Below are 72,089 nucleotides of genomic sequence, written 5' to 3'. Positions count from 1 at the left end.
AAAGCCAGAGCATATTGCAGCCCTATATGAATGCAACATGTAGTCAGTGGTTTTTAGTTTTTTGGGGGGTTTTGTGGGTTTCTTTTTGGAGATTTTGCAAAGCAAGCAAGCAAGCAAGCAAACAAACAAACCCTCTACATGCTACAGAGAGCCAGTGTGGTGTAGTGGTTAAGAGTGGTAGTCTCGTAATCTGGTGAACCGGGTTCGATTCCCTGCTCCTCCACATGCAGCTGCTGGGTGACCTTGGGCCAGTCACACTTCTTTGAAGTCTCTCAGCCCCACTCACCCCACAGAGTGTTTGTTGTGGGGGAGGAAGGGAAAGGAGAATGTTAGCCGCTTTGAGACATATAAAATATGAAATTAGATATGTAATTAAATACATATTTAAATGTACAAATGTGCATTTTATGTTACCATTCGTCAAACACTTTAACAGGCACCCAAGGTTACTTAGGAAAAGCTAAAATTACTCATTTTTGTAATGTACCTTGAAAACTCAGTGGATATCATTAACAACATTATAATCATCAACACCAATTAAAAAGAAAAAAATGATATTATGATTAAACAAAGAAATGGGGGGGGGATCTTCTGTATGGTTGGGAGAGAGCTCTAAGGTTATCAAGTTTAACCACTGTGCTGCCTTTGCATGACCTACAGAGCAGGCAATAACATCCTGACACACCTAGAATCCTCCAATTTAGACCTCAGGGCCTCACCTCTCATCACATTAAGGTCAGCTAAAGGGCAGTAAAGTTTAAATTGTATTTCCTGATGTTGGAGCCTGTAAACAAGTCTCCTGATTGTCAAAGGTCTCCTGGATGATCTGATCACGCTGCTATGATCACTCACAGTGGTGCCTCCAACCTATGGGGGGAAAGGATTGGGGCTGAAAGACCAAGAGAACGTGTTGCTCCATTGAGCCTAAGTTATAACTAGCACAGAATGCCAGATCATAGTCTTTATATTCCTAATGTCCTTTTCTTATTACATTTATATCCCACATTTCCTACATAGAGCTCAAGGTGGTGTACACGGCTCTCCGTCTCCCAATTTTACCCTCACCACAACCCTGTTATGTAGGTTAGGCTGAGAGACTGTGGCTTGCCTCAGCTTACCCAGTGAACTCTACTAGAGAGTGCATATTTGAACTCTCATCTCCCAAGTCCTAATTAGGAATGTGGAACCTTTTGGCTCTGGCGCCAGATCTCTATCTGACCCCACCTGATGGGCCAACTTTGACTGGTGGGTGGGACAACCCAGCAGTCACTTCTAGCACCCTTTTCTTGCTGAGGGTTATTCCACAAGTCTCCATTTCTACCAAAGAAAGCAACAGTCAACATGTCTGTTCAGATGTGACAAACATGTTTTCTTCAACGATTCCACAGGGAATCCCTGGATTTGAGCTGGTGATTACCTTCCTCTAAATTATTAAAAACATGTAATTGAGTCTGCTGCTCACCCAGTACTGCTTGAAGTTTCAGCAACCATGAGAAAAATAAACAGCATATTATAAATAAACCCAGCAGCATTTAGAGTCAGGGAGAGGGACTGGGTCTGATACTATGATCTCCAATAGTCTACATTACATACTTCAAGACCATTTCCTTTATTCTGAATATGATAGTTTTAGTGGTCTTGATGCTGGCAGTGATTCCTCACAATGTATGCCAGGCTCAAACCGTGAAATGTAGGGTTTCCCATCCACATCGCCCACAACACATATACCATCAGCAAGGAAACCTCATCATTGGTGGCATTGCAAGTCATGGCGGCATCATGAAACCTTTAACAGATTTTACTGAAGAACCGCCACTAGCATTGCTTGAAGATTTCATGTAAGAAGTTTATTTCATTTCCATGTCCTTCCCTCTGAAAAGACCAGTGCTAGTGCTACAATGTATATGCAGAGGTATATCAACTTAGCCTATAGAAAAAAGAATGGTTGAATTAAGGTGAAGCTGAAGGTAAAGGTTTCAATTTTTCTAGAGGACGAAGACTTCTGTGGAATACATTTAAGCTTCCTAAAATAAAAGTCTTTCTTTCAACTCCATTTTCTTTTACCTTATATCTTTTTCCTCCTGACTGTTACAAAAAAGTTCCCCTCCATTTTCTTTGGCTCACATTTCAATTCTGCTTTTATTCTTGCACCACTCATGTCTTTCTTCGACACATTCTAATGTTATATGTTAATGTAAAGATTGTTAAACAAAACTGATTTTTGGATGTTGTCTGGAAACATCACTCAGAGGCAATTGCTTCTGGTATATCTACATTTTATCTTAATTTGTATATTTCATGTGATGTAAAATACTAGAATCTTTTGACTCATGAGAGCTGCCATCAACTCAGTTCCTTCCTCTGACTTGATATGAAAACAGATATATTCCTACTTGCTTAGTTAAATTCCATTTTCTCATATAATTCTTTTTCATAGAAAGTAACTTCATAAGAGAGTCGGTAATAAAGGCCTATATTGAAAAACGTATATTTGTACCTTGGAATTTCATTTGGGTGAAGTTTATGATATAACTCACAGGTGACTCATAAAATGTTTAGTGTTCTAAGTTCTGAAATTGTTGGGCTCTGTTATCTTAGCCCAAAGCAGTTTAACTCACGTTACCATGTTGTTTATTAAATATAGCTGCTTTGATTGAGGAATTTCACTCTACTGGGGGCTGTTTAGCAATGGCTTATACAAGCACAAGAAGGGAAGTGTGCTATATTGTACATTCGCTCTCCATTATCCTCACGCATAGGAAGTGATAGAAGGACTCTGGGTGTATGCAAATGCCTTGCTCTAGATCCGATTCCATTTACACACTATCGCCACAAGCTTACTCTTCTGCTTGGACAATAAACAGCTCTGCCGTAAATAATATACCATGTGAGATAGTCAGAAAGCAAAATCCACACAAACCTTCAGCAATAATTCAGATAGATGGCACTGTTGTTCTAGATTCTGTAATCCACACAGGGCAACATCCACATGGTATGTTGTGATGTCAGGCACAAGCTCTCATAAAATACTCATGTTGATAACACGTCTCTGCGACATGCATGCATGATTGAAAATTTAACCTAACTCTAATGAGAGTCTCAGGAAATACAATTCATTAAGTACATTATTCTAAGTGCAGTGAGGTGGGCTTCGACCAACCAAGCCTGTGTTAACTAACACCCTTCCCACATGTAGTTTCCTTTTTTAAGCCTCCCCATTCCAATCAGCATGAATGTAGTTATTCCAGCTCCTGACTGCTCTCAAGGAGGGGCCCAATTCTGAATTGGCTCTTTGAAGATAAAGGTGCCTGGGAACTACTGGAGGCATGGATTTGCTCTGAAGCCTAAAATTGGCAACTGCTTGTGGAAAAACTCTTAAATGCATCCATGCCCACCATAGCATAGGTGTTTGTCACAAATGAGTTCTTCTCTGCTATTGGAGGACCATGTCTTCGTAACCCTAACCTTCTCCATCCAGAGAATCTTGACTTTAGGATTTCTCTGGAATACTGCAATCAAACATTATCAACATGAAAATGCAGATAGTGGTGTTGGTTTTTCAAAAAGTGTGAAATATCATTCTGATACAGAATGCAATTTTAATTCTAGTGTAGTGTCAAAGAATTATCAGCATATTTTGGCCTTGGCATTTGCAGTAAAGGAGGTCAATGACAACCCTCAGATCTTACCCAATATCACCTTGGGCTTCCACATATATGACAGCTATTTTAATGAAAAGTTGACCTACCATGCCACAATGCTACTTTTATCTTCGATAGAGAGGTTTTCCCCCAACTACGTCTGTGACATCCAGCATAATCTGACAGCGGTCATTGGGGGACTGGATTCTGAAATCTCTGTTGTTGTGGCAAATATCCTGGATATCTATAAGATTCCACAGGTAGGGATAATCTGCCATTGTGTATATTGAAAGTATGGGAATGCAATACTTTTTCATGCGGCTTTTGTCCTTCCAGATTTATTTTGCAATTCGGAGAGAGGGAGGTTGATATTCTGTTAAACCCATATTTATGACTTATGACATGGTAAACCAATGAAAGAAGTATTATAGACAGCAAAATACCCAAGCAATGACAAAGCAAAGTAAACATAGAATCGCAGGACAAAGAAAGTTAGGGCTTGTGTTTTTTTCAGTTTTTGTATAAATTCGTATGTATGTTTCATTTTACTCTTTCCTCCTGCCCCTGTTGTTAAGAAGAAACATCTTTTTAAATTATTATTGTTGTTGTTGTTTGAATAAAGAGCATTAAATCCTTCTTTGCATGGAAAAGAGTTCATACTGAGAAGGAGGTGCGTGAGAGTTGTGGTAAGGAGAGCCTTCCTAGGAAAGGAGTTTCATCAAGTAGACATCTATGTCCCAGAAAAACACATCTCACAATATGCATATGTCATATTATAGTATAGTATAGTGTAAGCAATTTTGCAGATAGCCACATAAGGTAGCAACCACTGCAGTAGGGCACAACCATCCTCCCAGGACCAGCATCACTATGGCTTATTTGGACAGTGCTGGTTGGTGTTGTTGTCAGGACTGTGCAGATGCATCAGAAGCCCTTTACACTGATGTATCCATTCTTCCCTGAGCTTGCTTGCACTTTGACGCACTTCAGCACCATCCAGGGATGCTGTAGCAACAACAGTGTCAGGAGTGAAGCTCTGCTACACTGCACTGCACTTCAACGAAGAATTCACAATAGAAACCATTTGCTTCATTTTGAAAATCTTTAGTTCCACCTGCTGATGTCATGTACCTGAAAAAAAGAAGTCCTTAGACTAAGCACTTATCTCTCAGGACTAGCCCCCTATCTTGATAAGAGGCAATAATATCCACTTACCTTATCACTTGCTATAAACCTTGTGTCTTAATGTACTGAGTGATCAGAGCATATGAAACTACATCTTAAAAATGACTATAACTGTCTCTCTTTCCCTTCCTGCTTTTTCTTTTAGCTGGTATATGGTTCGAATCCAGTGATGAATGATAAAACTCCAGGGCTTGATTTTTACCAGATGACCCCTCAGGAAACCCTTCAGTATACAGGGATACTCTCTCTGCTTCTTCATTTTAGATGGGTGTGGATTGGGGTTGTAGTCGCAGATACTGACAGTGGGGAAAGATGTGTGCAAATCATCATTCCACTGTTTTCTCAGAGTGGTGTCTGTTTTGCCTTCATAGAAAGAATCCCCATGTTTATTTCTTTCGATGAAATTGATGAAAACCTAGAAAGAGGAGGTAAATTACATAATAAAATCATGAATAGTAAAGCCAACATAGTGGTTTTTTATGGAGAATCAAATGCCATGATGTATTTGAGATGGTTTCCATATCTGGCAAAACAAGAATGTGAGACAAGCATACCAAGAGGGAAAGTCTGGATTCTTACAGCCCAGATGGAGCTTACATCAACAGTCCATCAAAGGAATTTTGTTACAGAAATAATCCATGGTACGCTAGCCTTCAAGATTCACTCCAACGATGTACCAGGATTCCAGTCTTTTATTGAGAGCAGAAATCCTTCCATCCCTAAAGGAGATGGGTTCATCAGGGACTTCTGGCAGCAGGCCTTTGGTTGCACATTCTCAAAAACGGATGTAGGTAACGTGGATGGATACATTTGCACTACGGAGGAGAAGCTACATAACCTTCCAAAACCCTTCTTTGAAATGAGCATGACGGGCCACACCTACAACATCTACAATGCTGTTTATGCTGTGGCCCATGCTTTACATGCAATGTCCTCATCTGGAGTCAAGGACAGTGCAAATCTGGATGGAGCGAGAATGAAACTACAGAATCAAGAGATATCGCAGGTAGTGGCCTGAACATTTTGATGTGAAAATTCATAATATCTACAGTATTATAACATTATTTCCCATTAAATGGCGGGGTAGGGTTTGGGTTAGCTGTGTGTATTCTTATCAGTTTACTTAATAACATATTGATCCTTCCTATTGTCTCTCAGTTATGAAGGTTTAGCAGATGTTTCACTATTTGCCTCCTGCTCAAAACTCTTCAGTAAATCATTCTTGCTACCATTAGACATTAGTCTGAAAACCCTACTCCTTTTTATTCCATCCAGCTCCATCACTACTTGAGACATGTTTCATTTAACAACAGTTCTGGGGACAAGATCTCCTTTGATAATAATGGGCAGTTAGTAGCTGGATTCGATGTCATCAACTGGGTGGTTTCATCCAACCAAACTTTTCACAGAATAAAAATTGGGAGGATGGATCCGCAGGTTCCTCCAGATGAAGCATTCACTATCAATGAAGAGGCCATAACATGGCATTACTGGTTTAACCAGGTAGGATCCAATTGGAGATTTAGGGTGAAAGTGTTTTAGAGAATAGTGTCAGTAACGGTATCTCTTCAAAACTGTCATCAAACATATAAGAGCCCAGACGAAAGATTAGTGTCAGTATTCTCTCAAAGTACAACCTAGTTCTTTAACGAACAATCATGTTAATGATGCATCTGTTTCCAATGTTGCTGTTAGCCTCACACCTAAGCCTATCATACAAAGCTACCAGGAGGTCTTTAAAGCCTTCCTTCTGTGTGTCTATGATGGAATGGAATTTGTACTTTAATTTACATGTAAGGTGCATATGTGTTTGAAATTCCTTAACATTGCAAAAAGAAGTGGAAAGGCCCATGAAATTTAAAGATTCCAAGCTCATTATTTTGCTTTCTGACTTATGGATTAGGCCCAGCCACTTTCTACATGCAGTGAGAGCTGCCATCATGGTTCTAGCAAGAAAGTGAAAGAAGGGAAACCATTTTGCTGCTACAATTGCATCCCATGTCCAGAAGGGAAAATATCAGACAAGGAGGGTAAGTAAGTATAATTGATGCTACTGGGTGTTTTCTGTTCTCGGTATTCCAATTTGATTTATGTTAGGGACACATTTTTACAATCAGGCTACACCAAGCTTGATGTTTCACCCCCTGTAGATTCAGGTTTACCTGATGTGGGATTAATCCAATACACGAGGGAAAATCAGGCTCCAAACTGCTTCACTTGGGTCACAGACTATTCATTTTCATGGTTTGGTGATGAGTGGATAAGTTGTCACTTTCTGTTACTCCTCTTTCCACAGTCATTATTCCTTCGTGCTTTCTTTTCGTTTCTAGTCATGCTCATAACTATTTCTAGTATGCTTCTGAATGGAACTAGCAATGTATATTTTTGTTGGTTCCTCAGATTTACACAGAACCAGAAAACTGCACAGGCGAACCACAAAAAATCCTCTATTACACAGCATGTTAAAATTAAAAGTGTAAGCTGAGAATTTAAAGTTGATTTCTTTTCTATTTTGGCTGTGCTCCTATTTCCAGTGTTCCCGAATATATTTCCTATGAGCTCTCATAATTATGAAAAACCAGAAATCTCCAGAAACAAACTACAGTTAAATATCTTATTTAATGCTGTATGCTTGTGCAGGTTTCTGGTTTTGTTCAATTCTGAGGGATTTTTTTTAAAAAAACCAAAAAACTATGTGCACATGCCCTGTTGGTACTGATTTACCATAAGTAACTCAACGAATTGGAAAGTTGGGACAAACATAAGAGGAACACCTACTGGTATGAATAGGAAAAACCTAAATATTTCACAAAGAAAATCACAGATGTAGGGGTCAACTTAAACCACTGCGAAAGGAACCATTTGAGCATATTATTAAGGTTTTATGTAAGATCAGTACCATAGTCCTTTTCACATATTACTGGTGTGTGAGGTTCTATTTCACACATGAATTCTAAATCATGCTATGATCAACATAGTGGGAGCAAAAGACAGTGTTACTTTGCAGCTGTGGCTATATGTACAGCCCTGCATATATATTTTTTGCATTAGACCTCAACACTCAGGTAATGCAGAAAGAAGGCTTATGTCTTTTCCTGTTTCAGATATGAATGACTGTATTAAATGCACAGATGAGAAGTACCCAAGTAAGAATCAGGATACATGCATTCCCAAGACTGTAACCTTCTTGTCTTATGAAGAACCTTTGGGGCTCAGTTTAGGCTGCATTGCTCTTTCCTTTTCTTTGATCACAGCTCTGGTGCTGGGGACATTTATGAAGCACCATGACACTCCCATCATCGTTGCCAACAACAGGGACCTCACCTACACCCTCCTCGTCTCCCTCCTGCTCTGCTTCCTTTCCACATTGTTGTTCATTGGCCAACCTCGGAAGTTGACATGTCTCCTCCAACAAGCTGTATTTGGCATCATCTTCTCAGTGGCTGTTTCTTGTGTGTTGGCAAAAACCATCACAGTAGTTCTAGCTTTCATGGCAACCAAGCCAGGATCAAGAATGAGGAGGTGGGTGGGGAAAAAGCTGGCCACCTGCATTGTTCTTTCCTTTTCCCTTATTCAAACTGGCATTTGTACTGTGTGGCTGCTGACCTCTCCCCCATTCCAAGATGTAGACATGCACTCAATGGTTGATGAAATTGTACTGAAATGTAATGAAGGGTCTGTGACCATGTTTTACATTGTCCTGGGCTATATGGTCTTCCTGGCAATTGCCAGCTTCACAGTGGCTTTCTTTGCCAGGAAACTACCTGATAGTTTCAATGAAGCCAAGTTCATCACTTTCAGCATGTTGGTCTTCTGCAGTGTGTGGCTATCCTTTGTGCCAACTTACCTCAGCACAAAGGGGAAATACATGGTTATTGTGGAGATCTTCTCTATCTTAGCTTCCTGTGCTGGCCTTCTGGGCTGCATCTTTCCCCACAAATGTTACATTATTGTGTTTAAACCTGAGTTGAACAACAGAGAACAGCTCATAAGGAATAAACACTGAAGAATTTAATAAATCTCTTTCCTTAACTGTAATTTGCAATCTGGACTTATCTTTGTTTGTTCAAGTATTTGTTTTTGTTTTGGTTGTTACTCAGATATTGCAGTGATGATATGGTGTTTATTATTATGTTGTACACAGCCTTGGTAGTTTATGGTATTGTATGTGGCATGCTTAAATGGTTATAATAATAGAAAAATCAATCTTAAGCAGTTAATGTGGAAGTCCTGGGCTGTACAGATGACAAGACCCCCTCTTGGCCTTGCTGAGGTAATACAAAGGAAAGCAAAACAATATACTTGGCACCAGTTTGGCTGCAGGAATTGCCAGAAGTAAATGTCTTCCCTCCCCCAAATGTAATGTTATTGTCTTGAAGCCTGAGTTAAACAGCCAGAAACAGTTCAACAAGTAAAAAGATGGGAGAATTTGAATACTCCTGTCCTTTATGATAATTTGTAAACTGGAAATGTATTTGCTCTGCAATATATTTGTAAATGTTTTCTTACATAAAATTTTAAAACAAACCTGTCAAACTCTTCCTTGCTGAAAACCTTTGCAAAAGGTGAACAGACATTTCATCAGTCTTCACCCCCTTGAACACTGCCCATGTCATCATTCTGTTATTTTCATGACACCTTAGTCCAAAGAATCTTTCTTGCGTTATGAAGATCCTGTGGTGTTCTGTTTAGTCAGCCTTGCCTTTACCATTTCTTTGATCACAGCTTTGGTGCTATTGATATTTAAGAGGAATCATGACATTCCCATAATTGTTGCCAATAACTGGGATGTCACCTACACTCTCCTTGTCTCCTTCCTGCTCTGCTTACTTTCTGCTTTGCTGTTCATTGGCGGACCTCAGAGGTTGGCATGTCTCCTCCTACTAACAGCTTTTGGCAATATTTTTTCAGTGGCTGTCTCTTGTATATTGGCAAAACTATTACGGTAGTTTAAGCTGGCACTTTACTGTTTGGCTGGTGACCTCTCCCCCATTCCAAGATGTAGACATGCACTCAGTGACTGAATAAATTGTAATGCAATGTAATGAAGGCTCTGTGACCATGTTTTACATTGTCCTGGGCTATATAGGCTTTCTGGCAATTGCCAGAGTCACAGTGGCTTTCTTTGTCAGGAAGCTACCTGATAGTTTCAATGAAGCCAAGTTCATCATTTTTAGCATGTTGGTCTTCTGCGGTGTGTGGCTATCCTTATATGAGCTCTAAGGGCAAATACATGGTAGCTGTGGAGGTCTTTTTTATTTTAGCTTCCAATGCTGGGTTGCTCGGTTGCATCTTTGCATCCAAATGTTACATCCTTTTGTTGAGGCTTGAGCTGAACAACAGGAAACAGCTCAGAAGGAGAATAGACTGAAGAACCTAAAAATCTATATAATTTGGATTAGTTATTCATCTGTATATGTCTGTGTTTGTGCATCTGAGTATTTGTGCTTGTTTGTTTTATATTGTTGAGATGACCTTGTATTTATTCAATTAAGTTATGCTGCACACCACCTTGGTAATTTCTGTTTTTTAACTGGAAATATAAATGATTCTACTAATAGAATAATAAATCCAGAAGCTGCTTTTTAAATTTTTGAAGAGTATAGGCTTTTTCTGAATTTGTAGCAGCTGATAAGGAAATTCTTGTAGAAACCATTGTCAATAAACTTTGCAATTAGTAGACCCCACAGATATTTTTATCATCAAAGCAGTAATAATGCTATGCCTATGTCATTCTTAATATATTCTATTTTCTATTATTATGTGTGTAATGCCAGGGGTTCCTTCCTCAAACAACCAGCTCTCAAGTGATATATATGCATGATTCTGGGCCCTATTCTTCTTCTTGAACCAGCAGAACTTCCGGCCTGCTCCCCCCATTATCACATTCTACCCCGTTCTCTCCTTGTGGCTCCGCAACTACAGCTCTAGAAATGCCGTCAAAACCTACTCCAAAGGCCACCCAGTGCCACACAGCCAGCTTCCATACTTTTTAGGAATTTCCACAGTGTTCTGTCATTGCTAAAGTCTTTGAGGGCAGGAACTGGCAAATGCTGGAAGATTCTAGAAGTTTCATTTCTGTTGCAAATATTGTTTTGACTATCTCAAGGTCACACTGAGACAGGAGAGATAAATTTGTGTGCTCAGCGAGCTGGTGATTCTCTGTGTCTCTCTCTCTCTCTCTGTCTCTCTCTCTCTTACTTTTATTTGTACCTCACATGTCTGAAGTTTTTATTCCCCTGAAGTTTTTTGTAATAAAGCCTTTACCTTTAGTAAAAGATTTCCTTTTACTGATGGACCTCTGACGCTGTGATTTTATTTACTACATACCACAATTCATCATATTCATACATATTTTTTTCTCTCCCAAGCAATTTCCACCTCAGCATTGACTTTTAGGCTCCCTGAGCACATGGGTAGCACCCAATGTGGAATTTCTGCCAGTGGAGCCACACAACCCATACCGCAGTCAACAAGTCTGTTCAGATGCAGCAAACATGTTTTCTTCAGCAATTCCACAGGGAATCCCTGGATCTGAGCTGGTGATTACCTTGCTCTAAATTATTAAAAACATGTAATCGAGTCTGCTGCTCACCCAGTCCTCCTTGAACTTTCAGCAACCATGAGAAAAATTAACAGCAAAGACGGTATATTATAAATAAATCCAGCAGCATTTAGAGCTAGGATGGGTGACTGGGTCTGATACTATGATTTCCAATATTCTACATTTCATACTTCAAGGCTTAGATGTGTGAGAAAGTACCATTTAAGTCAATGGTTTTCATCAGGACAACTCTAACAATAGTGCTGTAGAAAAGCAAAGGATCGTCTATGTACAGGCAAGATTTCCTTCATTCTGAATATGATAGTTTTAGTGGTCTTGATGCTGGCAATGATTCCGCACAAGGTATGCCAGGCTCAAACTGTGACATGTAGGGTTTCCCATCCACATCGCCCACAACACATATACCATCAGCAAGGAAACCTCATCATTGGTGGCATTGCAACTCATGGTGGCTTCATGAAAACTTTAACAGCCTTTACTGAAGAACCACCACTGGCATTGCTTGAAGAGTTTATGTAAGACGTTTTTTGTTGTGTTTTTTTCATTTCCATGTCTTTCCCTCTGAAAAGACCAGTGCTAGTGCTACAACATATATGCAGAGGTATATCAGCTTGGCCTGTAGGGAAAAAATGATGGAATTAAGGTAAAGCTGAAGGGAAGGTTTCAATTTCTTCAAAGGAAGAAGACTTATGTGGAATACATTTAAGCGTCCTAAAATAATAGTCTTTCTTTCAACTCCATTTTCTTTTACCTATTTATAATTCTTTCTCCTGTCAGATACAAAAAGTTTCCCTTCTGTTTCTTTGACTCACATTTCACTTCTGCTTACATTCTTACAGCACCCATTTTTTTCTTCAGCACATTCTAATGGTATATATGTTAATGTAAAGATTGTTAAACAATACTGAATTTTGGATGTTTCTGGAAAAATCACTCAGTGGTAATTGCTTCTGGTATATTTGCATTTTATCTTAATTTGCTTATTTCATGTGATGTAAAATACTAGAATATCTTGACTTGTGGGAGCTGCCATCAACTAAATTCATTCCTCTGACTTGATATAAAAACAGATATATTCCTGCTTGCTTTGTTAAATTCCATTTTCTCATATAATTCTTTTTCATAGAAAATAACTTCATAAAAAGTAGGTAAATAAAGGCCTATATTGAAAAATGTATATTTGTACCTTGGAATAACATTTGAATAAAGTTTATGATATAACTCACAGGTGACTCACAAAATGTTTAGTGTTCTATGTTCTGAAATTGTTGGATTCTGTTTTCTTAGCCCAAAGCAGTTTAACTCATGTTACCAAGGAGCTCAGCCTTGCTGTTTATTAAGTATAGCTGTGTTGACTGAGAAATTTCACTCTACTGGGGGCTGTTTAGCAATGGCTTATACAAGTACAAGAAGGGAAGTGTGCCATATTGTACATTCGCTCTCCATTTTCCTCATCCATAGGAAGTGATAGAAGGACTCTAGGTGTATGCATATGCCTTACTCTAGATTCAATTTACACATAGTCGATTCTATTAACATATAGTCGCCACAAGCTTACTCTTCTGCTTGGACAATAAACAGCTCTGCCGTAAATAATATATTGTGTGAGATTGTCAGAAAGCAAAATCCACACAAACCTTCAGCAATAATTCAGATAGATGGCACTGTTGTTCTAGATTCTGTAATCCACACAGGGCAACATCCACATGGTATGTTGTGATGTCAGGCACAAGCTCTCATAAAATACTCATGTTGATAACACGTCTCTGCAACATGCATGCATGATTGAAAATTTAACCTAACCCTAATGAGAGTCTCAAGAAATAAAATTCATTAAGTACATTATTCTAAGTGCAGTGAGGTGGGCTTCCACCAACCAAGGCTGTGTTGATTAACAACCTTCCCACATGTAGTTTCCTTTTTTAAGCCTCCCCATTCCAATCAGCATGAATGTAGTTATTCCAGCTCCTGACTGCTCTCAAGGAGGGCCCCAATCCTGAATTGGCTCTTTGAAGATAAAGGTGCCTGGGAACTACTGGAGGCATGGATTTGCTCTGAAGCCTAAAATTGGCAACTGCTTGTGGAACAGTTCTTGTATGCATCCATGTCCACAGAGTTCTTCACGAGCATAGCATAAGTGTTTGACACAGATGAGTTCTTCTCTGCTATTGGAGGACCACGTCCTCGTAACCCTAACCTTCTCCAGCCAGAGAATCTTGACTTTAGGATTTCTCTAGAATACTGCAATCAAACATTATCAACATGAAAATGCAGATAGTGGTGTTGGTTTTTCAAAAAGTGTGAAATATCATTCTGATACAGAATGCAATTTTAATTCTAGTGTAGTGTCAAAGAATTATCAGCATATTTTGGCCTTGGCATTTGCAGTAAAGGAGGTCAATGACAACCCTCAGATCTTACCCAATATCACCTTGGGCTTCCACATATATGACAGCTATTTTAATGAAAAGTTGACCTACCATGCCACAATGCTACTTTTATCTTCGTTAGAGAGGTTTTTCCCCAACTACGTCTGTGACATCCAGCATAATCTGACAGCGGTCATTGGGGGACTGGATTCTGAAATCTCTGTTGTTGTGGCAAATATTCTGGATATCTATAAGATTCCACAGGTAGGGATAATCTGCTATTGTGTATATTGAAAGTATGGGAATGCAATACTTTTTCATGTGGCTTTTGTCCTTCCAGATTTATTTTGCAAGTCGGAGAGAGGGAGGTTGATATTCTATTAAACCCATATTTATGACTTATGACATGGTAAACCAATGAAAGAAGTATTATAGACAGCAAAATACCCAAGCAATCATAAAGCAAAGTAAACATAGAATCGCAGGACAAAGAAAGTTAGGTCTTGTGGTTTGTTGTTGTTGTTTTTTGTTTAAATTTGTATGTGTGTTTCATTTTACTCTTTGCTCCTGCCCTTTTAGTTAAGAAGAAACATCTTTTTACATTATTATTATTATTATTATTATTATTATTATTATTATTATTATTTATTATTATTATTAAATCCTTCCTTGCATAGAAAAAACTTCATACTGAGAAGGAGGTACATTAGAGCTGTTGTAAGGCAAGCCTTCCAAGGAAAGGAATTCCATCAAATGGACATCCATGTCCCAGAAAAACACATCTCACAATATTCATATGTCATAGTATAGTACAAGTAATTTTGCAGATAGCAACCACTGCAGTAGGGCAGAACCATCCTCCCAGGACCCGTATCACTGTGCCTTTTTTGGACAGGCCTGGGTGGTGGTGATGTCAAGACTGTGCAGATGCAGAAGAAGCCCTTTATACTGATGTATTCATTCTGCCTTGAGTTTGCTTGCACCTTGACCCACCTCAGCACCATCCAGAGATGCTGCAGCAACAACAGTCCAACTACACTCCAACAAAAAATTAAGAACGGAAACCATTTACTTAATTTTGAAAATTTTTAGTTCTACCTGCTGATGTAATGTACCTGTGAAAGGACTAGTCCCCTATCATGATAAGAGGCAATAATATCCATTTACCTTACCACTTGCTGTAAACCTGGTGTCCAAGCCACTGTATTGAGTGATCAGAGCATATGAAACTACATCTTGAAAATGACGATAACTGTCTCTTCTTCCCTTCCTACTTTTTCTTTTAGCTGCTATATGGTTCGAATCCAGTGATGAATGATAAAACTCCAGGGCTTGATTTTTACCAGATGACCCCTCAGGAAACCCTTCAGTATACAGGGATACTCTCTTTGCTTCTTCATTTTAGATGGGTGTGGATTGGGGTTGTAGTCGCAGATACTGACAATGGAGAAAGATGTTTGCAAATTATCATTCCACTGTTCTCTCAGAGTGGTGTCTGTTTTGCTTTCATAGAAAGAATCCCCATGTTAATTTCTTTCAATGAAATTGATGAAAACCTGGAAAGAGGAGGTAAATTGCATAATGAAATCATGAATAGTAAAGCCAACATAGTGGTTTTTTATGGAGAATCAAATGCCATGATGTATTTGAGATGGTTTCCATATCTGGCAAAACAAGAATGTGAGACAAGCATACCAAGAGGGAAAGTCTGGATTCTTACAGCCCAGATGGAGCTTACATCAACAGTCCATCAAAGGAATTTTGTTACAGAAATAATCCATGGTACGCTAGCCTTCAAGATTCACTCCAACGATGTACCAGGATTCCAGTCTTTTATTGAGAGCAGAAATCCTTCCATCCCTAAAGGAGATGGGTTCATCAGGGACTTCTGGCAGCAGGCCTTTGGTTGCACATTCTCAAAAACGGATGTAGGTAACGTGGATGGATACATTTGCACTACGGAGGAGAAGTTACATAACCTTCCAAAACCCTTCTTTGAAATGAGCATGACGGGCCACAGCTACAACATCTACAATGCTGTCTATGCTGTGGCCCATGCTTTACATGCAATGTCCTCATCTGGAGTCAAGCACAGTGCAAATCTGGATGGAGCGAGAATGAAACTACAGAATCAAGAGATATCGCAGGTAGTGGCCTGAACATCTTGACGTGACAATGCATAATTTCTTACTGTTATATTTTTACTCCCACAGAAAGGTACTCCTGGAATATTCTGCCTCAGGTACCAAATTCATTTGACCAAGCTTGGGGCCTTGGGATTTGGAGGGTGTTGTTGTGATAGGTGTCACGTACTGTTTGACCTGACTTGCACCAGCCTGCTAGCTCCAGATTTTGTTTGGCGTTTTATCTGAAAAATTCATGTAGGCATGGAAGGCAGGTTTTGCACAGGCATCTGGTTGACCACTGTGAGAAGAGGATCCTGGGCTAGATGGGCCACTGGCCTGATCCAGCAGGCTCTTCTTATGTCTTTATGTCGTTACCTTCTCTCTTGCCACTGTTGCAGTTGTGACTGGTGATTCCCCGCACCTTGTGGATATAATGGGGTGGATTACAGTCAAATAGATATAAGGTAATTGTCAGGGAACTGACATCGGAGACCAGCAGAGAGAGAAGTCGCCCCGATAGTGCAGGAGAGGGAACCAGCAAGGAGAGAGAGAGGGTTTCCGAGGGGGAAGGGAATCAAGGTGACACCAAGAAGGCAGGAGGGGATGAGAGCACTTTGGAGGGAAGGCTCAGGGACTCTTCCAGTGAGATCAGTGGGGAGAGTGCCGGACCACCACTGGGCACGCCTACTCTGCGCAGAAGGCTTCCGCGCAGAGAGGCTAGGCGGAGACTGGCTGTCAAAGAATTCTTATGTTGGAAAAAATTTAGGAAACATCCACTAATGGATTCTGCCAGCGACTGAAGCAGACGCACAGGAGTGCGCTTCAGTTAGGGAAAGGTTTAAACAACAAGCAGTTTAGGGAAGTCGGTGACTTACACACAAGCAACTACAATTCCCATTACAGCAATGCTCATTGGGAAAGAAGGGTTAATTTTGATTCCTAGAAGATATAGGGCCTATTCATGGGGTAGAATATGGCTAACCATACAGGTGAGATGCAGCTAAAAAAGCAACAGAAATGTGTGAAGAGTTATTTATGCTGGAAAAGATTGTGGAGCTCTTTGGGCATACATTTCGAAAGCCATATTTTCTAAGTTTTTGAGAAGAAAAACTGATGTGAAATATGGGAGGAGAATGTTTTGCTCAAAGATACCATAAACTGATCTCTTTGAGGTGTTTTAGCTTATTATATGAGCAACATGTATTCTTATCAGTTTGCTGAATAACATAGTGATCCTTCCTATTATCTCTCAATTATAAATAGTAAGCAGATATTTCACCAACTGCCTCCTACTCAACACTCTTCAGGAGATCATCTTCGCTGCCATTAGACATTGGTCTGAAAACCCTACTCCTTCTTCTTTCCATCCAGCTCCATCACTTTTTGAGACATGTTTCATTTAACAACAGTGCTGGGGACGAGATCTCCTTTGATAATAATGGGCAGTTAGTAGCTGGATTCGATGTCATCAACTGGGTGGTTTCATCCAACCAATCCTTTCACAGAATAAAAATTGGGAAAATGGATGCGCAAGTTCCTTCGGAGGAAGCGTTCACCATCAATGAAGAGGCCATAACATGGCATTACTGGTTTAACCAGGTAGGATCCAATTGGAGATTTAGGGTGAAAGTGTTTTAGAGAATAGTGTCAGTAACGGTATCTCTTCAAAACTGTCATGAAACATATAAGAGCCCAGGCGAAAGATTAGTGTCAGTATTCTCTCAAAGTACAACCTAGTTCTTTAACGAACAATCATGTTAATGATGCATCTGTTTCCAGTGTTGCTGTTAGTCTCACACCTAAGCCTATCATACAAAGCTACCAGGAGGTCTTTAAAGCCCTCCTTCTGTGTGTCTATGATGGAATGGAATTTGTACTTTAATCTGCATGTAAGATGCTGTCAGGAGTGATTGGTGAGTGCTAGAAGAGATAAGAGTCCGGGAATCCAGCCATATTTACAGGATTGATTGGTTTCTTTCTGCTATTTACACGGAGCTCTGAGAGTACATCTGCATCATGCAGTGTCAGATGCAGAGACTGGCGATGCTTTCGCTTTCTTCCAGCATAACCACTTCCGGAACCCTCCCCCTTTCCTTCCTCTGTTACAAGAGTGGCTGGGCCCCGGAAGCTGCTCCCCCCTCTCTGATTCATTGCTTTCTGACAGCCATTCGTCACCCTCCTCCTCCGAGGAACTACAACTGCTAAATATCGGAGGCTTATCTCTGTAGGTCCCTATTCTCTCCCCCTTCTCTGCCTCCAATTCCCTGACAGATGCATATGTGATTGAAATTCCTTAACATTGCAAAAAGAAGCGGAAAGGCCCATGAAATTTAAAGATTCCAAGCTCATTATTTTGCTTTCTCATTTATGGATTAGGCCCAGCCACTTTCTACATGCAGTGAGAGCTGCCATCCTGGTTCTAGCAAGAAAGTGAAAGAAGGGAAACCATTTTGCTGCTACAATTGCATCCCATGTCCAGAAGGGAAAATATCAAACAAGGAGGGTAAGTAAGTATAATTGATGCTACTGGGTGTTTTCTGTTCTCGGTATTTTAATTTGATTTGCGTGGGGACACATTTTTACAGTCAGGCTACTCCAAGCTTGATGTTTTCCCCTTGCAAATTTTGGTTTAATTGATATGGTATTGATCCAATAAGGTGAGGAAAATCAGGCTCCAAACTGCTTCACTTGGGTCACAGACTATTCATTTTCATGGTTTGGTGATGAGTGGATATGTTGTCACTTTCTGTTACTCCTCTTTCCACACTCATTATTCCTTCGTACTTTCATTTCATTTCTAGTCATGCTCATAACTATTTCTGGTGTGCTTCTGAATGGAACTAGTGGTGTACATTTTTTGTTGGTCCCTCAGATTTACACAGAACCAGAAAACTGCACAGGCAAACCACAAAAAGTCCTCTACAGTCTATTACACAGCATGTTAAAATTAAAAGTGTAAGCTGAGAATTTAAAGTTAATTTCTTTTCTATTTTGGCTGTGCTCCTATTTCCAGTGTTCCCGAATATATTTCCTATGAGCTCTCATAATTATGAAAAACCAGAAATCTCCAGAAACAAACTACAGTTAAATATCTTATTTAATGCGGTATGCTTGTGCAGGTTTCTGGTTTTGTTCAATTCTGAGGGATTTTTTTTTTTTAAAAAAAACCCAATACAACTATTTTGCACATGCCCTGTTGGTACTGATTTACCATAAGTAACTCAACAAATTGGAAAGTTGGGACAAACTTAAGAGGAACACCTACTGGTATGAATAGGAAAAACCTAAATTTTTCACATAGAAAATCACAGATGTAGGGGTCAACTTATACCACTGTGATAGGAACAATTTAGGCATATTATTAAGGTTTTATGTAAGATCAATACCATAGTCCTTTTCACATATTACTGGTGTGTGAGGTTCTATTTCACCCGTGAATTCTAAATCATGCTATGATCAACATAGTGGGAGCAAAAGACAGTGTTACTTTGCAGCTGTGGCTATATGTACAGCCCTGCATATATATATATATATATATATATATATATATATATATATATATATATATATATATATATATATGCTTTCGTAGATTTTCACGGGTACAGGAATGCAGGTTTTGGTGTCTTCGGGTGTCTTCCCGTGTAAGAGTTGGGGTGTCTAGGCGACGTTTCGACGAGGTCTCACTCATCATCTTCAGGCTGGTGCTTTCGGCTTCTTGTTACTGGAACAGAGCAGGATCTCAGTGTTTGAGTTCCTATAAATACTGTTGAGGGGGTGTGGTGTATAGCCTCCAACGTTCTGGGCAGAGAGGAAGTTCCCAGGTTAGTGTGCCTTTTCTTCTTTTGTTCCTTAATTACTTGAGGGATATCTTGAGTGATTTCTTGAGTGATATTCTGAGTACCACTTAGGTGGGTCATTAAGTGTGGATTAGTTGCTAAAGCTTTCGTGTCTTGACCTCTTGAGCTTGTGAAGAGTTTTTCTGAGAAGATGGCTGTACTGCACTTAGTTGTGCTCTGGCTTGGCTTCGTGTATAGGGGCGAGCTGTGGTTTTGTGCCCTGTGCCAGCCAGATCTGTGTAGGGATAGCAGGGGGGTGCAGCATCCGGAGGTGCCACTATGGTTTGGCTACTGGATGGTGTCTGTAATTTATCTGTGGAGAGGGTCTGGGTTTGGGTCTGGTGTGGTTGATTGGTGATGGCGTTCTGTGTGCCTCTGGTTCTGGTGTCGGTTTTTGTGGGGAGGGCTAATTTCCAGATGTCTGGCAGGCGGGACGTGTCGTCACGCTTGTTCATGTTGTGAGGGTGTTTCTCTATCTCGATGGCTTCCATGATTATTCTCTTGTGGTGATGTTCCATGTTAAAGAGCAATTTGGAATCTGCAAAATTAATTTCGTGTCCTGTTTCTTTCATGTGTTGGAAAAGAGAGGAAGTTTTTTCTTCTTTTTTGACGGCATTCTTGTGTTCTGCGATACGTGCATTTATTCGTCTGTTTGTTTGTCCAATGTACGTGGCTGGGCAGACTTTGCAGGGTATTTCATAGACCCCTTGGTTTTCCAACTGGATTTTATCTTTGGGGTTTCTGAGGATATTGGCTATTTTTTGGTTGGTGCAAAAGGCTGTTTTGATATTGTGTTTATGGAGGATTTTGCTAATTTTATCTGTAGTGCCCTTGATATAAGGAAGGAGGGCCATGCCATTGTTTTCTTCTGTGTCTTGGTTTTTGGGGGGTGTTTCTTTTTGAAAAAAAGAAGAAAAAACTTCCTCTCTTTTCCAACACATGAAAGAAACAGGACACGAAATTAATTTTGCAGATTCCAAATTGCTCTTTAACATGGAACATCACCACAAGAGAATAATCATGGAAGCCATCGAGATAGAGAAACACCCTCACAACATGAACAAGCGTGACGACACGTCCCGCCTGCCAGACATCTGGAAATTAGCCCTCCCCACAAAAACCGACACCAGAACCAGAGGCACACAGAACGCCATCACCAATCAACCACACCAGACCCAAACCCAGACCCTCTCCACAGATAAATTACAGACACCATCCAGTAGCCAAACCATAGTGGCACCTCCGGATGCTGCACCCCCCTGCAATCCCTACACAGATCTGGCTGGCACAGGGCACAAAACCACAGCTCGCCCCTATACACGAAGCCAAGCCAGAGCACAACTAAGTGCAGTACAGCCATCTTCTCAGAAAAACTCTTCACAAGCTCAAGAGGTCAAGACACGAAAGCTTTAGCAACTAATCCACACTTAATGACCCACCTAAGTGGTACTCAGAATATCACTCAAGAAATCACTCAAGATATCCCTCAAGTAATTAAGGAACAAAAGAAGAAAAGGCACACTAACCTGGGAACTTCCTCTCTGCCCAGAACGTTGGAGGCTATACACCACACCCCCTCAACAGTATTTATAGGAACTCAAACACTGAGATCCTGCTCTGTTCCAGTAACAAGAAGCCGAAAGCACCAGCCTGAAGATGACGAGTGAGACCTCGTCGAAACGTCGCCTAGACACCCCAACTCTTACACGGGAAGACACCCGAAGACACCAAAACCTGCATATATATATATATATATATATATATATATATATATATATATATTGCATTAGACCTCAACACTCAGGTAATGCAGAAAGAAGGCTTATGTCTTTTCCTGTTTCAGATATGAATGACTGTATTAAATGCACAGATGAGAAGTACCCAAGTAAGAATCAGGATACATGCATTCCCAAGACTGTAACCTTCTTGTCTTATGAAGAACCTTTGGGGCTCAGTTTAGGCTGCATTGCTCTTTCCTTTTCTTTGATCACAGCTCTGGTGCTGGGGACATTTATGAAGCACCATGGCACTCCCATCATCGTTGCCAACAACAGGGACCTCACCTACACCCTCCTCGTCTCCCTCCTGCTCTGCTTCCTTTCCACATTGTTGTTCATTGGCCAACCTCAGAAGTTGACATGTCTCCTCCAACAAGCTGTATTTGGCATCATCTTCTCAGTGGCTGTTTCTTGTGTGTTGGCAAAAACCATCACAGTAGTTCTAGCTTTCATGGCAACCAAGCCAGGATCAAGAATGAGGAGGTGGGTGGGGAAAAAGCTGGCCACCTGCATTGTTCTTTCCTTTTCCCTTATTCAAACTGGCATTTGTACTGTGTGGCTGCTGACCTCTCCCCCATTCCAAGATGTAGACATGCACTCAATGGTTGATGAAATTGTACTGAAATGTAATGAAGGGTCTGTGACCATGTTTTACATTGTCCTGGGCTATATGGTCTTCCTGGCAATTGCCAGCTTCACAGTGGCTTTCTTTGCCAGGAGACTACCTGATAGTTTCAATGAAGCCAAGTTCATCACTTTCAGCATGTTGGTCTTCTGCAGTGTGTGGCTATCCTTTGTGCCAACTTACCTCAGCACAAAGGGGAAATACATGGTTATTGTGGAGATCTTCTCTATCTTAGCTTCCTGTGCTGGCCTTCTGGGCTGCATCTTTTCCCACAAATGTTACATTATTGTGTTTAAACCTGAGTTGAACAACAGGGAACAGCTCATAAGGACTAAAAACTGAAGAATTTAATAAATCTCTTTCCTAAACTGTAATTTGCAATCTGGACTTATCTTTGTTTGTTCAAGTATTTGTTTTTGTTTTTGTTGTTACTCAGATATTGTAGTGATGATATGGTGTTTATTATTATGTTGTACACAGCCTTGGGAGTTTATGGTATTGTAAGTGGCATGCTTAAATGGTTATAATAATAGAAAAATCAATCTTGAGCAGTTAATGTGGAAGCCCTGGGCTGTCCAGATGACAAGACCCCCTCTTGGCCTTGCTGAGGTAATACAAAAGAAAGCAAAACAATATACTTGGCACCAGTTTGGCTGCAGGAATTGCCAGAAGTAAATGTCTTCCCTCCCCCAAATGTAATGTTATTGTGTTGAAGCCTGAGCTGAACAGCCAGAAACAGTTCATTAGGTAAAAACATGGAAGAATTTGAATACCCCTGTCTTTTATGATGATTTGAAAGCTGGATATGTGTGTTTGATCTGCAATATATTTGTAAATGTTTTTCCAACATAAAGTTTTTTATACCACTCCCCCTTGCTGAAAACTTGAATTGGAAAATTGAATCAATATTTCCTTAAAAGCAGGCTCAGCACTTGTCGCTTGCAAGTTCTGGATCTGCCTGCAGGTCTCAGTGGCTTTGTGACATCGGCACCCTTTTTGTTGGTCACCTGTGCAGCTGTTTAGGCACTGCAAATACTGCAGTTCTGCTTTTGAACAGGAACCAACCTCAGCTCCTATGTCAGTATACTCTTGGCAACTAGGAGGGAATAGCATTGCTGATCATTCAGGAGTGCAAGTGGGAGCCAGTGGTGGGAGAGAGAAATGTCACGTAATACAATTCTCACCAAGTAGAAGCATAAGGCGCAGAACTGTTTTTGATTGGCAATCCTGTGCTTTTAATTGTTTCACATTAGTTTATGGTGCAACATGTGCATGCTATTGAGCATTTTCATATAAATATAGTTACAGGTAGTAGGGTTTATTGAGAACCCTGCAAGACAAAAAACCTATGAGCTCATTTGTATTGCAGAAGCACAGCAAGAGTATTAGGCAATAAAACCTATTTCAGAGAACTGAATGGGGCTGGGAATCCATGTGGACATATTGGGCTGCTTTAGTGCTAGCAAATAATGAAATACCTATAGGAAGATATGTGCAGTCAGTCCCTGTATGCCTCTCTCACACTTCCCCCCAACAACAGCACTGTGATATATGTCAAAGTGTGCTTAACTGGGAGAGGGGATTTTACCCTCCCTTTCCAATAATTTAAAAAGAGGTGGTTTGCTCCCTTCCCTTCTTTGTAGGGACAGGAGGGGACAGGGAGACATAAGCAAGTAATTGCTGTGATATGTGGTGATGTACAAGCAGTGGGTGGGGAATGAGTTCATGTCTCTTTGCACAGACTACAACACTCAATGTGTTTTTTCAAGGAGGCCTGCATTGTCATCAAGCTTCTATAATTTGTTTTATTGTTCCAGATTGCATCCTAATATTTCTGGCGTCCCCCTTCTTTGTTATTCATTCCAAACATAATCATCAATTTCTTCCAAGCTAATCATGAGTGAAAACTTTTGTTCAGCTGTGAAAAACATGTTTTCTTCAGCATTCCATAGGGAATCGTCATATCTGAATGTTTGATTTCCTTCTTCTTCAGTTATCGAAAGCATTGCAATATTAATCTCTGGTGGAGTTTCAGTGGCCACGAGTAAAATAAACTTCAATGATTAAGAAGAATGTTATAAATATGCCTGGTACTATTTAGAGATAAGAGTAGGAACTGGAATAAGGCCAGTATCTAAAGGTTTATTCTCTGATACTTTTGCATTACATGACTCAAGATTTAGATCTGTGAACCAACTACCATTAGAGGAATCTCTAAGCATAGACACTCTGAGTTTAGAAAATCTGCATGTAGAGGGGGAAGTTGCCCTTCTACTGAAGAAGATGGTTGTTTTAGTGTTCTTGTTCATAGTATTCTTTTCTCAGATGCTATGCAAAGCTCATACTGTGAAATGTAAGGTTCATGGTCCACATTATCCACAACACATGTACCATCAGCCAGGAGACATTATCATTGGTGGCATTGCAACTTATGGTGGTTTCGTGAATTATTTATTAACTTTCACTGAAGATCCCCCACCAGGATTACTTGATAGCTTTTTGTAAGGACGGGAAAATTTGCTTATATTTTTATCCTTGTGTTTGTACCTGGCAAGACAAACTCTTAACAGTTTATTCTGAAAACAATGGGCGATGATGATGATGATTTCTTATCCACCCTTCCCCATAAGGTCCCAGGGCAGGTCACAATAATCCAAAAACACATTCTTAAAAACAACTAAAACAGATTATGATCATGAGTGAAAGTAGAAGGAAATAAACACTTATTTTCTGCACAGGAGAAAGTCAGGGTAAAATGTATTTAAGCCTTTATATTTTATTTCACTTCCACATTTTCTTTCTCCTCATTTCAGTTATTTCTTCGAATGATTCTGTGATGCTCAGAGGTCATCTGTGGTTTCTCTTAAGGCTCTGAATTCTTGCAACATTTGTTTCTTTGTATAATATTGGCCATACATAGGACATGCATTTTAACATTATGGGAATCATTCCAACCACAAGTTTCACAACCACCTTCATATATTCCTGATTCCTGGTCTTAAAACATATCCTCTTTTGCTGGCTATATTACATTTCCTTTTCTTGTTTCCCCAAAAATGTCTTCGTAAGAAAGTAGGTGATAGAGACATATAATGTAAAATGAGAATTTGGAATACATGTATGTGTGTATTAATATTTGAATGTTCCTGGCTCCTATTAGTAAACTCAAATTTATATTCTCACTCATATTAGCATACATTCCCTACATACTAATCAGTAAATATACAGTTGTGTTCTTAAGCTGAGCTCTGAAAATGTTTGGCTGTGTCTCTGCTGAGTTCAGCCTTGTAGCCATTTGAAGGATACTCGTCAGCTCTCTGAGTTGAAGAACCTTCATTCTTCAAGTGACACTGGAAAACAGATGAGCTTAATTTCTCCAGATAGATACAGCATATGCCTTAGTCTGTGCCTGGTTCATTTTGCATAGGCACCACAAGCACACCCATCAATTTGGACTGTTAGCAGCTGCAGTAAGAATAAATCACCAGAACATAAAACAATGTCCTGTTGATTGTTAAATTGCTTTTATTTGATTTATTTTATTTTAATATCGTTATTATATCATTCCCACTCTGAGATTGCTCTTGGTAATAAAGGGTGTGTGTGCAAATGGAACTGCAAATGCTATGTCAATCTGTGGCACAGTCTCATATTTAACTTTGTCCTAGATAAAACCATCCCCTCTGGAGGCAGAACCTATAAGTTCCCTCTCATGGATCCTTGTTCAGGTGGATAGGTATAAAAGGTCTCCATTGCTAATCTTTAACTACTAGCTGCCTGGAATAGAAGTTCTATGGTGAATAATATAATGAAGAAGGTGCAGGACACAGTGGAATTATCTTTAATTTTTGATGCAGAATGCAACTATTTTTATAGTGTTGTGACAAAGAATTACCAGCACATCTTGGCCTTGGCGTATGCAGTAAAGGAGATAAATGAAAACTCTCAGATACTACCGAATGTCACTTTGGGCTTCCACATCTATGACAGCTATTTCAATTCTAAGAAGACCTATCATGCCACAATGCTACTTATGTCCACACCAGAGAGGTTTGCTCCCAACTACATATGTGGCATCCAAAGTAATCTAACAGCAGTGATCGGGGGACTGGACTACCGAATTTCTGGTCTTGTGGCAGATATCTTGCATATATATAAGGTTCCACAGGTAGGGATTATGTGCCTGTATGGATGTGCAGACGATGGGATTTAATCCTTTTAAATGCCCCTCAGATCCTTGAATTTCAAATAATATGATGGGTGAGATACATAAGCATTATAGCATGTCTACAAAAAAGTAACATTTATGTCCTTATTGATGTTCAAATAATTTTTATCCCTTTATCTCTCTTTTATGAATGGGAGCTTATTCCGTAAGGTTAATGGTATCCTAACACAATTAAAATAATGGTAAAGACCCAAACCATTCTCCTCCTCCTCCTCCTCCTCCTCCTCCTCCTCCTCCTCCTTCTTTATTGAATTGATATACTGCCCTATACCCAGGGGTCTCATATAAAACATATTTAAAAAGTTCAGATTAAAATATCAGTGCAACCAAACATATGTAGTTGTGTGTGTGTGTTTATTGTGTGTGTGTGCATGCATGCACATGGATGCACATACTTCTTTATTTTATTTGTGGCTTAGGTCATTGTAACTATAACATATTTCCTGGGTTATATCTAACACTAGTCATAGTCAGAGTAAAGTAACTGAAATCAATGGTTTTAAGCTGATTTCAACATGGGTTATCAATGGTTATCACACCTTCTCCATTTTAAATTTACTGTTATTATTTTAGAAAAATATAGAAAATAATATAATATAGAAAATGAATCAAATGCTTTAATTGGTGCATAATTTAGTTAATGCATAAGTAACTAAGTGTAAAGCTACGTGATTGAAAAAGCAGAGTCTCTGTGCAATGTCAATATGAATATCCCATTCAGTGTTTGAAGCCCTTAACATTCTTAATCTATGGGCATAAAACACTGAAAGAATAGGAAGGTGGGCTTTAAGACTTATATAGCCATAGTACTTAATATAGACGTTCATTGTACAAGTAAATCACAATGTATGTCTGACTTTAGCTCAATTACCTTTAGGCACTTGGATAATAGACACACACACACAATTAAAAAGGGAGTAGAAAGGGGCTGGGGTTCTGGGGAAAATGACTTTGGCACTGCCACCTGCCACAGACCCCAATGTGTTTTAACTATGCACATTTTTGGCTTTATGTGCATGACCCATTATGTAACCCACGTGTAAGATAAATAAAATAAAATAAAGGTACATAAGGAGAGTCTTGCTAGATCAAACCATGGACCTCTCTCACACACAGAAGAGCACAAGCATGACTGCAATACCTTCTGTTATAGGAGATCTAGTATACCTGGAAGAAGTATTTCTTTACTGATCTTCTAATTCAAAACGTAATGTGAGAAGCGATTTGAATATCCTGTCTTCTGAGTTTACACCGCACATCATCAAACAATGAAGGAAGCTCTAGATATGACCCAAACTGAAATTTGGTTCATTTTAAAGTGTATATCGTTACACCCATACACATCTAATCTTTCTTGAAAATCTTTTGTCTCTGACTGCTAAGGTCAAATATTTGTGACAGAGAGGAAGTTTGGAGAGAAATAGTCCCCTCTGATGTTTCTACCCCCGATATAAACCAACTTGACAACCTTAGCATAAAAATGAAGCATCCCATCTTTAACATATTGTAATAACATTCCCATGTCTGTTGCAAACAGTGTATCTTAGTGAATTTTGTAATCTGAGTTCTTCAATAAACTGTTTAAACGTGACTACTAGTGTCACCCTTCTCAAATTTCCCCTTAGCTTCTCTATGGCTCTGCTCCAGAGATGGAAGATAAAACCACAGGAGCTTCCTTCTACAAAATGACCCCTGAGGAAACCCTTCAGTACACAGGGATTCTTTCTTTATTACTGCATTTCAGGTGGACGTGGATTGGAATCGCTGCAATGGATAATGATAATGGAGAAAGATTTCTGCAAATTGCAGTTCCACTGTTTTCCCAGAATGGTATATGTTTTGCCTCCATTGAAAGAGTTCCTATGAAAATTGCACTCACTGAATTTAATGACCTGCTAACATGGGGAGCAAAAATACGTGACAAACTCATGGATAGCAAAACCAATGTAGTAGTGTTCTATGGAGAGTGTAACTCCATGGTATATTTAAGATGGCTCCCATATTTATCGGAACAGAAAAATGCAACAAATTTACTAAGTGGTAAAGTGTGGATTATGACAGCCCAGATGGAACTCACATCATTTCTCTATCAAAAAGACTGGGACACAGAAATAATCCATGGTTCTCTTGCCTTCACAATTCACAGCAGTGAACTACCAGAATTCAAACCATATATTGAGAGCAAAAATCCTTCTAGCACAGAAGGTGATGGTTTTATCAGGGACTTCTGGCAGCAGGCCTTTGCCTGTGTATTCCCAAACACTGAGGCAGATGGGAAAATTTGCACAGGGGGAGAGAATATTGACAGTCTTCCAGCACCATTTTTTGAAACAAGCATAACTGGCCACAGCTACAACATCTACAATGCTGTCCATGCTGTGGCCCATGCTTTACATGCCATGACCTCATACAGAGTCAAATACAGCAAAATAGCACAGGAGGGACGACTGAAGCCTCAGACACAACAGGTGTGGCAGGTACTGTCCTCCTGAATATGCTCCTATGGCAATGTATAATATTTTAGGTATTGAAATAGGGCCTACCCAGTATAGTAAGTTGTCTCCCAAACTCTTCTTGTGCACACATTTACTTTCCCCTCATCTCCAAACACTCAAGAAACGCCTCTCTTTTCACCCCTCACGTGCTTCCCTTGTTGAAACTCTGTCCTTCAGCCACTCCCCATACTGCTCCTACCCCATACCTTCCTTCAGTCCTTTAATGTATTAGTTCTGGGGTCAGCAAACTTTTTCAGCAGGTGGCCGGTCCACTGTCCCTCAGATCTTGTAGGGGGCTGGACTATACTTTTTTGGGGGAAATGAACAGATTCCTATGCCCCACAAATGACCCAGAGATGCATTTTAAATAAAAGCACACATTTGACTCATGTAAAAACATGCTGAATCCTGGACCGTCCACGGGCTGGATTGAGAAGGCGATTGGGCCGGATCCGGCCCCCGGGCCTTAGTTTGCCTACTCATGTATTAGTTGAATGTAAAAAGACTTTTGTATGGCTGGCATGTTGCCTAATGTACAAAATTACCCTGCCCACTTTTGACTCTCACTCTGCCTGTTTTGTCCTTAGTCTCACTCACCACTGGCTTGCGGCCCGAGTAAAGTTGCCCATGAGACTGAAAATGGTTGCCTATTCCTGCTGTATAGTATGGTGGGGTTTTTTGTTTTTTTTAGTTAGCTTCTCTGATTGCATGTCGACATATCTGAGTTATTAGCAGCCAACTGTTGATGTCAGCTGTGGGTTATAAGTCAAATCGGAACCCTTCCTTGAGACCTGTGGATTGTAAATAGCAATCTGTAGCTGGGATGGCAGTCACCCTTTCTTTAGTTCTCATTCCTCTTCCTGCCTTTGGACCTACTGTTTCAGCCAACCAAATTTTTCTGGGTTCTGCTTCCCAGTGCATTCTCTTTAGTTAACATGCTGAGAAATCAAATTCTAAATTTAAGCTCACTGGTTATTTTATTAATCGTCCCCTATTCAAAACTGTTCAGGAAACCTTTAGTCTGCTGCCGTTAGACCTTCGTCTGAAAATCCCAAACTCTTTCCTTTTCCATCTAGCTCCATCATTTTTTGAGACGTGTTTCATTTAACAACAGTGCTGGTGACAAAATTGCCTTTGATCATAATGGGCAGTTACTAACTGGATTTGATTTTATCAACTGGATTGTTTCCTCAAACCAAACCTTTCACAGGGTGCAAGTGGGGAGTGTGGATCCAGAGGCTGTTCCAGAGAAAGCCTTCACCATCAATGAAGATACCATAACCTGGAACAACGGGTTTAACCAAGTATGATCCATTTTGGGGGGGCAGTTTCAGGAATGTCCCATTGTTGAATGAGCCCCGGCTCTCTGCATGAGTGTGTAAAGTAAATGTCATGGTGAACGCCAGTAGGAATGTTCTTGAATCAAAGTGCAACATTGTATGAATTGATGAATTCTTGGAGTTACAAAACATTCTGTCCTTGATATTCTGCTGTTTCTTTCAATAACTGAGATATTGATGGAGGGAAACTAATGTATTTATTTATTTATTTATTTATTTATACATATATACATTATTTATATGTATATAAATATTTATATATTTATTGCTTGGATTAGAGGAAAAGAAACACATTTGAAACCCTTCCTATGAGCCAGAACCACAGGACACTTTCACCATCAATCATATGTTTTTGCTCCATTTATTTCTTGACAATGTCTAGTTGAACTTAAGATGGGAATGGATATCATCACATTCAGTATTCCCATGATTGTATCTCATGTCAGGCAAATAACACTGCACTGAAAGGAGCTTGCAACAGGGATGAGTCTTTTAAAAGAGGCCCCGTGGAACATGTGTACTCTGTATCCAGGGGGCCTCTTTTAAAGGACTCACCCTGTAGATAAACCAAAATGCAATAGTCATAACCAAGTGTGTAAGCTGCATCACTGAGAAAAATGTGAAACCTTCTTTTCTGCCATGTGCTCAAAAGAATAGCACCAGGGTGCTCTATATTATCTACAGTGATGTATGTGGTCCACATAAAGTTGTCTCTTTAGGGGAAAATAAGTACTGGCAATTCCCCATTATGCATGTTTGAGTCACACACAACTGTCTTGATGTGTGCTGTCACGAAATAAATAAATAATTTGATTCGAAGCTGGAAATGGTGCAAAAGGGCAAAAATGGCACACAGAATGTCTTGAAATCCCAGGAGCCTTTGCACTGACCTTTGAGGAGAGTTAGATTTTAAGAAAGGAGGTTTGGCAGACATTTGTAGGTTTGGGGCAGAGTTTGGCAGAGTATGGCAGAGTTTTGGGAGGATTTGGGGGGATAGATTTTTCTAAGAATTAAAAATAATAATTTTACATGTTGTGTGTTGCATCAGCCCCATTCAACTTGGCCAGAGGTTAGGGAAGATAGGAGCTGTTCCTCAACAACTCTTGGAAAGTGGCACTTTGGTTACCTCTGGTGCAGAAGACCTTCCAGGGGTCTTCTTCTTCCAGAAGAATGCCTTATAATCAGCAAGTCAACTTTGGGCAACAAAGTTTTAATATATAGATAGATAATGGAGTACTATCTTCATTCTTTTAACAAATGCCAGAAACGTTGACTCCATTCATACATGGCTACACAGTCTCTTCTGTAGTTCACAGTGTATAGACAGGTGGAAAGCCCCCAGAAGTGTGAGAATTTGAAGCTGTTTCTTCTTCTTCTTCTTCTTCTTCTTCTTCTTCTTCTTCTTCTTCTTCTCCTCCTCCTCCTCCTCCTCCTCCTCCTCCTCCTCTATGGATTAGGCACAGCCACTTTCTGTATGTTGTGAGAGTTGCCACCCTGGTTCAAGCAAGAAAGTGAAGGAGGGAGGGCAATTTTGCTGCTATGATTGCATACCTTGTCCAGAAGGGAAGATTTCAGACCAAGAGGGTAAGATATATGTAGATAGATGATAGATAGATAGATAGATAGATAGATAGATAGATAGATGATATAGATAGATGATAGATAGATAGATAGATAGATAGATAGATAGATGATAGATAGATAGATGATAGATAGATAGATAGATAGATAGATAGATAGATAGAGATAGATAGATGATGGATTGATAGATGATAGATAGATGATAGATGATTGATAGATAGATAGATGATAGATAGATGATAGATTAGGCTTCAAATGCCATGACCCAAGGTTCTTTGGGGGACTGTATGCTTTAAAATTATGCTGTGGATGTGAAAACAGTCCTTAGAGGAGACAAAAGTAAAAAGAAAAGAAAAGAAAGAAATTATTAATGGTACTGATGTTTTCAGTGATGAGCTCACAAGTTCATGGCCATAGACCTCTCCTCATTTTACTCATATGTAAAGACCAGTTGTGGGTTTAAGCTCATGCAGGGAGCCCCGACATATACAGAAAGTTCCCTGCTGTAGACAATATGATCGTATTGGAGAGGGAAAGAGATGGTTTCATAGTTTTAAAATGGAAAAAAGAGAATACACTGTGATGTCACTTGGTTCTTCCTTTGAACACTGCTTTGATGCTACTGCTGATGCAGGGAATGGTGACCTCACCTTGCTGCTTTACATCTAACACGTTCTAAATAATATTTCAAAATTTTATCAAAGAATTTCTTCTATAATTTACATAAACAAATTTTACCAGTATGAAAGAAATCATCTATTCGTATGCTTTATAGTCCATGGTATGTTTATGAGTTCATGAGTTCTTTGCCCACTAGTCATGTGGGAAGGCTGGACATGCCTTCAAAATTATGCAGAGAGCCTCTACTCTTATAGAAAGCTCTCTGCTGCAGATGGTATGATCAGTACAGTAGTGATGGTTGGGTCATGCAGGAATAAACTGACCACAACAAAACCCCCTTTTCAGCAATTTTGCCCTCTATATGTGAGCAGAGTAAGGTGTGAAGAGGTCTTGTTTCTTTTTGTTTCAGATATGAATGACTGTAATAAATGCACAGATGAAACATACCCAAGCAAGAATCAGGATAAATGCATTCCCAAGATTGTAACCTTCTTATCTTATGAAGAACCTTTGGGGCTCAGTCTAGGCTGCATTGCTCTTTCCTTTTCTTTGGTCACAGCTCTGGTGCTGGGGACGTTTATGAAGCACCATGACACGCCCATCATTGTTGCCAACAACCGGCAGCTCACTTACACTCTCCTCGTCTCCCTCCTGCTCTGCTTCCTTTCTGCATTGCTATTCATTGGCCAACCTCAGAAGTTGACATGTCTCCTCCAACAAGCTGTGTTTGGCATCATCTTCTCAGTGGCTGTTTCTTGTGTGCTGGCCAAAACTGTCACAGTGGTATTGGCTTTCATGGCCACCAAACCAGGTTCCAGAATGAGAAAGTGGGTGAGGAAAAGTCTGAGCAACTCTATTGTTCTTTGTTTTTCCCTTATGCAGGCTGGAATCTCTACCACATGGTTGGCAACTTCTCCCCCCTTCCCAGATGTGGACATGCACTCTGTGACTGAAGAAGTTGTCCTGGAATGTAATGCAGGGTCTGTAACCATGTTTTACAGTGTCCTGGGCTACATGGGCTTCCTGGCGATTGCCAGCTTCACTGTGGCTTTCTTTGCCAGGAAACTACCTGATAGTTTCAATGAAGCCAAGTTCATCACTTTCAGCATGTTGGTCTTCTGCAGTGTGTGGCTATCCTTTATTCCAGCTTATATGACCTCTAAGGGCAAATACATGGTTGCTGTGGAGATCTTCGCTATCTTAGCCTCCAGTGGTGGTCTTCTGGGTTGCATCTATCTTCCAAAATGCTATCTTATTGTGTTGAGGCCTGAGCTGAACAACAGGGATCATCTAATAAGGAGAAAATTGTGAAGACTGATGAAAAGGAAAGTTGTGTCGATTGAGCTTTCAGCAGCTCTTCTTGAAATTCAGAAGCCCTTATATAGAGTGTGGAACTCTGTGCTCACCATAGATGGACAAATCTGTCATTTCCAGTTGTTTAACCTTCCCATTTTTTGAAGGACAGCCATTCATATATATCCCATGCCATTCTTTCTAAATGCAATATTTCTTCTCAATCTCTGTGATTCTGTTCACTCATTAGTTATATTTTTTAAATAAAAACTTTATCGCTGGGGAGGGTTCTGATTTGCACTACAACAAAGCTGGAGTAAATTAGTTTCAAAGCACTATATCCCTAGTTTTTATTGTTCCAATCCCAATCAGCTTTCATGCAACATGGAGGAATTTAAAGATGCTCTGCTGCATGTTTCCCCTCTTTGGTCAGGTATCAGTAAATTCAGTAAACAGCACTGAAGAAAATGAAGCAGTAGACTGCAATGTGTAAATGTGGGATTTAAGTTCCTTTTCACCCCACCACTGTTCTACCAAATCTATAGAAACCGATTTCTGCCCGCTCCGCCCCCCATATATTTTATTTGTGTCAGCCATCAGCCATAGCAATAAAACAACAATATGATATACAAAGAATAGAAATACAAATAAAAAGTTGATTATATAAAATATATTTTAGGGTTTTGAATCAATAGTCAAGTAGCGGATCTTATTCTAATTGCCCCAGCTAAAAACCTTGCAACCTTTTGTGTCACCTGCTCATCTTGATCTGCCAAGAGAAAGGATCAGGGGCGCCGACTTATAAAAAATATTGGGGGGGCCCATACCGGGGTCCTGCCGCTGGTTCGCTCGGGTAGCCGGGAGAACGCAGTTCGAGGTGGCGGTGTTGGGGAGAGACCCTCGCTCAGGGCGCCACGAGACTTGGCGGCCGGCGGCCTATCTGGGGGGGTTTGGAGCGTATTTCGGCGGAGCGATTGGGGAGGAGGGGGCTTGTTGCCGGATTCTTCAGCTGAGCCGGAGATCCGCTGCTGGGGGTCCCTGGGCCGAGTTGTGAGCACGGCCTGCTGAAGGGAGATCCAGCCGATTGCGCGACGGGGACGGCCGGGGGTCTCTGGCTAGGGCGCGCGGCTGGCTGGCTGGCGAGGGAGCAGGTGGGGAGGAGGCGGGGGTCCTCACTCTCTTAGGAAACGCACCCGCACGCCCGATTGCCATGAAGTCCGAAGGGGGCGTGTGTGGAATTAAAAAGCAAAAACGAGATACGGGCAGGGCAGGCAAAGAGTTTTCCGCAAGAGGATGGAGGGCAGGTTGAAGAGAAAATCACTCAGGATGAGACAGTCAAATCAGCCATGATAAAATGGGCTCAGGATATTGGGTATAACATCATGTTTGAGGACTGGGAAAGGTTATGGACCACCGGAATGAAATTCAGGCATGTAATGCCTTGAAGGAAAATATTATGAAAATGATTTATAGGTGGTACATGACCCCAGTCAAGCTTGCAAAAATATATCACCTGTCTGATAATAAATGTTGGAAATGTAAGGAGGCTGAAGGGACATTCTTTCACCTCTGGTGGACTTGTCCAAAAGTGAAGGCCTTCTGGGAAATGATCTATAATGAGTTAAAAAAGGTATTTAAGTATACCTTTCCCAAGAAACCAGAGGCCTTCCTCTTGGGCATTGTTGGCCAGAAAGTGTTAAAGAAGGATAGAACTTCCTTTATGTATGCAACTACAGCAGCAAGAATACTTATCGCAAAATATTGGAAGACACAAGATTTGCCCACACTGGAAGAGTGGCAGACGCAATTGATGGACTACATGGAACTGGCTGAAATGACTGGCAGAATCCGAGATTTGGGAGAAGAAACAACGGAAGAGGACTGGAAAAAAATTAAGGACTATTTACAAAAACAATATAAGTTGTATGAATGTTAAAAATTTAAACGATTCGGAAACTATAGCTTCAGCAATTAGATTTGGGAAACAGGAAATTATATTTTAAGTAAGAAAAGGTCAAAATCTAAGGTAATACTATGTTTAATTTAAGATATAAGTAACTGATGAAAAGTATGTTAAATTTAGAGGTATAGTATTTGAAAAGTACAAAATAAGGTACGAAACAATGTAATAATTTGCTGATATCTTTATTATAAAGAATGCAGGGTAAGGGAGATGCGAGGAAGTCCAGTTAGTTATATAAAAAATGTGTTGAATGGTTGGTTTTCTTTTCTTCTTTTTCTTTTTTTCTTTTTCTTGTTCTTTTACTTTTTTCTTCAGTGTATGTTTCTAACTTTGTATTTTTAATAAAATATTTATTAAAAAAAAGAGAAAATCCTTTCGCTTTTCTGGGGCGCAGGGAAGTCTCAGAGCCAGAGGTTGGGGAAGGGACCCCCTTTGCTCTGCCCTCTTCTCCCATCTTAGATTCGCATGGGGGTCCCTGCCCGAGCTTGCCTGGCCACCGGGCCACACAAGGGCCGCGCTCTACGCGGCGCACCTTGCTAGCCGCGCAGCTGTCCTCCGCGGCTGCGGAGCGGCCCTGCGCCGGTGCCCAGCCCCTCTGGGCGCCCGCTGCGCTGCCAATGACAAGCGGGTGACATCGCGGGCGGGGAAGGCATCGCTTTCTTTCCCAATCCTTCATCCTCCCAGTCTTCCAGCCCTTTTTTGGGTTGGAAGCTCGTCTTGTTCACCCTTCTCCTTTCTTCACCCTGCGCGCAATTTTCCTCCCTCGTCTCCCTCCCCATTTCTCCTTCCTTCCTTCCTTCCTGACTGACTGACTGACGGGCTTGGGCTCGGGCTCATGCTCGGGCTCGGGCTTCGGGTCGGGCTCAGGCTCAGGCTCGGGCTCGGGCTCGGGCAGCCACAGCGTCGGCGGTGTTGGCGATCGGCGGCGCGGGGGGATGGCCCTCCCGGGGGAGCCGGCGCTGCTCAATGGGGTTGCCAAGGAGACAGGCCGGCCGCCCCCCTTCCCCGGCCCGGCGCCCCCCGCCGCGCCGGTGCCCGTTATCGAGCTGGTGCGCGCCGGGCGCCCTATAAAAGCCGCGGACGCGCCCACCGCCGCCCGAGATTATTGGGGCGGCTGAGCCCCCCCCAAACGAATTTTTGAGGGGGCTCGGGCCCCCTCAAGCCCCATGGAGTCGGCGCCTATGGAAAGGATAGTGTGGCAGTGGCTGGGCAACCCATAATGGACAATAAAAAGGGGTGATAACCTCATTCCTCAAGTCTTTAAAAAGAGTGCAAGCCAGAAGGACATGTGTCACTGATTCAGTACTGCCATCTCCACAGGAACATAAGCGTTTTTCGTGTGGAAACTGTTGAAATTGTCCCTCAAGTACAGCCAAGGGCAATACATTCAACCTTGTGAGAGTAAAAGCGCATCTATGTTTTACAGTTGCTAGGTTATGCAGATAGGGTGCCAGAGAGTCAAATGGGAAGGTGGAAAATAGTCATACCATGGGCAAAATTTCCTTATTGTGGCCAAGTTGTTCTAGCGCTCGATATCATTTAGGCACAGACAAATTAGACTGATTGCTTTACTAAAACCCAAAGTGAGTAGCTGTTGTGGTGATAAGCCACAAGAGTGAAGTTTTTGATACACAATTTTAGACCAGGCACTCTTGTGACAATCTTGCAGCACTAGGGATATTAGACCGGAGGGATTTGAGTTTAGGCAAAGCCAATAGTTAAGTGTCCTGTGCCAGATCGGTAATTCTACCGAGGGAAGATTAGCCTCTAGGTGCAATGATGCATTTGGGGCACAGGGTGGTACTTGATACTAAAAAAAAACTTTTAATCCACCAGTACCTGTGGTAATTTAAGTGTGGTTCCAAAAGAGCATAGACACCTCTTTTTGAAAGTGAAATAATCAAATATTTATTTCAATTTTACAAAACAATTATTTAAAAATGGATAGTTATGTTTAATGAAAAGGATACAATGTAAAAACAACCACTCTCAATTCAGTTATGATTCAGAATGTTTAATAGGCTGCTGTTTCTTTAACAAAAAGGGGGATAGCTATGAGAGTTTCATTCCCCACAATTCAGATCCATAGCCAATTACACTGACTCAACTCCATTTAACACCGTGTTCACTAGGTCCTGATAACTGCACTTGCAAGTCTTCTCATAAAAAAAAAACTTAATTTAAATATTTATTCTAATAAACGTCATTTTGTATGCAGTTTTTACTAATATACTCATGGGGGGGAATCCCCTATTTTTGTTGTTGTTATTTTTGCTAACATATGTATTTTTAAACAGCTTTCGGTTCATTCTATACAACAAAGTGTATAGGAAGAAGGGTTTCTTCCTGCAGGCTTCTTCTTCTGGAGGCTGATTTCTTGAAACCCTTTTTGATTCCCTGTATTCTAGATGTTCTTAACTCTTCTTTTTCATGTTTTCAAAAATTGTTTAACTGGAGGCCTTACTAAAACCTTAAGTAAAAGCATGGGCTGTTGGTGGTTGGGAGGCATTTGTCTGATGCCTTGCTATTTTCTTAATACCTAAATGCCATAGTATTCTACACAGTATAAGGAGTAGCTTAATAAAGTTAAATATCAATAAAAGAGCTGTTCAATTGAGGCAGCAAGGGTAAAAACAAGCTACCATCCAGCTGGTGGGAGCAGGGAAATTTGGAAGGCAGGGTTCAGTTGCCTCCATTCCCTCTGAGAGTACAGGCTGCATCCCAAACTACCCCAACTCCTGGTGTTGTGGAAAGTCCATTTTAATTATGCTTGCAGCTTACAATGGAAAAGCAATGACTGGGTCATGCTAGGAACAACCCATGTGGCTCATCGATCCCTGTAGTTTTGAAAAGAAGGCTACTCCTATCATGAAAGAAGTTACTTTTGTCTCTAGCTCCAGAGCACAGCATTATTTCTGGTGTCATTTTTTTCTTGTATACCATTCCAAACACATTGTCAGATGTGACAAACATAATTTATTCAACAATTCCATTGGGAACCCCAAGAGTGGAACCCATGACCACCTCCCTCTTTAATTACTATCAAATGCCTAGTAATTCATTCTTCTTGTCTAGCTCCCTGTGGGATTCATGAGCCACAAACAAGATTTACAGCAAACACTGTTAAGCAAAGGCAACCAAGACTGTTATAAATATACCCAGCACCATGTGGGGCAGGGGAAAGGGACTGGTAGCAGAAACAGTCCTCCAGTGTGATCTCTAATAGTTTCTATTATTCACTCCAAGGCTCAAATAAAGAAGGCTGTTAGTCATCAAGACACTATATAGTGTTGTAAAAGAAAATAGCAGAATTTCCGTGTAAAAAATAAAATTATCCTTGTAGTGAGGATGGTGGTTTTAGTAGTCTTCCTGCTGGCACTGCTTCCTCACAAGTTATGGACATCTCATGCTGCTAAATGTAGGGTTTGTGGTCCACGTTACCCACAACACATGTACCATCGGTCAGGAGACCTCATCATTGGTGGCATTGCAACTCATGGTAGCTTTTTCGATAGTTCAATAGCTTTCACTGAAGACCCTCCACCAGCATTGCTTGAAGATTTCTTGTAAGCACTTATTCTTTATTTGTTTTAATCTCTTTGTATTTTGTCACTGAAATGAGCAGTGGTAGAACTACAGTCTATAAACAGTGGCTTCTTGTCTTAGATGTATAAAAAGGTAATACATTAATACAATGCTGAAATGGAACACACACCCCCAGGGGGATACATTTAAGCCTTTAGAAGTTATTTTATTTCTCTTCACTATATCTTTCATTGGCTGTGTTACCAAAATTTTGCTGTGATTTCTTTGTTCCATCATATCTCTCACTTCTTTCTATTCTCACACTTTTGTTCTGCTATCTTAGCATAAGGCATATTAGACTCATGTTATCAAGAAACCCTATTGTAAAGTGTAGCCCTTAGTGTTTAATGCTCAGAAACATCATTCTGCACATGATTGTGCAGTGCAAGTGTTTATGGAAGCATGGCAGAGGAAGTGAACAATGACACTAGATAGTCTCATGAACAGAAGGTGTAAGTGTAAAAAAAGGGGAAGGGTAGGAGAGCCTACTTAATGTTGGTTCAAGGAAAAAAGTACAAAGAGGGAGAATTTCCTTTGATGCCAAGAGCCAAGTTTAAGGCAAGTACTATTTGGTGAGAGAACCTCAGAAGAGATTTTAATTCACAAAATAGGCAGCAAAGTAAAGAGTGGAAATATAGGCTTTAAATTGTTTAGGATACACCTTTCCATGGGAGTTCCAAAATTGCCCTTTATAAAAGTTCCTTTCAAAGATTCCCTCTTCCCCAGCATAGGAAAAGACCACATGTGGAAAGTTTTTTTTTAAAAAAATGCTTACTTAACAAACTCTCCACAGGTCAAATTAATGTGCTGTTGCATATAAGAGTCAGAAATGCTGCACAGGGAGTAAGATGTGGCTTTATAACCAAATGATCAAAGTTTATAAATTATTGGTATAAGTACATGAAAATGGCTGGTGACAGCTGTGTGGCTGAGCTGGAGCAACCATCTCAGACGGCATTGCGTGCTGAATTCTCAGGTAGACTGGGGAGAGGAACAAAGGCTTGATTACCTATTTCCTCCTCAGGCAAGGGGAAGTGACAAAGCTACTTACCCCCAAGGTAAGGGGAAGTGACTCACATGTTAGCTAGGAGAACAATCAGTTACTTATCAACTAGTTAAAGCTCAGAGACTGTCCTTCTTGTTTCTCTAAACCTTCAGTGGAATCTTCCAGTTAAACCTTTCACCATTACACAGGCATTCCCATTTTCAGTGTGAATTAAACCAATTGTACTTACAAAGTGCTTCATCTATTGTTAGGCTCTCTGCTTTCTGTCCAAGCAGTCCCAATGGGCAGCACCTACCACTGCTCCTGGGAAACAGAAACAAACCACAGCTTGCTTTTGTATATGCAGGCTGGGCACAAAATCACAATTTGTCATCTCACAATTTGGCTCGAGGCGGTAATAAAATAATAATAATGAGGAAGAAGATTCAGAACATAGTGGTTTATTATTATTATTTAGGTGTGGAATAGTTTGATACAGAATGCAACTTTCATTCTAGTGCAGTGCCAAAGAATTACCAACACATTCTGGCCCTGGAATTTGCAGTGAATGAGATAAATGAAGACCCTCTGATCCTACCCAATATCACCTTAGGCTTCAACATCTATGACAGCTATTTCAAGGCAAAGCAGACCTACTATTCTACAATGCTACTTTTATCTACATTGGAGAGATTCGTTCCGAACTACAAATGTGACATCCAGAATAAGCTGACTGCAGTGATTGGAGGACTAGACTCCAAAATCTCTGTTGCAATTGCAAATATCCTCGATATCTATAAGATTCCACAGGTAGGTAAGGCACACATGCTCATTTGTATGTGGGAATAGTGTATAATTAATATTATTTATTTATTTATTTATTCATTCATTCATTTATTTATTTCAGATATGTATATAATGGTTAATGCTTGGATTTTTTATGGATGTACATAAATAATAATCAGAATTAGAATTCATCATAGAACCAAAAACATTGCTTTTCATGCTTTTAAATGTTTTGTGGAATAGAAAAGATTTCAAAGTGCAAAGGAAGCACATCAGGGACAGAGCAAGAAGGGAGGTCCACTACCCAAGTGTTGGGGGAATTTAGGGGTTCAAGCCCAATGTCTTTGGCTGCCTGGAACAGTCAACAGAATCCAGACACCAGTTTTTCATAAAATGAGACATTTGTTTCGGCAGTGAGACATAGGTGGATACAATTGTGCAAGGTCTCCTGTTTGCAGGCATTGCACACCATAATACATTGCAGTAAACACAGGGTTGGACCACCAATGTACACATACATATTTATATCTTTTAAAAAATATTTGTTTCTGACTGATTGTGAAAGAGCATGAGTTCTGAGGAAATACACTAAGTTCTTTCCCCAACCATAAAAGGAATTTGCTTAGACCCTATTGTCTCTTGGTCAGCCCTGTATCTTTAGCATGGGATAATAACCACTGACTTTATGAGGTTGACGTACACTTTGTGTCTTAATGTCAGGGCTGGAGAACCTTTTTCAGCCAAAGGGTCTTATCTTCTTGTATGCAAAATTTTGAGGGCCACATGGTGGTGGTGGGCTGGGAAAGAATAAGAAGTCAGTGGGTCAATGAATGTAAAGTTTAACTTTGTAGTGTAGGCTAGTTTCGAGACAAAGAGGCATTATCATAGATTAAGGACTCACTCTAGCTAGGCAAAAACACTCATTGTAAGAAGCAGGGCAACTGGCAGGTGTGGCCTGGAGAGAGTTCTGAGACACAGATAAAGAGGCCTAGAAAGCTGCTTTTGGTGCCTAGGCCTGAGTTTCCAGACCAGCGGGTGGCGCTGTGGTATAAACCACAGAGTCTAGGGCTTGCCGATCAGAAGGTCGGTGGTTCGAATCCCTGCGACAGGGTGAGCTCCCATTGTTCGGTCCCAGCTCCTACCAACCTAGCAGTTCTAAAGCATGTCAAAGGGCAAGTAGATCAATAGGTACCACTCTGGCGGGAAGGTAAATGGCATTTCCGTGTGCTGCTCTGGTTCGCCAGAAGCAGCTTAGTCATGCTGGCCACATGACCCGGAAGCTGTACGCCAGCTCCCTCAGCCAGTAAAGCGAGATGAGCACTGCAACCCCAGCGTCGTCCGCGACTGGACCTAACGGTCAGGGGTCCCTTTACCTTTACACATGAAACTACAGCTTAAAAATTGCTATACTTATCTCTCCTTAAATCTTTGCCTCTGTTCAGCTTGTGTATGGTTCTGCTCCAGTGATGAACGATAAAGCCCCAGGACTTTCTTTCTTCCAGATGACCCCTAAGGAAACTCTTCAGTATTCAGGGATGCTCTCTTTATTACTGCATTTCAGTTGGATATGGATTGGGGTCATTGTTATGGACACAGACAATGGAGAGAGATTTCTGCAAATAGCAGTTTCACTGTTCTCCCAGAATGGTATTTGTTTTGCCTTCATAGAAGTGCTCCCCTTTTCAATTTCTTTCACTGAATTTGATGATAAGTTAGAACATGGGTCAAAAATACACACTAAAGCCATGAACAGCAAAGCCAATGTAATAGTGTTTTATGGAGAATCTAATGCTATGATGTATCTGAGATGGTTTCCATATCTGTCAAAAGAGGAACATGAGACAAATATATCAAGAGGGAAAGTGTGGATACTGACAGCCCAGATGGAGCTCACTTCATTGGCCTTTCAAAAGAATTGGGATACAGATATAATCTTTGGTGCTCTGTCATTCACAATTCACACCACTGACCTACCAGCGTTCAAGCCATTTGTTGAGAGCATCAGTCCTTCCAGGACAAAAGGAGACAGTTTTATCAGAGACTTCTGGCAGCAGGCTTTTGGCTGTGTATTCCCAAATACTGTTTTGGAGAGGGGAGATGGATATATTTGTACTGGCGATGAGAAACTGCAGAACCTTCCTGGAACGTTTTTTGAAGTGAGCATGACTGGTCACAGTTACAACATCTACAATGCTGTCTATGCTGTGGCCCATGCTTTGCATGCCATTGCCTTGTCTAGAGTGAAACACAGTGCAATAGTGGATGGAAGGGTTTTGAAGTTTCAGAATCTCCAGATGTGGCAGGTAGGGGCATGAACATCATCATATAACTTTGCATGGTATCTTAGGTCTTACAAAAGGCCTCCAGCATAGAAACCTATTCATCATATTCTTTGCATGGTATCTTAGGTCTTACAAAAGGCCTCCAGTGTAGAAACATATTCCTCACATTCTTCCTGTGCTCACATTATCATCACTCTTTCTCTCCAAATCATATTAAAGCTATAGAAAAGTAAAAGTATAGGGCATTTATAAACATGTGCAATTTATCAAGCACAAATACTTGGGGAGTTTTTTGGAGCTGCAAATGGAATAGCAACTTTGCTGCAGAGCTTGGCAATCCAAATGACATTCTGTAACTAGGCTAGGAGTAACCTTTCTGTAGCTGTGAGAAAAAGCTGTAAAAATTTATGGCATAATATGACTTTCTCAGATAGTTGGTGTTGGCTGCTGTCAAATTATTATAATTTATTATTTATTAAATTTGTATACTTTCCTGTACCTGTAGATCTCAGGGCAGTTCACAACATAGAATTACAATATTAAAAAAACCGCAAAATACATTCCCACACAAAACATTTAAAAAGGCATCGGGTGTCAATCAGCCAAAGGTCTGGTTGAAGAGGAATGTTTTTGCCGGGCACCTAAAGGTATATTAGCCAAACCTCCCTGGCAAGAACATTCCACAAACAGGGAACCACTGCAGCAAAGGCCCATTCTCATGTTGCCATCTTCTGGACCTCGCGTGGAGGAGGAACACAAAGAAGGGCCTCAGATGATGTTCTCAGGGTTTATGTGGGACGCAGGTGGTGCTGTGGTCTAAGGCACTGAGCCTCTTGGGCTTGCCGATCAGAAGGTTGGTGGTTTGAATCCCCGCGATGGAGTGATCCCCATTGCTCTGTCCCAGCTCCTGCCAACCCAGCAGTTTGAAAGCACGCCAAAAAGTACAAGTACATAAATAGTTGCAGCTCTGGTGGGAAGGTAAACGGCATTTCCGTACACTGCTCTGCTTTCAGTGTTGCACCAAAAGGGGCTTAGTCGTGCTGGCCATATGACCCGGAAAGCTGTCTATGGAGAAACACCGGCTTCCTCGGCCTGAAAGCAAGATTAGTGCCACAACCCCATAGTCACCTTTGACTGGACTTAACCATCCAGGGGTCCTTTACTTTTACCTTTTTACCTATGGAGAGAAGTGTTGAGGTATTGCGATCCTCAGAAATTAAATGCACTTTGAATTGGATCTGGAAACTAATTGGCAGCCAGTGCAATCAGGCCATATGCTCAAACCGTCTTGCTCCACTGAGCAACCTGGCCACTGATTTCTGCACTAGCTGAAATTTCTGAACCATCTTCAGGCTGTCTTTCCTCTTTGTGGTTTCTAAACTTACAGCATGAGCAGCCTACATTCATGTAATTTTGTGGATTCACATAGAGATTCCTCCATCCCATTCCATGGCAGCATTCTGCTGCCACAATTAGACCTTAATTTGCAAAATCCATCTCTAGACATTCTTAAATATCTATTTAAGATATTTGCCTTTTCTTTTCCAATCTAGCTCCATCAATTTTTGAGAAGTGTCTCATTTAACAACAGTGCTGGGAACAGGATTTCCTTTGACCATAATTTGGAATTATTAGCAGAATTTGATGTTATCAATTGGATAGTTTCCTCAAATCAAACCTTTCACAGGGTGAAAATTGGGACTGTGGATCCTGACAGACCTTCGGACCGAGTCCTGACCATAAATGAAGATGCGATCACATGGCACAAGTGGTTTAACCAGGTAGGATCTGACTGTTGGCAGCTCTGGAGATTTCCCATTTTTGAATAGTACTGCCTCTCTGCGTGGAAGTGCAAAGCAAATTTCTGTGAACGATCGTGAGCTCTCTTTTAACACTTATGTTAGAAACCAGCCTTCTATACTGCACAATAAATTTAAGCAAATTGGGTATCACCCAATCAGTTTTCCAAAATCTGTCAAATATCCGAGAAGTGAATGTGGATAAAAGTAACAGAATTATTATTATTATTATTATTATTATTTTAAAAAGTTATACAAAACAATGAACTTGTAAAGGAAAAAATAATATGATGCATTGGAGTATATTGAATATTATGTTAAACGGAAAGTTCTTAATCCTATTTGTAAAATACATTGTGTTTTAAATAAATATAATTTGAATTATGAAATACTGTTCATGGGCAGGCAGGGGTAATTTATTCTTATGTTTACATCTATACCTTAATCAATATTACTTTTGTTATACAGTTTGGCATGAAAAAATAAACAGCAACAAAAATAAACAAATAATGAGTTATAAATATAGGCATAATACTACAAAATATACAAGCTTTGAATCACAACTTGTAAGATTGAACCCATTCATACATGAATGAAATGCCTTCTTGCTATAGAGAGTCTTGGGGTGGGGGGACGGGGACTAAATATGTGCCATGTGGTGTAGTGGTTAAGAGCGGTAGTCTCATAATCTGGGGAACCGGGTTCGCGTCTCCGCTCCTCCACATGCAGCTGCTGGGTGACCTTGGGCTAGTCACACTTCTTTGAAGTCTCTCAGCCCCACTCACCTCACAGAGTGTTTGATGTGGGGGAGGAAGGGAAAGGAGAATATTAGCCACTTTGAGCCTCTTTAAAGGGAGTGAAAGGCGGGATATCAAATGCAAACTCTTCTAATAATTTCATACTATGTATTCTCATTAGGCACAGCCTCTTTCTGTCTGTACAGAGAGTTGCCACCCTGGTTTTAGGAAGAAAGGGAGGGAGTCGGAGGCATCTTGCTGCTATGATTGCATCCCTTGCCCAGTAGGAGAGATTTCCAATCAGGAAGGTATGAAATATATTATTTAGGTTTATCAAAGGAATGGGTGTCATTCAGAGGAGTATGCTTATACAGTAACTGTGAATGCTTCAAGGTTACTTTTTTTGTTCCTTGAGTGATAGGTTTTGTTAAATGGTTTGGTGAGCTGGATCTAAGAAGAAGCTGCTGCTTAGGGAGAATCTGGTCCATGTGGTATCATTTTGACCTGGTGATTGTAAAGAAATTAATTCAATTAAAATCGCAATGCATTATTAGTAGTGCTGCTCTGCTGATATCTCACCAAAGAAATCACCATTCAAAGATGTTATTGAGGTACACCTCAAAATCGGGATTCTTAAATTCGTGTTGCTCCTTGGCTATAAACTACAAATCGTCTGTTTTTTGTTTTGTTTTATTTTCAAAAGGAAAAGTACATAAACAAAGAAATTTGCAGCTATATTTTGCTTTAGCAGCTATCATTCATGTTTTGTGAATGGCACTGCAACATCCTTTTACTTCGGTCTTTCTTTAAACACTACTTAGATGCTGCAGGAGATGAACAAAAGTCCCCCCTTTAATGATCATGGTCCTTCTGCCACATTTAGGTTGGCACTGTAATCTCAGGCTGCTTAAAAAATCATTGGTTTTAGTACTAATGATGCTGCTTAATATCACTGAGGCTCTAAACCACATTTGAGAGTACCAGCACTGAACATATATGAATTTGTACAAACAGTTTTGACTGCGTGAAAGAAACATTTTTATGCATCATGTTGAAATGTTATGGTGTATTTGTAAAATCAAGATCTGGCTTTTCTATTTCAGACATGAATGACTGCATTAAATGTGCTGATGAAAAGTATCCAAGCAAAAATCAGGATTTATGTATTCCTAAGTCTGTAACCTATTTGTCATATGGGGGACTGTTAGGACTTGGCTTAACCTGTTTTGCTCTAGCCTTTTCTTTCACCACTGCTCTGATGCTAGGAATATTTATAAAACACCATCACACTCCCGTCGTCAAAGCCAACAACCAGAACCTCACCTATACTCTCCTAATCTCTCTCCTGCTCTGCTTCCTTTGTGCACTGCTATTCATTGGGAAACCACAGAAGATGATGTGTCTCCTCCGACAAACTGCTTTTAGCATCATCTTCTCTGTGGCTGTTTCTTGTGTGTTGGCCAAAACTACCACAGTGGTCCTGGCTTTCTTAGCCACCAAACCTGGATCTAGGATGAGGAAATGGGTAGGGAAGAGGCTAGCCAACTCCATTGTGCTTTTCTGCTCTGTTATTCAAACTGGTATCTGTGCTGTGTGGTTGGCAACCTCTCCCCCCTTCCCAGATGTGGACATGCACTCAGTGAGTAAAGAAGTTGTCTTGGAATGTAATGAAGGGTCTGTGGCTATGTTTTCCAGTGTGCTGAGCTACATGGGCTTCCTGGCAATTGCCAGCTTCACTGTGGCTTTCTTTGCCAGGAAACTACCTGACAGTTTCAATGAAGCAAAGTTCATCACTTTCAGCATGTTGGTGTTTTGCAGTGTTTGGGTATCTTTTGTTCCAGCTTATATGAGCTCTAAGGGAAAATACATGGTTGCTGTGGAGATCTTCGCTATCTTAGCCTCCAGCGCTGGATTGCTAGGCTGCATCTTTTTTCCAAAATGTTACATTATTCTTTTGAGGCCTGAGCTGAACAATAAGGAACATCTAATGAAGAGGAAAGGCAGAATAATTTGAATATAGATTTAAATATAGCGCAGAAGCTGGTATGTGCATGTGCCTCTTATACATTGTGTCTACACTGCAGAATATTTCTAAGGGGTTTTTTCCTAAAATGTGACCTAGACAAATATTCACTCAAATTCCATCAATTTCCTCTAATTAAAAAATTCCAATGGAAAAGTGGAATCTTCCTGAATGGATACCATGTATTGAGTAAAGTACATTACATCAACTTATATTCACTTACATACTATGCCAACCAAACCTGGTGGTAGGTTGGAAATGCCAAAAAGGAAAACCTAAACATATGAGGCAAATGACCACCACATCACCTGCAGCCACATCACTAGTATAAACTACCCTGTTAAGGGGATTAAATGTTTAGGAAGAAAAAGGCTGTGATGAACACCAAATTATAATATAATATTTATATGATCTTACCCAAATACCAGATGTTAGAAGTGTATTTTTATACTGTAAACCATTCTGTGATAGTCTGATGCAGGTATATAAATTTAATAAATATATAAAAGTAAGATTCACTCATTTTCTGTGTTTTCAAATTCAACCATTTTGCAAAATAATTTGTGAAATAAGTGTGTACAGGAGAATGAAAGCTATCCAAATGTTAGACCTTCAACAGTCAGGCAGTGTTCACATGTTCCATATTCACAATCTGAGGACAGGTGGGGAGGATTATAGCCATTCGCATCTGTAATCATTAAAGTTGCGGCCTATTTGAACCAAATTATAAGTTGCTGTCTTGGGAGCGACAGGGTCATGGGGCCTTGGCATGCAGTTCTTAATACACTAAGTCAGTACAAGATATATGGAAATAAATCCCTTTTGTCAAAAGTGTATCAATTGTAGAAGGTTAGCTTCAGTGGTTTCCCTTCAATGGGATGAAATGTATGAAAAAAATAAAATAAGGATTCACCAGCTACAGCCATCCCTGCGTCTGGAAGGCTTGACTTCAGTTGTTTGTGCTGTGGTGGCCTCCTGTCTCATCTACTGCAATGTGCTTATGTGGGACCTACCTTGAGGATGGTCCAGAGACCTCAATTATTACAGACTGCATCTGCTAGGCTGGTAAGTGGGAAGCCTGATGGGATAATGTGTCACTGGTCCTGAAAGCAGTGCATTGGCAGCCAATGAGCTATTGGGCTTAATTCATGGTGTTAGTACTAGCATATGAAGTCCTAAATGGCCTGGGATCTAAGTACTTAAAAGTGTGCCTTCCCCAGTATCAACCATTTTGCACTCTATAATCGGAAGGTACAACTTTCTCTCACGTTGAATTTCAGGAGGGGGTGGGATCCTGTTTAATCTTTCCAAATCACATTGATTCAGCCTGGCATTTGTGAATCCTGTGAATCCTGTGTTATACCCTTACTTCATGCATATATTATAAAGAATGGATACAAGTTGAAATCGACTCCTGCATCTTAGAATCAATTCAGTTGGATGCCATGGTCTGTGGTATCAAAAGTTCTTGAGTGAATTGGGAGAATCAACAGGGTTACACTTTCTAATAACTAAGAAGGGAAATGTTTAAGCATGTAGGTAACAGGCCAATCCTCTACCAAAGCACTGTGTCCACATCCAGAGGGTTCATTATCTGAAAAATGACCCCCCACAAAATGATTATATGTTGCTCCGGATATCTACACAGGACTTGTATCAAGAGCGGTTCAGTATGAATAAGAGCAGCTTTACCCACAATATGCCTTGCCAATTTGTCAGAGCAGGCTCCTGAGTTTTTTGTTTTAATCACTGTAAAGATCCAGACACTCAAAGGAGAAGTATCAGTCCAGTTACTTTGTAGTGAGTGCAGCCTCCCTCCCACCCCAAGGTCTCAGTGTTTTGCTGACAGTGCTGGGAGCAATCATGTGGGATGCACTGGAAGTTTCCCAGGATGTGCTGGTGGGAGGTCAGAGGGCAATCTGACCACAATCCTGGACATTACTGGAATTTCAAAGGTGGAAGTGACATTCAGGGAGGATTTCCTGGAAGCAGAGGTCTGTCCTGGATCTTCAGCAAGCTCAACAATTTTGGGGTGTCCTGGCTTTTACTTTTTGAAATATGGGAGCCCTCCTTGACCATGACTCTTAATAGTTGCTACAGGGCCTGGTTACTGACCCCACATTTTTTCTTTTCCCTTTCCAGCCATCACCACTTTTTTGAAGCCATTTTACACATTGGAATTTTTTTTTAAATGACATGGTATATCACAAAATGGCCATATTGGGGACATCATATAATACAAAATAGCCATTGTGGGGAGGGGAGAATAATGACTTCAATGTAGGAGAGGCTGAGCTAATGCCAACAGGAAACATTGTTGTGGTTGTGGTGGTTGTTTTGAAAATAGTGTTGTCGTCTTTCTCATTTCAAACTTTTTTGCCCCTTCGTTTCCTAACTGAAAGAGAAAATCTGTGTCAAAAAAGAACTTTCCAGAGTATGAGACAAACAACTTTGTTCATTTGCACAGGGACTTTCCAATTTAAACTCAACAATTACATTTAATTTAACAACTGACTTCTCAATTAAAGGACAGTAATTAGTTCTGATAGTCATCCAAACCTCTGTGGAATTTGCATGGCCATTACCAAAACAAAGAGCAAAGACTGTGAAGGATGTCATAAATATACCCAATGCAATTCAGAGCTGGGGAGAAGGACTGGGGACAGGGGGAGGTTTACAGCTCTGATCTTGGCTATTCCACGCTTCAGGCTTATCAGGAAAATGTAAAACGTTCAAATCATGAAGTTTTAACCACAGAAGCTGTAGTTATTGTGCTATAAAAGCGGGGGGACTTTATGTGCAGAGGAAAGATTTGTACTGTATTGAGGATGGTAGTTTTAGTGCTCTTGCTGCTAACACTGTTTCCTCACATGGTATGCAAGGCTCACACTGTTCAGTGCAGTATGGTTTATCCACACTCTCCACTTCACACATATCATCAGTCAGGAGACCTCATCATCGGTGGTGTGGCTTATCATGCTGGCATCGTCACCAGTTTACTACCTTTTGAAGAAGAACCTTTGCCTGTGCTGATGGAACCAATTGTGTAAGGTCTTCATAACTGTTTGCTTTTCTTGTCTTTTTCAGACACTGGGATAACTACAGCCTTGAAACATTGGCATCTTGAGTTGAGTTGTAGGAAAAAACTAAAGTGTTTAAGGCAAGGGTTGAGGGTCTGGTGAGAAAAGGTAGCTTTATAAAATAAGTTACAGTCATTGCACACACAGAATATAAAAGCATAAAAATAAAGAAAGCATAGAATAACAAAAACAAAAACAAAACAAAACAAAACCCCCCACCCCAATTCCATTTAGATAAAGAGCAATAGTTCTTTATTACTTCCTTTCTCTTCTTGTTGTTATCGTATATCATATATCGTATATGTTATCGTATATTCCTTTGCAATCTCTGATGATTTTCACAAGCAGGTTGAAAACTGGCATTCTGTGTGGGTTTTGTACTCTTCCAAAAATCATATCGGTCAGGGACAGCCTCTGTACAACGCTTCCATAAACAAAATTAATCTCTGGTCTGTCCTTTATTTTTCTCAGGCTTACCAAATAAATCAAATGAATCAGGGGGCTCTGTCAGGTCAAACTTGCATTCCAACATTCCTTCTCTTTCGAACGATCCTGATTCTCCTCCCCCTGTCCTTCTTTCTCCGGCAAGCCTGTCTTGGCGAGACGCTATTTTTTAACTGCGTCATAAAAATTTTCCTCTTTCTCACCGTTCACCAGTCTTCTCTCCTGTTGTATTCCATCCCACACAGTTCTTAAAATCCTGCCTATGATTAGTAAAAACGCGACGATCTTGTTTCTATCTGGGGTGAAGGGTTATTAATATCACATCGTGCAAAGAAAAAAAGAGTTTTTTCCTCCACCCCCCTTCATTCCAAACATACAGTCTCCTTGTGGTGATTCATCAGAAGATTTACTTATCCATCCGTCACTCCTGGTTGCAGAGATCCATTAATCAGCAGTCTTATCTGTCGAGCTTTACTTGATGTATGTGCTTTCAGCTTCATTTCCAATCATATGTTTCTAATTCTAATTCCGAGCTGAAGCAACCAGCACGCGCTAATTGGAATCGGCGTCAGGAAGATCTGACTTCACTGAGGGCCTGTGCCAAGTGTTTGGCACCCCATCTCTCGGATCAGGGGGTGCATTGTGAACACCACTGGCAGGGCAGGCCCCCCCCCATATCCAGGGGTGGGTGGGAAGGCTGCATACTTCCCATAGCAGCCCCTTAGTACCTCGTATGGGTCAGAGAGATGTTATTGTCGGCCATCTTCCAACGCGCCACCTGGTGGCCCCCTTTTAAACAGTATTCCTTTTACAATTCTGTATAAAAATATTGTAGGTTCTAGCCTCAGTCTTTCTGCTAAGATAACATTAATAACTTGCTATCTTAGTTTCCAAAAGCCATTAACAGATTTACAGATTCATGTACAATAGATAAAATCTCACTCATCATATTTAAAATTATCACCAGGGCTTGATACCATATCTATCACCTTTAAACAATTTTCCTGCAATAGAGAAGCTACAATAAAGTTACTGAGCTTCCCCCATAAACAATCATTCCTAGGATTTTCTTTTAGTAAATTTGCTGCTTATTTTTCCAAATATGATAGGCTAATTTTGCTAATGCAATGCCTGGCGGTATATTTTGGAAACTGCTTTCTTTGGGTTATTAAACAAAATATTTTCAAACCACGATAACTCTTGATAAGTTGTCAATATCCTCACCACCCTCCTAATTTAAAATGTATAATTTCTGAGTATTCAAATAGTAATGGTGCTCATTGACATGTTGAAAAGTTTTTTGTGTGCTTTTATCCAGTCTCTTTGCATACTGTACACCATGATACATCTATTGGTGAAAATATGCTAATTGTCCATTGTTGAAATTTCAATGTAAACACTGGTGTTGTTTATCTAAATATATATACCTTATAAATGCTGTAATACTTGCTTTTTGAAAAAAGTAGGTACAGAAGACCGTGACATTGTTTTTTTTAAGTGTGGAATAACTTTCTGAAACAGAATCTCACTTTCATTTCAGTGTAGTCTCTAAGCATTACCAACACATCCTGGCTTTGGCTTTTGCAGTAAAGGAGATAAATGAAAACTCTCTGATCTTACCCAATCTCACTCTGGGCTTCCACATCTATGACAGTTATAACAACGCAAGGAGGACTTATCATGCCACAATGCTGCTTCTATCAGCACTGGAGAGATTTATCCCTAACTACCTATGTGACAAGCAAAAAAATCTAATAGCAGTTGTTGGAGGACTGGATGCCCAAATTTCCATTCACGTGGCAACTCTCTTGAGTAACTATAAGGTTCCACAGGTAGGAATCTCTCTGTCTGTAGGTGAGTGGGTGTAACATGGGGAGTTAACACATATATTCTTAGACATACTGCATTTCATATTCTATGATTCAAAGATGTTAATGTGTGCCTTGCAAAAAAAGAGACAGACTTATTTTTTCCATGCATCTCAGAGCCAAACTTGAAAAACAAGAAGTTTAGTCCGATGTTGCTGATAGAGTTTTTATGATGTTGCCAGTTCTGCTGTTTCTTTTGTTTTATTGTTTCGATTGTATTAAATTCAGGAGGTTAAAAGAGGGCTTAAACTGTAGAAGAAAATATTCTTCATAGTACATTCACCATTGCGGGGAAAATTAAGTGCAAATAGGACTACATAAAAACCATCAATGTATGGAAGAACCACACCTTGCCAGGTGAACTCTGCATGTAATTTAAAGAAAATCAAGTGCTCAGAACTTGAGTAACTAATATCAAGGCAACAAGGAGAGTTCAAGGGAGATAAGCATTCACTATTTATGTGGACATCCAGGTAGACACAATTAGGAGGAAACACAGTTAGCGGCAAGGGAAAGCTATGTGTAGTTGGACATGCACTCTGGATTGTAAGAATGCTGATTTCAAAAAAGCTTAAAGAACTACTAGGTGAGATCTCATGGTCAGAAATACTCAGAGAGAAGGGAGCCCAAGATGGATGGGAGTTTCTTAAAGGTGAAATACGGAAGGCACAAATGCAGATGATTCCAACAAGAAAGAAATGGGGGAGGCACCTAGAAACCAATGTAGCTGCATAAGGAGCTTACAGATGAGCTGAGTTTTGTTTCTGGTTTGTTTGTTTTTTAAATCCTCTTGTCCCCTTTAGCCCCCATACTCCACAAATAACTGTTCTAGGTTTAGGGAGCAGTGCTTTCCCTTGAGGTGAGCGGGAATCAACAAAATGTAATTCCCTATCTTGTTAACATATGGCTTTCATCTGAAAAGGGAACAACCTACATGGATATGTTTTAAAACCTTCAATATACCTACATGGATATGTTTTAAAACCTTCAATATACTATATATATCTGATTATTATTGCCTTCTTCATCTCTTCAGCTCATATATGGCTCTGTCCCATTGTTGAATGATAGAAACCTAGGACTTTCTTTCTACCAGATGGTACCCCATGAAGCCCTTCAGTACAAAGGGATTCTTTCTTTGCTTCTGCATTTCAGGTGGATATGGATTGGGGTCCTTGTAATGGATAATGAAAATGGTGAAAGATTTTTGCAAGCTGTTTTGCCAGTATTTAACCAGAGAGGTGTCTGCTTTGACTTTAAAATAAGAGTCCCTATGTTAACTTCTGGCTCTGAACTGGATGAAATGTTAGAAGATGGGACAAGGATACACAATATAATAATGAAAAGTACAACCAATGTAGTTGTGTTTTATGGTGAATCTAATTCCATGGTGTTTTTGAGATGGCTTCCCTATTATTCGAGAACTCCACCAAGCCTACCAAAGGGCTTAGTGTGGATATCAACAGCTGAAATGGAGCTCACTTCCTTGGGTTACCAAAAGAATTGGGAAACAGAAATATTCCATGGTGTCCTGTCCTTCACAATTCATTCCAGTTACGTCCCCAATTTCAAACCATTTCTTGAGAGCCGAAATCCTTCCATTACAAAAGAAGATGGTTTTATCAAGGACTTCTGGCAACAGACATTTAGTTGTGTATTCTCAGATCCAGATGTGGAAGATGTGGAAGGGGATATTTGCACTGGGGAGGAAAAACTGGAGAGCCTTCCAGCACCATTCTTTGAGATGGGAATGAATGGCCACAGCTACAGCATCTACAATGCTGTCTATGCTGTAGCCCATGCTTTACATGACAAGTCTTCATTTAGATTCAGAGCAAAGGAAGGCAAAGGAGTCCAGAAGTATCAGAATCAACAGTTTGGGCAGGTAATAGGCTCAAGTGACAGAGCATTGCAACTGTATAATCTATCTCTGAATTCCAAAGAGTTAGCACATTTATCATGAATATTTTCTCACTCAGAATGTTGTACCCAACATTCAATTTTGTTATGAAAGCCCCAGCTGTGTCCGTTTCTAAATTCTGGCTTTTTCCTTATTCAAACTAGATCCATCACTTTCTCAGAAGTGTGTCCTTTAACAACAGTGGAGGAGACAAGATTTCTTTTGACCAAAATGGGGAGTTAGTGGCTGGATTTGATATAATCAACTGGATTGTTTCTTCAAACCAATCATTTCACAGAGTGAAAGTTGGGAGTGTAGATGCCAACCAAGTGTTCAGTATCAATGCGAATGCTATTACATGGTACGACTGGTTTAACCAGGTAGGCCCCAATTGTTAGCCATTTGAGTAGCATTGCCACTCATCTTCCAAGCCCCAGTACAGGGAAGCTAAGTGAACAGCAACACTTTGAAGTGTACCCCAACTCCCACTGAATTCTGGGAGACTCGGGTTATTCCTGCACACAATATTGTCAATTGACCTCTCCCAGAGGGAAAATGATCAGCAACACTTTGAGGAGCACCCTGGTTCCCATCAATTTATGTGAGAGCCAGGACATGGTGGAGGGGCCATGAGGCAGCAATTCCTGTTTTGCCTCAGGTGGTAAAATAGGATGAGCTGCCTCTGACTCCATTCAGAGATGGAGTCTCTTGAAAAGAGGTATGACTTTAGTAACAAATGAAATGTTCACACAAAGGAAAGGATTCTAATCTCATCATTCTGAACATTATTTTTCTGCTCTCTCTTTTATGGATTAGTCCCAGCCTCTTTCATTATGTACTGAGAGGTGCCACCCAGGTTTTAGGAAGAAAGTGAAAGAGGGAAAGCCATTTTGCTGCTATGATTGCATCCCATGTCCAGAAGGGAAGATTTCAGATCAGGAGGGTAAGTATCTGATATATGAGATCACTTGAATCAGGGTATTAAAGACAGATCCAGTCAATAAAAATGACGGTGCCTTCTGTGTATCTATATAATGGGTAGTTCTGCTGATATCTTAGCAGAGAAGAAAACTTTCAAAGGTAGTGTTTAGTATCACCTACACATTGAGGTTTCAAACATATTACCTGTTTGTTTGCTTTTTTTAAATTGAAGTTTGTGATTCCCCTCCCCCCCAACTTAGCTAATCTGGTTCATGCATTTGTGAAATGGACACTTCACTTTTGTAATGTAGCTTAAGGGGCCCTGCCTTCAAAGAATTTCACTTCCTTCAGTGGATGTGAAATAAGGAGATCACTCTGTGATCATCCAGGACGACATCGTTTTCATCATTTTGTTTTCTACATGTCTGTTTGTCTGTGTATTTACCGTATATATATTTAATTTATTTCTCCCTCCCCCACCTCATCTCCTCTCTTTCCCATGCCTGAACTTTTTCGTAACCCCTAGAGGGCTATGAAGAACAACCACCATTGACTTGTTGGTGTGGCTGGAAACCGTAAATGCTCAAAAATTGATTAATGAAGGAAGAAGGGGAAAATAAACAGAATACAAGAACCAATCAAAATGTATCAATTACCAAATATATGGTTCTTACATATTTTATGGTCATGACCTAAGATTAGATCATATTGTGACCAGGTATTAACTGAAATAAATGTCACAATGTGGTATGAAGTGTCAAGAGATGCTCAGCGTAGCTTTAGAGCTACAAAAACACTGGCATTGCGATAGCATATGAACATAGAATCTTATCTGACAGGAAAGAGCAATTTCAGCATGTTGCTGAGACTAAGGCTACATGTTTTCTTTTATAGACATGAATGACTGTAATAAATGTTCAGATGAAGAATATCCAAACAAGAACCAGGACATGTGTATTCCCAAGGTTATAAGCTTCTTGTCTTATGAAGAACCTTTGGGCATTAGCTTAGCTTGCTTTGCTCTTTCATTTTCTTTGATCACTGCTCTGGTTCTGGGAACATTTATGAAGCACCACAACACAGCCCTTGTCAAAGCCAACAACCGAGACCTCACCTACACTCTCCTCATCTCACTCCTACTCTGCTTTCTTTGTGCATTGCTATTTATTGGCCGACGTGACAAGACGACCTGTCTCCTTCGACAAACTGCTTTTGGCATCATCTTCTCAGTAGCTGTTTCCTGTGTGTTGGCAAAAACCATCACAGTGGTTCTAGCTTTCATGGCTACTAAACCAGGATCCAGGATAAGGATGTGGGTGGGAAAGAGACTGACCAATTCCGTTGTTATTTCCTGTTTTCTTATTCAAGCAGGCATCTGTATTGTGTGGCTGGGATCCTCACCCCCCTTCCCAGATGTTGATATGCACTCAATGGCTAAGGAAGTTGTTCTAGAGTGTAATGAGGGATCTGTGACTATGTTTTACTGTGTTCTGTGCTACATGGGCTTCCTGGCTCTTGTCAGCTTCACTGTGGCCTTCTTTGCCAGGAAGTTACCTGACAGTTTCAATGAAGCAAAATTCATCACTTTCAGTATGCTGGTCTTTTGCAGTGTCTGGGTATCCTTTGTTCCAACCTACCTCAGCACAAAGGGAAAACACATGGTAGCTGTGGAGATCTTCTCTATCTTAGCCTCTGGTGCTGGTCTTCTGGCTTGCATCTTTGCTCCCAAATGCTACATTATTTTGTTGCGACCTGAGTTGAACAACAAGGAACATCTAATAAGAAATAGGGCCTGAAGAATTTGCATCTCTTCATCATACTTTTTAGTTTTTAATTCTATAGTTGTTCTATGTAGATTTTCCAACAGACTTCCACATTCTTCTAATATGAAATTTTAATTTGGGAAACTGAATTAAGATTTGTAAGGGGGAAAGATTGTGTCTGTATCCCATCCCTCCATTGTACTGTCTTTTTTTGCTTTTCAGCAATTTTTGCTGCTGCCACCTGCCCCACCCCCGGCAAGGTGCTTTTTGAATGTTAAGAAGTCAGCTGAAAACAATCTCACTCTCAAAGTGTCCTGAATCATGTTGTCTCCAAACTTTTGATGGTGGTGTGTAATGCTTGTCACGTTGTTAAAAACAATCCTCTATACTTTCCAGAGAATGTTAATATGTAGCTAAAGTGTGAGAGAAAACCTTTCTTTAGAATATAACAAACAACCATTCCTTTTTTTCTGGGGGTACTCATGGGTTATGAGCTACCGGCACATGTTTTTCTAAGAAGAAAAGTGCTGCAAATGTTTCTTAATTCCAAAAGGACTCCAAATCCTTCGCTTAAGAATTGCCTTTGATGTAATAATTAACTACACAATTACCTAGTCAGAAGGACAGTAATTAGTTACTATGTGCAACCAAACCCTTGTGGAGTTTCAGTTGCCACTAGGAAAACAAAGAACAAAGACTGTGAAGGTCATCCTAAATATCCCAGTACCAGTCAGATATAAAGAGAGGGATTGGGAACAGGCAAAAGCCTACAGTGGTGATCTTTGTTATTCCAGGCTTCAGACCTCTCAGGGAAATGCAAAATGTTCAACGTGTCTAGTTTTAATGGCAGAGGTTTAATGCTTCTGCTGTAAAAGAAAATATAGGTTTTTATATATAGAGGGAAGATTTGCTCTTGTACCGAGGATGGCGATTTTAATCATTTTCCTGCTGGTCCTGTTTCCTTGCATGACATGCAAGGCACATATTGTTCAATGTAATATCTATTATCCACAGCCTCCTCTTCACACATTTCACCATCCAGGAGATGTCATCATTGGTGGAGTTGCTTATCATGCTGGATTCATCATCAGTGAAATACACTTCATGGAAGAACCCCGGCAAAAACTGGGAGAACAATTTGTGTATGGCCTTACTGACTGTTTACTTTTCCTCCTATGTATTTTATTCACTTATTTTATTTAACAAACTATTGTCACAGGGTGAATGGGTGCTATTGCTGCAGCCTTAGAAATCTGGCTGCTTGGCTTGGGCTGTAGGGAAAACATCACTGCACTTCCTGAAGCAGTAGGCAATATTGTGCCCATGAGATGTTGTTGAACTGAACTAGAAGTTCAGGATGTCCAATGGGCAGGTATTAGGGAGTTGTGGTACAAAAAGCATTTGGAGGAGGGCAGCACATTGGCTACCCCCGAGTTAGTGGGCGGGTATATTATATATACCTACGGACGTATTACAATATATGAGTATGTGTGTTGGTGTATGTATATACAGTCATACCTCTGTTTATATATCCCTTTGGATATGTAATCTTCGGGTTACAGCCACGGCAAACCTGGAAGTGTATGCTTCTGGGTTCTACCGTGTGTGCAGAAGTGCTCAATCACGCTGCGCATGTGTGCAGAGTGCACCTCTATTTATGTAGTTTTCGGGGTGCAAACAGACCCCCAGAACAAATTAAGTTTGTATCCGGAGGGTCCACTGTACATCTGTATTTGCCATTGATAGATAAGGCACATTTCCCGCCATAGTTACTCTCTTCTCTACTTGTGTCTTCCTATTCATCTCCTCTCTTACCTCAGATGGCTGGCTTTCCTTCTTTTAATCAATTTTCTTCCTTCCTTAATAAAATTGGACTTCTCAAAAAGTTTGCTTGAGGCTTGTTTAGTCCTTTTTACTCTATAGGTTTTTTTATTTAAAACTTCTTTTGTCCCTATTAAGGAGACTTGCATGCTAATACAAAACTAATGGAGCAATCCTATGTGCAAGAAGCTGGTGTAAAGCAAACTGGTATAAATTAAAGCAGCATAAAGTTACATCAGATCTAATGCAGCAGAAAAGCAGCTACTAATGCCCTACCTAAGCCTGGGAGAGGGAAAACAAAGAATTTAAAAATGGTATTCTATGCCAGGTTGCCAGGTAATGCGACTAAGCAGAACATGCTTATGATCCAGTTTAATGCCCTCCCTCTGTAGTCCCATGCCGCCATGCTCCCAGTATGTCCACGTTTCAGATTTAAACTGTTCAGGCAGCTCAAACTCAGGTGGCTCAATATGGGCATCTTGAAACCCTATAAAGAACAACCCTGCAAAGAAAAGCCAGTAAATAAAATTTCAAGGGAAAAGAAAGCATTATGTTCACCAGCATGTTTATCAGAGATTTCTTAAGCCCATGGTGAATATTCTCCCCTTGTCTCTATTCGGCTATGCTTTTAGTTTTATTTTGTATTTTCAAAAAAAGAAAAAGCTAACGATGAAATATTATAGAGTGTGTGATCTTCTAAATGTGACCACTCCTATACTTCAGCCTTTATATTTATGTAGGCCAACATAGAAACATTATATATAAATACTGTAATGGTTAATTATTGATAAAGGAGACCCAGAACACAGCAGCAATAACTAAACTAAGTTTGGAATAACATTCTGATACAGAATCTCACTCTTATTCCAGCACAGTCAGTAAGCATTACCAGCATATCCTGGCTTTGGCATTTGCAGTAAAAGAGATCAATGAAAACCCTCAGATTTTACCCAATCTCACAGTGGGCTTCCATATCTATGACAGCTATAACAATGCAAGGAAGACTTATGATGCCACAATGAGACTTCTATCATCATTGGAAAGAGTCATCCCTAACTACCTATGTGACAGCCAGAAAAATCTAATAGCAGTTGTTGGAGGACTGGATGTCCAAATTTCCATTAATGTGGGAACTCTCTTGAATAACTATAAAATTCCACAGGTAGGACAGCTCTGCCTGCTTGTGTGTGTGTGTGTGTGTGTGTGTGTGTGTTGGGAATTTAACACTCATATTCTTAGTCCCACCATTTTTCCTATTCTATTGAGACATTACCTTGGTTTGCAAACAGTCTGGTTTGCATACATTTTGGATTACAAACATGTCAAACCCTGAAGTGCCTGTCCCGGTTTGCAAACTTTTTTTGGATTACAATCCTTTTTTGGGGGGGATTACGAACAAATTTTGGGGGGAGGCCCCATTGGCAAAAGCGTGCCTTGGGTTACAGCCTGTTTTGGTTTACAAACGGACCTCCAGAACAGATTATGGTTGTAGACCAAGGTACCACTGTACTGGGCACCTTGAAAGCAATGAATCAAGCTTCATATTTTTAGAAATCACACTTCCAAACTGGAAAAATGAGATTCTAATCTGCTGTTGATCATACCATTTTTTAATGTTCTGAGTACTGCTGCTTCTTTTGTTTTATTGGTAGGATTATATTTAATTAAAGATGAGTTAACTGATGAGATGAAAAAACAAAAGAAAATACACATTATGATTCATTCATAATTCAGAAAAAGTGTAAATACAGTTCAGAACTATATAAAAATAGCCTATATAAAAAGGGACCCCACGCTGCCAAGTGAATGCTGAATAAAATTTGAAGCAAAGCTATAGTGCTCTGAACTTTGGTAACTGATATCCAAGCAACAGGGAAAGTTTAAATGGGATAAAGGGGGTATTGCATGTGTACACCCAGATATGGGCAAGAGGAAGATTGGCCTCTCCTGAAACCTGGGATAATTCTTTTGTGCACCTATAGCATGTTATATAGAAATACAGAATATAGGAATTATAGTAAAACATCAAGAACCTTCACTGTCCTGATTATGATTATTTTTTACAGACTGTTCTATGAATTTTTTTTTTAATTTTTTTTTGGCAAGAGAATTGCTGTTGGTGAGTGGTAGAGCATCCACTTTGCATGAAGAAGACTCCAAGTTCAATCCCCTGCATTTCCTAGTAGGACTGTCTGAAATTCTGCAAAGCCACTGCTGTCCTGGAGATAGATGGGCAGATGGTCTGAGTTGGTATGAGGCAGCTACTTAAATTCCAATATAGCTGGAGTTATGATTTCTCATGTAGACCGTACAAAACCTTTGACAGAAGTTAGCTCCCAAATACAAACTCATTACTGCAAAATATTTTGAAAACCTTGCTCTCAGAAAGATGTGATTTAGCAATTGAAGAATGAAAAATAATAACAGTACAGTGGTACCTTGGCTTTCGAACGGCTTGGCTCCCGAACAAATTGGCTCCCGAACGCCGCAAACCCGGAAGTAAGTGTTCCGGCTTGCAAACATTTTTTGAAAGCCGAACATCCGATGTGGCTTCCGATTGAGCGCAGGAAGCTCTTACAGCCAATCAGAAGCCAGGCCTTGGTTTTTGAACAGCTCCAGGAATCGAACGGACTCCTGGAATGGATTAAGTTTGACAACCAAGGCATCACTGTACATGAAGTACCTAGTACAATCAATGTCCTTAAGTCAATCTATTCACTTTCAGTCACCACTCCCTATCTGGAGAATGAGAGTAATAAAAGTCCTCCTACGTTTTACTTGTAAAGCTTGCTAATGTGTTTATAGGGGTTCCAATTGTACCACCCTGTATTAACAAAAAGCATACATCAGTGGAACATGTAGAGGGTCCATTTTTTGCTATTCCTCTTGCCCCCTGTAGCCCCCACACACCACAGATTCCTTCTCTGGAACATTACTCAATGCTCTCAAAAAAGATTTGAGTGGTGGTTGCTTGGGGGAGGGAGGAGGGAAATAGCCAAAATTGATTCCCTGTTTTGCTGACAGTACTAGATTCCAAAAGGGGAACAACACTAGATTCTAACCTACCTTAATTGTTTGGAAACCTTTAAGATGCAACATACATTCTATTTTTACTATCTTTTTTCTTCTCCCCCAATCTCTCTCCAGCTCATATATGGCTCTGTCCCATTGATGAACGATAGAAACCTCGGACTTTCTTTCTACCAGATGGTACCCCATGAAGCCCTTCAGTACAAAGGGATTCTCTCTTTGCTTCTTCATTTCAGATGGATATGGATTGGGTTCCTTGTAATAGATAATGATAGTGGTGAAAGATTGTTACAAACTGTTTTGCCAATGTTTTCCCAGAGAGGTGTCTGTTTTAACTTCATAAAAAGAGTCCCTTTGATAAGATCTGTCTCTAAACTGAACAAAATGCTAGAAGATGGGTCAGAAATACATAATGCAGTAATGAGCAGTACAACCAATGTAGTTGTGTTTTATGGTGAATCAAATTCCATAGTGTTTTTAAGATGGATTCCATATTTTGCAGAATATCCACCAAAGCTACCCAAAAGTATAGTGTGGATAACAACAGCCCAAATGGAACTCACTTCACAATTTTATCAAAGGGACTGGGAAACAGAAATATTCCATGGTGTCCTCTCCTTCACAATTCACTCTAATGATGTACCAAATTTCAAACAATTTATTAAGAGTCGAAATCCTTTCAGAACAAAAGAAGATGGTTTTATCAGGGACTTCTGGCAACAAGCCTTTGGCTGTGTATTCCCAAACACTAATGTGGTAGATGTGGAGGGGAATATATGCACCGGGGAGGAGAAACTGGAGAGCCTTCCAGCACCATTCTTTGAGATGGGCATGAATGGCCACAGCTACAGCATCTACAATGCTCTATATGCTGTAGTCTATGCTTTGCAAGATATGTCCTTACAAGCAATGGAGGACAGAAGGGGACAGAAGTATCAGTTGTGGCAGGTAATAGGCTCATTATTGTCAGATGGCAGAGCACTACAACTGTGCTACAATAGATCCAAATATATGTAATAAAACTGTCTCCCCAAACTCTGACCATCCTCATATTTTCAACTCCCCTTCATTTCCCATCCCAGACCACCAGCCTTCTCTCATTTTGAGCACATTAACAGTATGCATTTTTATTATGTTCCTGATTTATGTAGGCTATCTTTAAGCGTTCTTTAGGTTATTGAAATGGTATGCAGTTATCGCTTTAGGAACTCTTCTTCTTATCCTTCCTTATCTTCTTGAGTGGTCTCCATCTGACTGTTTGATCCTTTTAATCAGCCAGGTCCAGCCAGTGGACAGTGTCCTCCAGATATTGTTAAACTACAGTTCCCATCAACCCAGACTATTGTCCATGCTGTTTAGGGCTGATAACTTTTCTAATAAAAAGACATCTGTTGAGTTCCACATTGGCTAGTTCTATTCTATATTGTGCATTATGGTTGCCATCTGATTAAGACTTTAATGAATCTGACTAACTCCCAAGGACAGCCTTTCTGGGAGTGGATATACATGAGCATGCATGCCTATGAAATCACTTTTCTAAAAAAAAACACCCCACATTACATGGTGTAAGAAGTAGGCTTTTTCACACTGTGTAAACCCAAAGTACAAGCACGTTGAGTTTGGGTGGTGGTGGAGTGGAGGGCAGCACCTGAGAGATGTGGGGAGCCAGAATGCTAGCTTCCCAGTAGGTGTGTCACTGGCAAATGGGGGCGAGCTACTACTGCCAACGAAACACAAATGAGGGGTATTTTCACTACCACCTCTGCTTTTCCTTTATGGTCCAAGAACTTTCTATATGAAAGTGAATAAAAATATTTTATCAGCCTTTGTACTGGTATGAAAATATTTTGTTTGTATATTGAATTTTGGAAATCACTTTGAAATCTCTAGGAATTGCAGCTAATAATTTCTCCTGTCCCTGAATCACACAGCACATCTGTAATGAATACAACACCATAAACAATATCTGACCTTAATACAGAAGATCCAACTGCAGACTTTTCTTAACTTTTGCCTTTTCCTTTCTTATTGAGCTCCATCACTTTCTCAGAAGTGTCTCCTTTAACAACAGTGGTGGGGACAAGATTTCCTTTGACCAGAATGGGATGTTAAAGGCTGGATTTGATGTGATCAACTGGATTGTTTCCCCAAACCAATCATTTCATAGAGTGAAGGTTGGGAATGTTGATCCCAACCAATGGTTGACCATCAATGGGGATGCCATAACATGGCCCAACCATTTTAACCAGGTAAGCCTCAGTGGTCACTGTCTATCTGTCTTGATGTCAGAAATCAATTTCATTAGACAATGAGGATGTCCAATAAATACAACATAAAAAAAATTGTAAGAAGCACAATAAATGGATTGAAAAAATAGGATTCTTTTGGTTGCTGTATTCTTGTCTATACAGTGGTACCTCAGGTTAAGAACCTAATTCATTCTGGAGGTCCTTTCTTAACCTGAAACTGTTCTTAACCTGAGGTACCACTTTAGCTAATAGGGCCTCCCGCTGCCGCAGTGCCGCCAGAGCACGATTTCTGTTCTCATCCTGAAGCAAAGATCTTAACCCGAGGTACTATTTCTGGGTTAGCGGAGTCTGTAACCTGAAGCGTCTGTAACCTGAAGCGTCTGTAACCCAAGGTAGGAAGTACAATTAATTATATTGACACTAGTTTAAGTATACATGAAATCACAATAAATGTCATTTAACATTCAACCAAGCTCCATTCATTCAAGTAGATGGTTTCTTAAAAGTCTGTGGTACCACAGTTGTGCAAATATAGGGAATGAACACTTGCTCGTAGCATTGATCATACCTTACTGGATGGAGGCGTTACTTAGGAAAATAAGAAAAATTTCCCCAAATATTCTAATCTCATTATTCTCAATTTTATCTCACTTGTGGATTAGTCTCGGCCTGTTTCTTTATGTACTGAGCAATGCCATCCTGGCTCTAGGAAGAAAGTGAAAGAGGGAAGGCCATTTTGCTGCTATGATTGTATCCCATGCTCAGAAGGAGAGATTTCAGTCCAGGAGGGTAAGAATTATACATATACCATACAGAGCAAAGGCTGAAAGTCAGAGGAGTGAGTGATATCAGAATTAATTTTCTTGCTTGTTTGAAATGTGATACAAACATTTCTCTGTCTTGGGAGACAATAGCGGAGTGTGCCTTTGGGAGTGGAGTCAAACTGTTGGAAGGTTACAGTGCCTGCTGTGACTGTAGCGACCAATATGGAAGAGACATGTTTTGTTGCAGCTGGGGCAGCTGAAGGCATCCAGTTGTGCAGCTGCAAAAGCACCATTGCGTGCTCCTCCCAGCAGTCCTTCCTCCATTGGTTACTGCTATGGACGGACAATCTGACTGCTGGTTTCCAGGCACTACAGTTGTCTGAAAGGGATACAACATATATTATAATATGAATATCAGACCATGTTTTTTAAAGCCATTAAATTACAGGATTTCTGTTCAATATGTTTATTGTTGTTTTTTTCAAAATCAGACTCCCCCCCCCCCAGACATGAATGACTGTAAAAAATGCCCAGAAGAAGGCTAACAAAACAATAATCACAATATGTGTATTCCAAAGAAAATAAGATTTTTGTCCTATGAGGAAATTCTGGGCATCAGTTTAGCCTTAACTCCTAGCCTTATTTTGCTCACAGATTATTCTAACACACAATGTTAGATAAAACTCCAAACACCACTTAATAGGGATTCACCAGACAAGACAGAAAACTTTCTTAATCAAACATCTTTAAAGATTAAACAATAGCCATTAAAACATAATTCAGGTAGACATGATTTCTACAGAATATGTGTTCCCTTTCTCTGATTAAGACCACGTATTTTCATTTTCAGACATGAACGAGTGTAATATATGCTCAGAAGAAAAATATCCAAATAATAATCAGGATTTGTGTATTCCCAAGGAAACAACCTTTTTGTCCTATGAGGAACCTCTGGGCATCAGTTTAGCCTGCTTTGCTTTTACTTTTTCTGTGCTCACAGTTTTGGTCCTGGGAACATTTTTGAAGCACCAGCACACACCCATTGTCAAAGCAAACAACAAAGACCTCACTTATATGCTGCTAATTTCTCTCCTGCTCTGCTTCCTGTCTGCATTGCTATTCATTGGAAAACCTGGAATTGTGGCATGCCTTCTCCGACAGACAGCTTTTGGTATTATCTTCTCAGTGGCTGTTTCTTGTGTGCTAGCAAAAACCATGACAGTGGTTTTGGCTTTCATGGCCACCAAGCCAGGATCCAGGATGAGGAAGTGGGTGGGGAAGAGACTGGCTATTGCCATTGTGGTTTCCTGTTCCTTTATTCAAGCAGGCATCTGTATTCTGTGGCTGGCATCTTCACCACCATTTCCAGATGTCGACTTGCACTCAGTTACTAAAGAAATTGTACTGGAATGTAATGAGGGCTCTGTGACTATGTTTTACTCTGTCTTGAGCTACATGGGCTTTCTGGCTCTTGTCAGCTTCACTGTAGCTTTCTTTGCCAGAAAGTTACCTGACAGTTTCAATGAAGCGAAGTTCATCACTTTCAGTATGCTGGTCTTTTGCAGTGTTTGGGTATCTTTTGTTCCAACCTATCTCAGTACCAAGGGAAAATACATGGTTGCTGTGGAGATCTTTTCTATCTTAGCATCTGGTGCTGGTCTGATGGGTTGCATCTTTGCCCCCAAATGCTACATTATTGTGTTGCGGCCTGAGTTGAACGAAAGGGAACATCTAATAAGAAATAAGACCTGAAGAATTTGAGTGCATAGCATGCATGTATGAAGAGTGATCAACAGACAAGGGGTTAAAATTGGCTTGTTCTGCTATGTTATCTTCTTTTCTTCATTGTTTTGCATGCTCCTGTGTTGAATAAAATTGTTTAATTGTACACTGAAATGGAAAATAAATCTGTAATGTGTCTGTATTTAGGTTGTGAAGCATAGCATGGAAACTTCTATTGAAGCTAAAGAAGAGCTGAGAGAAGAGTTTAGCCGTTAATGATTAAGTGGGGCTAAATCTCATCTGGGTCCATCACAAGGTGTTTAGCTTAGAATCACATGAAACCTCTAGTGTTACAAGTCCATTTGCTTATCTCTCTCCAAGAAAAGAAACTCAGGCTAATGGAGACTGGAACGGAGGAAAGACAAAGCTTGGAATTTTAGCACTTGAAGATATATATATTGGAATCCAAGTGTGCTACCCTTGGACAAGTATAAGACATTATTCAACTATCTGAATGTAACTTTATTTGTTTCAAGTTGCTTCAGAGTAAAGTTCTGCAGTAAATCTTTTGAACCATGCCCATACGGGCCAGTCATGTCCGACTCTAGGGTTGTATGCCCATCTCACTTAAGAGGCCGGGGGCCAGCGCTGTCTGGAGACACTTCCAGGTCACGTGGCCAGCGTGACAAAGCTGCTCTGGTGAGCCTGCACCAGCGCAGCATACGGAAATGCCGTTTACCTTCCCGATATAAAACGGTACCTATTTATCTACTTGCACTTAAAAGTGCCTTCCTACCTAACTAAAGCGTGAGGGAAATCTTTTCTCCAGAATACGTGACAAACAACTTTTCTTAATTCCTAAAGGACTCCACACCCTCCATTTAGGAATTGTTGTTAATGTAATAATTAACTACACAATTAGCTAGTCAGAAGGGCTGTCATTTGTTATGATATTCAGCCAAACCCCTGAGGAACTTCTTTGGCTGTTAGCAGAACAGAGAGCAAAGAGTGTGAAGGTTGTCATAAATATATCCAGTAAAAGTCAGGGATATGGAGTGGCTCTGGGTACACACAGGGGTTCACAGCTCTGCTCTTGGATACTCCAGCCTTCAGACTTCTGTACCGACGATGGTGGTTGTAGTCATTTTGCTGCTGGCTCTGCTTCCTCCAATGGGATGCCAGACTCACGCAGTTCAGTGCAATATCTGTTACCCACAGCCTCCACTTCACAAATATCATCAACAAGGAGATTTCATAATTGGTGGAATTGCTTATGATGCTGGTGTCATGCTCAGTGAAATAGCCTTCAGGGAAGAACCCCTGCCAACATTGACAGAACCATTAGTGTAAATCCTGAATGATTGTTTTCTTTTCTTTCCAAGTATTGTATTAATTTATTTTAGATAATAATAAGATCCCACTAGGACAATTTGTGCTAGAGCTGCAGCTAAAGAACACAAAATGGAGGCATAAATCCTATCCACCAAAAGCTAGTGTGAAGTGAGATGCTGCAAATTAATGCAGCATAAAGTTACACCAGATCTAAACCCTGTTTGGCAGCAGGGCTCCAGCTGCTACTCTGTCCATGCCTGGCTGAGGGGGAAAAGTGTACTATGCTAGATTGCCAGGTCACATGACCAACTGAACATGCTTAGGATCTAGCAAAAGTTCTGCTCTCTGGTTCCACCTCTGCCTTGCCCCTGGCATGCTCCTTTTTTCAGTCTTAGACCAGCTTGGCTCAACCAGCTTCATCACAGCCATCTGAACCCTCCTTTTTCTATGATGACTAAGTTATGCTCATGTATGCTAAACTGAACTGGGGTTGAGGAATTAATACCAACTGAGCAAGGTTAAGCCAGAGATCCAGTGAATTCTAAAATGCTCATCCTGGTAGATCTTGCCATAGGATTGCCTCCCCAATCTGCTCCATCGTCACCAGTTGAAAAAAACAAAAACAAAAAACCCACCATCCCATCTGTTTTGGTGGGTTTTTTGGGGTTTTTTTTTGCTTATTTTCAAAAAAGCTTTATAATAAAATAAATGATAAAAATCTAAAAACTTATTTTAATCAGAATGGAGAGTTTTATATTGTAAATGTGACTGCTTACATAGTTAATTTTTTATATTTATGTAGGCCACCTTATAATTATATCCAACTTATACTGCAATAATTAATTATTAATAAAAGAGACACAGAACACAGTGCTAATAACTAAACTAAGTATGGAATATCCTTCTGAAAAAGAATCTCACTCTTCTTTCAGCATAGTCCCTAAGCATTACCAGCACATCCTGGCTTTGGCTTTCACAGTCAAAGAGATCAATGAAAACCCTCACCTCTTACCCAATCTCACTTTGGGCTTCCACATCTACGACAGCTATTGCAATGCAAGGAGGACTTATCATGCTACAATGCTACTTTTATCCACAGAGGAGAGATTTATCCCTAACTACATATGTGAGCAACAGAAAGATCTAATAGCAGTGATTGGAGGAGTGGATGCCCAAATTTCCATCAATGTGGCTACAGTCTTGAATAACTATAAGGTTCCACAGGTAGGTCAACTCTGCTTTCTCTTTCCCTCCCTCACTCTATGTGGCCCTCCACATTTCCTATTCTATTATTTCCAGACATTAATGTGAGTCTTAAAAATACAGAGACTTCCTTTTTTATGAATCTCACATGCAAACTGAGTTTTAGGATCCTGTTTCTGATATGGTTTTTAAGATGCTGTGAGTGCTGCTGTTTCTTTGTGTTACTGTATTTATTTCAGGAGTTTAAATGTGCAATTTTGGGTTGCTAGTTGGCATGGCTGGAAATGTTTTTTTCCTCTCAACCTGATTGGCATTTGGTTGGGGTTTGTTTCATATTTCCTTATTTCGCTGCTGTCATTTGTCAAATAATGTGCCTAACTGAGCAATAGGAATTTTCTTTTGTGTTACTGTATTTATTTCAGGAGGAGTTTAAAATGCAATTTGGGGTTACTAGGTGAGAGGACTGGAAATGAATTTTTTTCTCTCAACTTGATTGGCATTTGGTTGGGGTTTGTTTCATGTTTCCTTAGTAAAATTGTGTCCTTTTTTGTTAGGTGGAAGAAAATTGTTTGTATGTTTGTATGAAGGGGGAAATGGCATCAGGCAAGATCAACATAGTATAGGGAGCCCCCATAAGGGGCTATGAGATGGGCTTGGGCTGATACAAATCCAGCAGATCCGTTCCATCGTCATGGAGCTTGTGGAATATGAACTGATCCTGTCGCTAATGGCATGACAAATATTACCCTTCCTGCTGATGTTAATCAAAATTTGGTCTGATTTTATCCCATAACCGTTGTACAGTCTGATTATTTCGCTTCTCTCATTGGTCAAAAAATGTGTCAATAAGAATTTTACTCTAAGAATGTTGCTGTAATCAAGCAATTATAGATGCAAACTTTGAGCAAGGAAATCCACAGTGCATTTCCTCTCAGTGCATAAATCCACTTGATGGCTATTGATCATTGTATATTCTTTCAGCCATGAATGCCTAACTCAAGCATTTGAGTAGTCAAATTCAGTACCTGACATTGTATTTCTAAGGGTTGCTAATATAATATATGGGTGGAATTCATTGGCAAAATCCATTTATCAGTGGAAATTGGAGCAGGGTGGTGTGGTGTTGGAGTTTTGGTTTTTTTGCAATTTTCTTGCTTCCTTTTGCCCTCAAACCTGAAAATATCTGCTGGGGTGCGGTCCCCAATCCTCTATAACAGATATATTTCATTCTTCCTGGAGATGGAATTGTGAGAATTCATTCTCTGATGGATGGCTATCTATCCTGGGTGGCTTAGTAGAGATTCTTGCTTTGCAAAGGCTTGGACTAAATGACTCTTGGGGTCCCTTCCAACTGTTCAATTCTATGAGATTCTATAGTTGGCTTCCATCAGCAGAGGTGAAAGCACTGGTTTCCAATTTCCATGAATGGATTTGAGAACTTTAATATGCAATATGCATTCTATTATTATCACCTTTCTTTTTCTCCACTAAAATTCCTTTAGCTCATATATGGCTCTGCTCCATTGAAGACAGATGGAACCCCAGGAATTTCTTTCTACCAGATGGTACCTAATCAAGCACTTCAATACACAGGAATTCTCTCTTTGCTTCTTTATTTCAAATGGATATGGATTGGAGTACTAGTAATGGATAATGAAAATGGTGAAATTTTTTTACAAACTGCTTTACCAAAATTTTCCCAGAGAGGTGTCTGCTTTGACTTTATAAAAACAATGCCTATATTTATGTCCACCTCTGAATTGGCTGGAATTCTTGAAGATGGATTAAAAATACATAATGAACTTCTGAATAGTACAGCCAGTGTGGTTGTGTTTTATGGTGAATCTTATTCCATGTTGATTTTGAGATGGATTCCGTATTTTGCAGAACATCCACCAAGTCTACCAAAGGGATTAGTGTGGATAACAACAGCTGAAATGGAACTCACTTCCTCAGTTTATCAAAGGGATTGGGAAACAGAAATATTCAATGGTGTCCTGTCCTTCTCAATCCATTCCAATGACCTATTAGCATTCCAAGCATTTGTTGAGAACCGAAATCCTTTAAACACAAAAGGAGATGGTTTCATCAGGGACTTCTGGGAACAGGCCTTTAACTGTGTATTCTCAGATCCAAATGTGGAAGA

At 40.2% G+C, this 72,089-nt stretch overlaps 4 protein-coding genes across 6 annotated transcripts in view; all 4 read left to right on the top strand.

The window, feature by feature from the left end:
- Positions 1–8,832, top strand: part of LOC310691584 (vomeronasal type-2 receptor 26-like) — a gene marked incomplete at both ends in the record, with an annotated part of 12,122 nt that extends 3,290 nt beyond the window's left edge. Inside the window, 6 exons of the mRNA XM_083471443.1 lie at positions 1,628–1,838; positions 3,610–3,901; positions 4,972–5,832; positions 6,102–6,329; positions 6,730–6,856; positions 7,931–8,832. Coding sequence (XP_083327569.1) covers positions 1,628–1,838; positions 3,610–3,901; positions 4,972–5,832; positions 6,102–6,329; positions 6,730–6,856; positions 7,931–8,832 — 2,621 coding nt within the window. The remainder of the gene's footprint in view (positions 1–1,627; positions 1,839–3,609; positions 3,902–4,971; positions 5,833–6,101; positions 6,330–6,729; positions 6,857–7,930) is intronic.
- Positions 8,833–17,431: 8,599 nt separating this feature from the next.
- On the top strand, positions 17,432–48,301 carry LOC310692301 (vomeronasal type-2 receptor 26-like). Of its 3 annotated transcripts, XM_083473015.1 has the most exons (9): positions 17,432–17,485; positions 18,263–18,389; positions 21,719–21,986; positions 33,276–33,373; positions 40,738–41,029; positions 42,448–43,308; positions 44,841–45,068; positions 46,005–46,131; positions 46,927–48,301. In XM_083473015.1, the coding sequence occupies exons 2-9, from the start codon at positions 18,358–18,360 to the stop codon at positions 47,835–47,837; spliced, it is 2,817 nt and encodes a 938-aa protein (XP_083329141.1). In that variant the 5' UTR covers positions 17,432–17,485; positions 18,263–18,357; the 3' UTR covers positions 47,838–48,301. The 3 variants fall into 3 exon arrangements, with proteins under 3 accessions (XP_083329141.1, XP_083329140.1, XP_083329142.1); XM_083473016.1 differs by lacking the exons at positions 17,432–17,485; positions 18,263–18,389; positions 21,719–21,986; positions 33,276–33,373 and adding an exon at positions 38,895–39,215; XM_083473014.1 differs by lacking the exons at positions 17,432–17,485; positions 18,263–18,389; positions 21,719–21,986; positions 44,841–45,068 and having other exon boundaries at positions 32,113–33,373.
- A 2,340-nt stretch (positions 48,302–50,641) lies between these two features.
- LOC310692306 (vomeronasal type-2 receptor 26-like) lies at positions 50,642–59,680 on the top strand (the record flags this gene model as incomplete). The annotated part of the gene is made up of 5 exons (XM_083473024.1): positions 50,642–50,892; positions 52,911–53,202; positions 55,303–55,518; positions 55,955–56,081; positions 56,954–59,680. The coding sequence occupies 5 exons, from the start codon at positions 50,642–50,644 to the stop codon at positions 57,853–57,855; spliced, it is 1,788 nt and encodes a 595-aa protein (XP_083329150.1). The 3' UTR covers positions 57,856–59,680.
- Positions 59,681–71,782: 12,102 nt separating this feature from the next.
- Positions 71,783–72,089, top strand: part of LOC310692307 (vomeronasal type-2 receptor 26-like) — a 6,956-nt gene continuing 6,649 nt past the window's right edge. Inside the window, exon 1 of the mRNA XM_083473025.1 lies at positions 71,783–72,089. This exon is cut by the window's right edge and continues 211 nt beyond it. Within this exon, the coding sequence (XP_083329151.1) occupies positions 71,797–72,089 (293 nt within the window). The 5' untranslated portion in view covers positions 71,783–71,796.

This window comes from Podarcis liolepis (genome assembly GCF_965112155.1).
Source record: "Podarcis liolepis genome assembly, chromosome: 13".
NCBI classification, from domain to species: domain Eukaryota; kingdom Metazoa; phylum Chordata; class Lepidosauria; order Squamata; family Lacertidae; genus Podarcis; species Podarcis liolepis.
This window is presented reverse-complemented; position numbering and strand designations above follow the sequence as displayed.

Bases quoted from the DNA above. Each gene is read 5' to 3' on its own strand.
- LOC310692301 (XM_083473014.1), top strand. From the start codon at position 32,592: ATGTGGGAAGGCTGGACATGCCTTCAAAATTATGCAGAGAGCCTCTAC. The intron at 33,374-40,737 runs GTCTGTAACCAT...CTTTCATTCTAG, and splicing joins GTCCTGGAATGTAATGCAGG to TGCAGTGCCAAAGAATTACC. The intron at 46,132-46,926 runs GTATGAAATATA...TTTCTATTTCAG, and splicing joins AGAGATTTCCAATCAGGAAG to ACATGAATGACTGCATTAAA.